The sequence below is a fragment of the Girardinichthys multiradiatus genome, chromosome 5 (assembly GCF_021462225.1).
Source record: "Girardinichthys multiradiatus isolate DD_20200921_A chromosome 5, DD_fGirMul_XY1, whole genome shotgun sequence".
NCBI classification, from domain to species: domain Eukaryota; kingdom Metazoa; phylum Chordata; class Actinopteri; order Cyprinodontiformes; family Goodeidae; genus Girardinichthys; species Girardinichthys multiradiatus.
This window is the reverse complement of record NC_061798.1, coordinates 46384994-46445941: the sequence shown is the minus strand read 5'-3', so window position 1 is coordinate 46445941 and position 60948 is coordinate 46384994. Positions and strand designations below refer to the sequence as shown.

At 40.1% G+C, this 60948-nt stretch overlaps 1 protein-coding gene across 1 annotated transcript; it reads left to right on the top strand.

Annotated features, from left to right (window-relative positions):
• The first annotated feature begins 23560 nt into the window (after window positions 1-23560).
• Window positions 23561-32791, top strand: LOC124868020 (nephronectin). The gene is made up of 3 exons (XM_047364783.1): window positions 23561-23692; window positions 27592-27723; window positions 32460-32791. The coding sequence occupies exons 2-3, from the start codon at window positions 27618-27620 to the stop codon at window positions 32669-32671; spliced, it is 318 nt and encodes a 105-aa protein (XP_047220739.1). The 5' UTR covers window positions 23561-23692; window positions 27592-27617; the 3' UTR covers window positions 32672-32791.
• Window positions 32792-60948: the final 28157 nt, after the last annotated feature.

Here is a 60948-nt window from a genome sequence, read left to right as displayed (position 1 = left end):
CGGCAGCTTTCACCTTATTTTTGGCGATGTTGCTGTTGGGTTCATTCTGGGTGCAGCTTCTGGTAAAGTAGCAGAAGTTCCAGTAAAGCATTCAGTGTTGAGCATTAAGAAGTTCAGAGGTCACTTTTTGCAGAACTTTGAACTAAACAAAACTATTTATTACATGATGAAATTGAACTGATTGCAGCTTACCCTGATGTCATTTGACATTTCTGGGGAAAACTTTAGATATTTCATGCTGAAATTATTTATAACAAAAACATTTTTCTTCAAGGCGACGACTGAATGGCTGCTCTGTTGCAGATAGACATCACTCACACCAAAATAGATTTTATGACTTTAGAATTACTAAAACGGTGCTGCCCCTTCTTTCCAAGACAACTTCAACTTTCAGCATGTGGCAGCAATTTGGTATTACTGTGCGTTTTTGACTGTGCATTAACAGTTTAAAAGGCAAAACAAAAATTTCCGTCTGTGCTGACAGGAGAAGGTTGAAAGGAGCAAACATGGTCTAATTGAACCGCTTTTCAGTCAGAATTTCTCTGCTTTGGTTTTGTGATGACAAAAGGAATAAAATAAGTGAAGGAGAGCAGCTGTTTTGGAAATTTGGTCATTATAAAATACTGGTTCTGTGGGGAAAGATAAAAGCAGAAACTAACATAGTTAGGTTGCAAATTCTAGGCGATGACATAGTCAATGTGCCTACTTTATACATTTTTTTTTACTTTATTACATACAAAATATAAAACATGAATGAATAGGATGAAGATGTGAACTAACTTCAGAGTGTTCAGCTGGTGAACTATGAACATGAATCAGTTCATTTTAATGTGTCTAAGCTGAATTTAGAACTAGCTCTTCTTCTACTGAAACATTGAAAATCATTTTGTTTTCATAGTTTATCAAATGCTTATTCATCTGTAATGAGCTGTATTTTTCAAGTAACTGGTTTGTATTTTAGTGCATTTTTTGTGTGTTTGATTAGAAGCATATTTGTCCCTTTGAAGCTCCAGTACTTGTTGCAACCATACACCTATGACTTGGTGTAGCTCAACTTGTGGTTTCTACAAGTGCTGAGCATGCACCTGAAGTGAAATGGGGTTTCTTTCTGAAATCAGGGGTTCGGTTTCTGTTAGATGGAATCAAGACAGATGCCACTGAAAGATTTAAAAAGATAGCAATCCCCAACAACCCTGTGTGTTTGTTCCTTTTATTTTGTCAACAAAAGGCCAATGGAGGAAAATCCTTAGCCAGCGTTGGGGTTGGGCAACAACCGACTAGTTGGGTACGTCTGCTGCTGAAATGGATTAGCAGCCCCACGGGGAATAGATCAGGTATGGTTTCAGGTTTTAAAAATAACGAGTAGCCTAAACTAATTATGTCCTTTTATCAATAGAAAGGAACTGGTTAGATCCTGCTGTGTCAGGTGTTTTTGAGTTTCTTGTTTCTTTATTTCCCTGTCATATTCTCTTAGTGTTGTCATTTTAGTTCATCTGACTGTTTACTTTTTGCTTATTTCTTAGTTCATTCTTGTGCTTTGTTATATTTAGATTTTTTTGTTTGATTTTCTCCCTGTGTCCCTCTCTACTCAGTACTCTTCTCTCCCTTCATTGGTCTCAGCTGTTTCTCACCTCCACCTGATTGTCCTCACCTGCTGGCCCCGCCTTTCTCTTCTCTCTTTCCCTGTATATAAGCTGTTTGGTTTTAATGGTTCTTTGCTGGTTTCTTCTGTTGCCTAACTATGTTCCAGTTTCCCTGCCTCACAGTCTATGTCTTTGCCCTGCTCCTTGTTGCTCGTCATGTTAAGTGTAAGTTACTTTGTTTTCCATTATTAAACCTCCATATTCATTATGTAGCTTCCAAGCTCTTGCCTGTGTTCAACAAACATGACACTGATGTTCTCATCGGTTGGTGACATCCCAGGGTTTTCATCCCTGACGGCATTCTCAGACTATGACAGAAAAAGACAACAGATAACTAACTTCAGATCACAAGGGTCATAACAACAGGTGAGCGGGATGACCTCGGCCGTGGTTAGGAAATCTGGCTCTCTTAAACAAGTCCTGCATGTGGTAGGTTATAGTAAAAGGAAGCTTACTGCATTACACTTCAGAAACGTTGCCAAGACCCTGCAAGAACCACTTATATTCTGATCCACAGCTCATCATCCTAAGGGAAGAGATGCTTTCTGAAAAGTTTCAGCTTTGCTCAAAATAAGCAAAAATCTTGAGTCATGTCTCATCTCTTTGTATTTGGATCCAAGCTGCCAAACCTTCTTGCTCTTTGGATTTTCTGAAGGTCTTCGGAAGTATTTATCTGGACTTTAGTTAGTTTCTACAGTGGCTCTCAAAGTGCACATACCTCTGTTGAAATACTAGGTTTTTGTGATGTAAGAAGATGAGACCATGATAAATAATTTCAAAACCTTTTTGACACATAATGGTACATTTATCCCGGTGCATTTCAACTGAAAAACTAACAAATTTGCTACTAAAAAAGCTACAATAACTTTCAGTGCAGCAAACTCACTCCAGAAGTTCAGTGAGGATCTCTGAATGATCCAATGTTGTCCCAAATGACTGATGATGATAAATAGAATCCACCTGTGTGTAATCAAGTCTCCGTATAAATGCACCTGCTCTGTGATAGTCTCAGGGTTCTGTTCAAAGCGCAGAGAGCATCATGAAGACCAAGGAACACACCAGGCAGGTCCGAGATACTGTTGTGGAGAAGTTTAAAGCCCGATTTGGATACAAAAAGATTTCCCAAGCTTTAAACATCCCAAGGAGCACTGTGCAAGCAATCATATTGAAATGGAAGGAGTATCAGACCACTGCAAATCTACCAAGACCCGGCCGTCCCTCTAAACTTTCATCTCGAACAAGGAGAAGACTGATCAGAGATGCAGCCAAGAGGCCCATGATCACTCTGGATGAACTGCAGAGATCTACAGCTGAGGTAGGAGAGTCTGTCCATAGGACAACAATCAGTCGTACACTGCACAAATCTGGCCTTTATGGAAGAGTGGCAAGAAGAAAGCCATTTCTCAAAGATATCCATAAAAGGTCTCATTTAAAGTTTGCCAAAAGCCACCTGGGAGACGCACCAAACATGTGGAAGAAGGTGCTCTGGTCAGATGAAACCAAAATCCAACTGTTTGGCCACAATGCAAAACGATATGTTTGGCGTAAAAGTAACACAGTTTATCACCCTGAACACACCATCCCCACTGTTAAACATGGTGGTGGCAGCATCATGGTTTGGGCCTGCTTTTCGTCAGCAGGGACAGGGAAGATGGTCAAAATTGATGGGAAGATGGATGGGGCCAAATACAGGACCATTCTGGAAGAAAACCTGTTGGAGTCTGCAAGAGACCTGAGACTGGGACGGAGATTTATCTTCCAACAAGACAATGATCCAACACATTAAGCCAAATCTACAATGGAATGGTTCACAAATAAACGTATCCAGGTGTTGGAATGGCCTAGTCAAAGTCCAGACCTGAATCCAATCAAGAATCTGTGGAAAGAGCTGAAGACTGCTGTTCACGAACGCTCTCCATCCAACCTCACTGAGCTCGAGCTGTTTTGCAAGGAAGAATGGGCAAGAATTTCAGTCTCTCGATGTGCAAAACTGATAGAGACAAACCCCAAGAGACTTGCAGCTGTAATTGCAGCAAAGGGTGGCGCTAGAAAGTATTAACGCAAGGGGGCCGAATAGTATTGCACGCTCCACTTTTCAGTTTTTTATTTGTTAAAAATGTTTGACACATCCAATAAATTTCATTCCACTTCACAATTGTTCTGTTGTTGACTCATTGTGTTGTTGATTCTTCACAAAATATTTGAATTTTATATCTTTATGTTTGAAGCCTGAAATGTGGCAAGAGGTTGAAAAGTTCAAGGGGGCCGAATACTTTTGCAAGGCACTGTACTTTGTTAAACCCCATTTTGATCCAATTTTTACATTCAGTCTTGTCTGATAGGAGTCTGTCAGCATCCCACATTGTGGCATGGTGAGGTGTATCCACTCTACCTTGGAAAAGTTCTCCAAGTCATCAGATTATGAGGACGTCTTCTGTCCACAGCACTCTTCAGATCATTACACCGATTTAGTTTCAGACTCTGGCAAGGCCAGACTTAACTTCTTTAATAAGTACGTACAGCTGGACTCTCAGTTATGCTGAAAAATCAAATCCCTCTTCATCTTCAGCTTTCAAGCTGACATCTGAGGATTGTTGTTCAAAACTGACTGATATTTGGGACTGCCACTACTGCCGCTACTTAAAATTTCATCCATCTTGCCAAAAATATTAGTTCCATGAGAAGAAAACTAATCCAAACTAACCCAAGTACCCAAGATGCTGCCACCACCATGCTTTACTGTGGTTATGGGTAGGACTGAGCAAATGTCGGAAAAATCCCCCTTTGACAGCTGAACTTTGTTTTAGGTTCATTTGGATCGAAACCATCTGTGCTCTATACTTCAACATAGGTATGAACTCTGAAATCTGAATGTTGAAATTGAATCAAAAGGCGCTTCAGCAATGTACTGGGTTAAATGTGTATATATTTATGCAGTTAGCTTTTTAAGTTTTTATTTATTTTTTTCTCAAACAAATTTGTCCGTTATTTACTTGAATGGTACAAGATGTCACATCATATCCAGAAATAGTATTGAAATTATCCATAAAGGTCCAATGCGGTTGATTCAGGGTCACTGCGCTCATTTTAAATGGTGTGTCTTATCGGTTTCACAGGAATTTTTGTTTGTTAAGCCAATGAACTCTGATCTATGAATCATCGAGGCATTAAACGTTTCTAAACTCAAGGGATGAACCAGGGTTGCGTCGACACAACGTAGTAGAGACCCATCATTAAAACAGTTATTTTAGGTACTTTGTCACCAACAACCTGTTACAACAACAAAAGATAGGTTTGATGTACAGAAAATATTATTTTAGCAACAAAGGATTCCCAAACCCGGCATACAGTAGATGATCAACTGAAGTGTGATGCATCTCTCAGGATATTCCTAGATATTTTTCATGTTTCCCAAGTCCTGACATTCAGATGCTGTTGACTGTTTTTGTCATAACACTTCTTTCTTCCACCACAAGTTCAATTCCTTTTTCTTTAAAAAACACTTTGCATAATATGCTGACCCAAACCAGAACGAAGAAGGGACTAGATGAATGAGAAATCTGCCTAAAGACCTTCACAAGATCTGGTTAGGGTTGAGAGAAAGGTTGGTTCATTTAAAGGAAAGTATAAAGAAATTTTGGGTTGTTTTGCAGAGCAAATGTATCTTTTTCACAGTTTCTAGCCAAATTCTAACCAGATTTTACATACAGTCTGCACATTTTCTGGATATCATTCACACACACACCACATCAGGGGTGTCCAAGTCCAGTCTTCAAGATCTACGGTCCTGCAACCTTTAGATGCATCCCGTCTCCACCACACCTGGATCAAATGAATGGCTCATTACAAGGCCTCTTCAGAGCTGAATGTCTGATGATTCAGCCATTTTATTTAGGTGTGTTGGAGTCCATCTAAACGTTCTCAAGGACTGGACTTGGAACAAGCCTGCTCTACATGATTCCAAAGATCTGTAAAAACCTGCGTTTAATATCTATACAAGCCAATCAGACAGATGGTATCCTGTTCTTTAGAAGATGTTTTTTCTGCAGATAAACTGAGCAAAGAATTCCTCTAAATCTAATCTCCTGAAAATCAACAATTTCTTTAAAGTTCCAACAAAGTTCAATGACTATCTAAAAATGCATAGTAACGAACAAATGAAGAACTTTGCAAATGAAACTTGCTTAGTAGAATTAAAAGGCTCAAAAACAGTATTGTTCAGACCAGTGTATCCATATAAAGCCAATTTCAGCTTTAAAACATAGTCTGCAAGATTAAATAAACAAATCAACTGGCCGCTCTTTAAGAAATAGAACATTTTATGTTATCATTGGTGAATTATTGTATTGAAAAAGAAATATGGTCCATTCTTTTTCAGAAAGCACTGGCAGTTCATCCTCAGAGCTACAAAAACATAGATGGCATATACATTTCCTTGGCAAGTCTAGTGTCTTTTGCATGGCTAAGAGTCTCTCTGGTGGTGCTGCCTCAACCTTGCTTAATCTTTAATCCTCGTTTTGGTACAGACGGCCTGTGGTGCTGCTGTGCTGTATGCATCCTAATCTTTCCACAGCTCTGTGTCTAATGGCTGCACCGCCTCTCTGCACTCCGTGTGCCTCCACCTCAGCTGCAGCCAAACAGGCATAACATAGACACAAACTGGAAAGAGAGGAAGGAGTAACAAGATTTCTTTGAAAAATATACATTTTAGACTTTTCAGTTCACATTGGGGCGAAATACATTTCTAAATGATAAATTAGAAAAGATTGTTTCTTTTCCAGCAACAGGAAAAAGCAATTTGATTAATTTGCAGTCATGACTTTTTATTTACACTGTTAGGGTTAAACTCTTGCTTAAACTATGAAGATTTAGTCTTGGAATAACGTTTCGGCAGTAATGAAAGTGATGCATTTTGCAAACTTTGTAGCTTCAGTTTTGGTAATGACAGACAAAATAGTTTTCTCATCTCTCTGTAGTGAAACTTATTGATTCTTCCCTTCACATAATAGAGATCCTTTTGAGAGCTTTTGAGATATTATGGGAATGACTAATGTTTGGTTGTTTAGCTAAACATTAAAATAATTTAACATTGCTCCAAAGAAAGGTCATCAAAGTCACCTCACATACAGGAAACGACTTCTAAGACTACTGTTACTAGAGGAACAGTTCTCTAGATCAAGAACTTTAAGGTGAGAAGTTCAGGTGCAGTAAAGATGGATGCAAGGTGTCTGAAAGTATCCTGTACTCCTCATTACTGCACTGTAGAACTTACTTGCCACCAGTGCAGAGCTTGCTCAGTGCAGGAGACAGGTGGATATAAATGGATCTACACTTTCAGCAATGGAAATAATTTTGGTTACTGGCCTTGTGACACGATGGTCAGTAAAATAGTCCCTTCTGTCTAAGAAAAAACATCAGGGAGAACCTGATATTGAGAAGACTGGTGGAAAGCTAGTATCTCCCCTTAAATCTTCTCCTGATTATTTAATATATCTGAAGAATATTTTAAGCCCTCAAAACTTAACAGAGATAAAGCAGGCTTAAAGCTGCAGCTCCTGCTGGTTGCAGGAAGTTTAACTCATATAATTAGTTACTACGTACTAGTTCTAGGTGTGAATGTGAGCAGCATTTGGTTGGTTGTCAGACATGAAAAAACTGTCCATAAGAAATATGCAAAAAACATTGGTTCAAAAAGGACACTTGGAATGAAGCTTTATCTTGATTTGATCCTGTGTTTTATTTTAGGGGTCAGAGCTTTTTGTGATGTTCTGAGTAATCTTGATTGCGTTTATGTTGTAAAATGGTCTTGTACTTCCTGTCAAGTCACCAGACACCTGAGTTTTTACTCTTCAGTCCAACACCTGCCTCTCATTCTCCGATTACCCCACCTATGTCCTCCAAGTGATCTCCTTCCTCAGTCTAGGTTTATCCGTTTATTAGAAGTGGTTAGGTTTTGCTTGTTAATCCAAATGTTTGAGTCTGGGTTTGGAAAGCCTCAAGATTGTTCTTCCAGATAAATACCTTTTTACTTCATGAAGAGTGCTGTTGAACATTTATTTATGTGATCTAAGCCTGGTCAACATGCAATTCAATATTCCCAAAGATGCAAGAGGCCACATTTCTCTCCTTGAACCTTCCACATTGTCCTCCTGTCAAAGCCATCCCAGTTGTCCTCATCACGTCCTCACAGGTGTCCTGCTTGCTGACCTTATCTCCGACCTTTAGCCTTTAAACTCTCCCACCTGGGTGACACCTTTGCCGACCCCCTCTGAACTCTGACCCCCCGAACCGTGGATCATCCTGGGGGTCACCTGTTAAAAGCATTTCTGTAGCAGCGAGGTGGTGTTGAAAGTCCCCGGCTCATAAATCAGAGTAGGACTCTGTGTGCAATGATGCACCCGTACTTTGACATGCAGCATGATTTTTGCTCAGGTCTTGCTTTGCTGGATTTTTTTCCAAAAGGCTTAACCATCAAAGAAGCTTGATTTACTACTGACTGTTAAAGCAATGCTGTTTGTTATAGTTGGTTAAGAAAACATGAAATCCATAAATTTTTCTAACGTCTTCTTTAATTTTCACACAAAACAGGTGTTATTTACACATATTTTATAAATACACACATATCACATCTTCTACATGTTTTCTACATGTTAATCACTGGTGCCACAGCTATCTGCAGCCTCTTTCACTTCCCATGTAATAAATCTACCTGATTAATAAATCTACAAAATGTTTTCTGTATATTTTACCTCATAGTTTAATCAGGGTTGTGAGAAGCTTGTCGTAGGAAACCCAAAATGTTTGACCCAAGTTAGACAGTTAAAAATACAAATTTACTTTTTATGGAAATGTATGTAAACTTCTGACTTTGTGGAAAGTTTGAAACATTTCCCTCTTATTATTCTGCCATTTCGCAAATTGATATAAATTTGATAGTAACTGACCTAAAACAGGAAAGATCAGATTTAATGTCTGAGTTGGTATAATGAACATCTGATCTGAGCTGTATGGCCAGTTTTGAACAGATCTGTTCTGAAAGGTGAAAGGAGTTTAATCCAGAAGCTGGTATTTCTTAGTCAAAATGATGTCATTGCTGAAAAACAGATATGATTTATCTTTGTTTCGAGCGTGTTTAGTTTACTTAAAATTTTATGCATAAATAGATCAAAAATACATCCATGTCCTGTTTTGTTCCCACGTGTCACTACTACGTATTAACAAAAACCATGAAGTACTGCATGTACGCTCTGTGTGAATGACCACCAACAAAGTTCCAGGAATCATATTTTTAACATAACTGGATTCACTTGGCTTCTTCATTTATGATGGATATGTTGCATTTTTTGAGCAATTTGAGGTGGGGAGCAAGCCTTAAACGATATCTGATCTCGTTGTGGGGCATCTCTTTTCAGCTCGAGGAATCAAAGACCACCGGAGTGTTACACCTCTAATGTGGTCAGAAGAGGAGGAGGAGGGAGGAGGGGGAGGATCTGTAATTTTGGCCCCAAAACATCTCGATTCTCTCCCACCCGGTCCACACTGGCAGATGGAGGAGAGCACGGCTCGACTCTGATCGACTCCTGCACTTGCCACACACTGAGCGAACACCAGTAACGTTTGTCATTCTGTTTTACTGTTGACGGCCACTTTCTTTTCCTTTTGCCCCCACCCCTCCTTCCTCCTCTCCTCTTTGCCAGGCAGGAGTAGCTTTAATTGTATTTTGTATGACACGCCGAAGCTTGACACTAATTCAATACAGACTGTGGACAGCTATTTTGTGGTTTCCTTCCACCTCACTCACTGATGTGTGGTGCTGACACATTTGACACAAACCATCCAAGGTGAAGGGCTGGGTGAGGCCTGCTGTGTGTTCAGAGAGACCCAGAGTAGAAATGAACCAGGACCAAACACACCAATTTACAATTTACCTTCAAAAGCACCTTCTAGGATGACTTCTTTTTCCTCAAACTTGTAGTTTTCATGAATCTTATAAAATTTTTAATGGATCTGGAAGAAACCACTAAATGTGTCATCAGTTGTTTTTGGGGTCAGAAAAAAAGCATGTTTTTTCTAAACTGACTAAGCTAGCATAAAGATGTCTGATACTTGGGATAAATAAGTATCAGACATTTTGTATCATGATTATTTATTCATTTATTTTTTATTGTAACATTATTTTAAAATTTGATGAAAATCAAAAAAAAAAAAAAAGGGACAGACAAAATCTAAGAATGCATCAACAACACATCCAGTAAGTCACAGAAGAACTCACAGCAGCCCACATTTAAAGCTCTGCAGGCCCCACTTGCCTTAGCCCAGGTCATTCTCATAATCCAACAATAAGAATGAGAGTGGGCAAAAATGTCATCCATTAAAGAGTTTGAAGGTAAAATATCTTCATTATACCCAAGACATTTAGAAAAATCTTGGAGTTCAGTGGACTAACAGTACCAAAATAAACATTTTTGGAAGGCGTGTGTCACATTATAGCACAGCATTTCAGAATAACATTATACAGTCAAACATGGTGGTGGCCGTGTGATGGTCTGGGGTTACTTTGCTCCTTCAAGACCTGGATGTCCTGCTGTAATTGGAGCAACCATAAATTCTGCTCTCAGGCAGAAAGGAGAATGTCTGATCAGCGGTTTGTGACGGTATGCTCAAATTAACTCGGACTATGCAGCCGGATATTGACCCAAAACTCACCAACAAGTCCACCTCTGATTGGTTAACAAAAACATGTTTAGCAGTGGCTCAAGTTAGAATTTTAGATGATGGGGCATGACCTCAAACAGGCCGTTCAATGTTCAAAAACACTTATATGTCGCTGTATTAAAACAATTCTGAGAAAAAGAGTGGGCCAAAATTCCTCAACCATGGCGCGAAAAGCTCATGCAAGTTATCGCTTAGAAATGCTTGATGCCAGTTATTGCCACCAAAGGTGGCACAACCAGTTTATACGTTTAGGCGCCACTTGATTTTAAATATTAGAGTGTGACAAAAAAGCAAAATCAGAAGAAATCAGTACGGGACAAAATACTGTATGGAGAAGCCAAAGCTAGACTGAATTGTTTCACACTGGTTAAAGATTCTTTAAAACTTCCTTTTGGCCTTATGGACAGTTGCCCAGGGTGGCATTAGAAAGTCTGGCACATGAGCGCCAGAATATAAACCCCCCTGGGGTGTGTTATCTCCCCACTCCTGTTCCATTATACCTCCACTAACCATTTTACCAAGGTAACTTTGACAACTGTCGCTGTTTCATTGTAAACAGCTTTTTCATCTCATTTTCCAGAACAAATTAATATTTATTCCTTATTCTTTTTTAATAGTAGTTAATATTTTATGTTATTATGGTTGAACGCTGTATGTTATTTTAGAGAAATTATTTTCTATGTGGAAAATTGGTCATCTTCATGTTATAAATCATTACATTTGTGAAAACACAATTTAAGTTTTGGGAAATCTTGGGGAACTGCAAGCAGTGATTATGGTAAAAAATTTGAATGCAAAGCCTCCAGGAGGCAGAGTAATGTCTGATGTTTTAGATACATGACCATGTGTTCACGTCACTCTGTGTGTGTCTGCTCAGTGAGTGGACCACCGGGCATCAAGACGCGGACTCCGCCTTTTGAGCTTAATACAACTGATTACGCTCTGATCAGTCCTGGTAATAGTTAAAGCTTCAAAGACACCATGTCTGAGGCTGCCAGCAGTTATTTCCGACCATAAGATCTCAATTTGAGCCTTCAGAAAACACACTAAGCTCCAAGATTAGAAGGTTTTCTCCTTCTAGCACTCCGAGCAAAGAAACACTTGATAACTGATCAGAAATCATTGCCTGTTTAGTTGGTAGGTCACAGCACAAGAAAACTTTAAATCAGAAGGAATTTGTGATTGTATTTAGGATTAAAACAAATCCATAGCTTTTGGCAGCATATTTATGGGAAATTGAAAATTGTAGATCCAAGTGCAATTTCAGCTCTAGAGGCTGAAATTGCTATGAAGCAAAGAAAAAACTATGAAGCTAAAACCATAGAACAGGACAGAAATAGATTTCAAACCACTTTTGGAACAGAAAACTGATGGAAACACAAGAATGAGGCTCTGGCAGCTGAAAACCTAGAAGCATATGTACACTGAGGGAGTCAATATTGATATAGAACAGATTTTAAAATTAGGAAACAATGACTCTGTGTGCATGAAAAGCAGCATGCCTCACTGAGACAAAACAGAGGAAATAAGGAAACAAAGTGACATAAATTACACCAAACACAAATTATAATGCCTTTAACAAAACCCTAACATACCCATAAAAATGCAAAGTAATGAAAGACACAAGAAGACCAGCACAAATCAAAACCACCACAAAACCTTAGACCATTACAGAGTGAAGATGAAGGCCTAATTTAACAAAGCTCATCCAAAACCAAGCCAAGCAAAAGCTGCAGGCCACAGCTTCATGTAGATCCACAGTTAATCATGATAAAGATTGAGGAAGGAATTCATGAAGCAGTGCAATCTCCTCCATATTTTGCTAATGTCTGGTCCTGTTATTTGCTTTATTTTTGCACCAGATTTGTGACACAGATTACATTAAATACTGTACATGCAGACGCAAAAATCAAATAGAGCAGATGGGAGCCATTTGCACCTTTTCTGGAGTCAGGTCAGTGTCCTGCCTTTCAGCCGCAAACACAACAGATGCAATGAAGAGATAAAAGTGACTGAGAAAAAGGTTTTACTGTTGAGGGTTTTTTTAGCACAACTTCAGGTTCGGGCTTCCTCATAACAACAAATCAAGTGATTCAGATTGTAAAAGACGGTGGAATGATGAAACCTTTTTACTGATTCAGAGAAAAAAATGCATCAGGTTATAAGATTTTTACATATAGTCACACAAATATACCACCAAATGTATCTGTTCTGTTTATGAATAGGTGCATGTGATGCATCTGCTCCACAAGCATAGGGTTTTATGGTATCTTCAAAAAAGTGACACAACTCAGTCAATTAACTTGGTTAGAAAACTAAAGTCTGCCTTCTGTGATATCTCTTACCCATTTGGATGTAAAGCCAGCGGTGAAGCAGGTTGGGGTTTTTTTTTTTCTCTTTTTCTTCTCCTGTGTCCAAATTAACAGTAGCTTTCAGGAGACGATATTTTTACCATGCAGTCTGCTTAAACAGCTCTAAACTTTGAGAATGTCAAGCTATTTCCTCTGGCTTGTAAGTTACATAAATATAAAGGGATAAGGGACTGCGTTATCTTACATTCTGTATAATACCTAATTTAAATATGGCCAAAATTACATCAGAACAAAGAGACTCGGTAAAACTCTTTTACATACATGTGATTATTGTGAGTTTTGTCACTGAAAAGGTGAGCTGAAAATGCGTGTGAACGCATGGGAACCTACAAACCTGACTCAGTTTCATCAGTTGTGTCAGGAGGAGTGGGCCAAAATCCCAGCAAACTGTTGCGAGAAGCATGTAGAAGATTAACCTAAGCCATAAAGTTTAAAAGGCAAATACTAAGGAGATGTTTGCAAACCTATTAATCTAAACAAAAGTAAAAAATTGTTTTCTAGTATTTAGCAAATACAACTAATTTCAGCTACGGTTTCTACTATCAGCTGGTTTTAACTGTGTTCTTTCATTTCATCCATTTATTGATTTATATAGCATTTTAAAACAACCAGCTAAGGTGACCAAAGCACCTAACAGTAAGATTACAAAAACACAGTGAGAATTAAAACAAAGAAAACATAAAAACATACAATCAGATAACAGGAAAATAACCTAAGTAAATAACCAAAGCTTTAATTAATATGTTTTGTCATACAGAAAAGAATCCTTAGAGGAAACTATCATTTTGCATAGTGCAGGCCTAAAATAAAGCAATTACTGTTGGGTTTTGAGTTTTTATGATGTTAATTTCACAAACAAAGCCTCATTTACACACTTGGTTTTCTTTTGTTTCAGCTTTATTGTTATTGTTTATTGACTGAATCTTTCGGTAAAATACTAGTCCAGAGAAATGTTCAAATTAACAAGTCTATAAGAGTCTTTTTGTGGTCAGTCTGACACTTCTCTACTTATCTCCTTTCACACAGGTAAGGTATCTAACAGTTACTGCTAGCAGCCTTCAATTAGACCAAAGGAACCTCCTCCACTCCACAGCCGAACTCTGACTCAGTCTTTTGGAGACACAAAACACACTTCTCATCAGATAGAGACAAGATCATGGCAGATAGAGGAATCTAATATGTGTGTCAATTGGTTTTATGGTTGTGAAAAATGATTAACACAAGAAAAAGTCTACTTGCTCTGTGTGTTGCCTTTAAAAACAACCTGAAATTAATTGTGATGGAATAAAATATTTATATATGCTGTAACTGTATACAGCTGCTTGACATGACTTCTAATGTGTCAGTGCAGTGCATCTTGATGCAATATTAACATAACTGGCATCTTTCAAAGGGGTTGCAAACCCATCTTTACACACATTTGTGAATAGAACATGATGCTAACAATCAGACAGAGTGGTGGTGGTATGATGGTTTGGGACTTGCCATAGTTTTAAGTTCCATGAATTATGCTCTCTACCAGAAAATCCTGAAGAACCATGACCGGCCATCAGTTTGTGACCCTTAAGGGTTAGTTTAGATTTTTTGAAGCGAGGATCTGTGAAGTTAATTATCGGTATTAGTTCCCTTACGTTTAGTAGATAGATTTTGTATCACAGTGAGCTTGTTAGAAATTAAATGAATCATGGTGAATGGTTGATAACCAGTCAGATGTACACTACCTGGTTTAGCTGATTTTAGTTGTTTAAATCAACTCAAAATTTAAATGTTAATATTATGTTAGAGGATGTGTACAATTTCTAATTTCACAAAAGACCATTGCTACATTTGCTGCTGTTTTGGGTTTATGTTATGGGATTCTTCTTAAATAAAATTGATTCTATTAAAAATAAAATCTTTGACATACTCCCGAAGATGATCACATCATCCTCAGCAAGTGAGACAACATTGGAAGTAACTGCAGAACCTGATCTGTATTTGGACGGTTTTGATCCTGTGAAGCTTCCTGAGTTTTCAGAAATATTAGCTTCATCTAAACCTTCAACTTGTATGTTAGACCCAATCCCAACCAAATTATTTAAGGAAGTGTTCCCTCTGATTACCAGCCTCATTTTAGATATGATTAATCTATCCTTAGTAAATGGATATGTACCACAGGCTTTTATGTTAGCTGTAATTAAACCTTTACTTAAGAAACCTTCGCTTGATCGAGATGACTTGAAAAATTACAGACCTATATTCAATCTTCCATTCTTATCTAAACTTCTTGAGAAAATTGTTGCTAATCAAATGTGTGAACATTTACACAGCAATGACCTGTTTGAAGAGTTTCAGTCAGGTTTCAGAGCTCATCATAGCACTGAAACAGCTCTGCTGAAAGTCACTAATTAAATTCTTATGGCTTCAGATAATGGACTTGTGTCTGTTCTGGTTCTGTTAGATCTAAGTGCTGCATTTGATACAGTCGACCATAATATTCTCTTAGAAAGGCTGGAATACACTGTAGGGATCAGGGGGACAGCGCTAGGCTGGTTTAAATCTTATCTGTCTGACAGATTATAGTTTGTTCATGTAAATGCTAAATCATCTTTAAACAAAAGGGTTAATTGTGGAGTACCACAGGGTTCAGTACTTGGGCCAATTCTCTTTACTATATATATGCTTCCAAATAGGTCAAATTCTTAGGCAGCATAGGATACATTTTCCTTGTTACGCTGATGATTCTCAGCTTTACTTATCCATAAATCCTGATGAGCCCAACCAGTTAGATAGACTACAAGCATATCTTGAAGATATAAAAACTTGGATGACTTTAAATTTTCTGCTTCTAAATTCAGACAAGACAGAAGTTGTCGTTTTTGGACCGGAGTCTTTAAAAAAGAAACTGCTTAGTCAATCACTTAACCTGGATGGCATTAAATTGACCTCTGATAATAAAGTAAAAAACCTTGGTGTTATTTTTGACCAGGAGATGTCATTTAAATCCCATATTAAACAGGTTTCTAGGATTTCCTTCTTTCATCTCCGGAACATTGCAAAAATTAGAAATATCCTATCCAGGAGTGACGCTGAAAAACTAGTCCATGCATTTGTTACTTCAAGGCTGGATTATTGTAATTCTTTACTATCAGGATGTCCACAAAATGCAGTTAAAAGCCTTCAGCTGATTCAAAATGCTGCAGCAAGAGTTCTGATGAAAATTAAAAAGAGAGATCATATTTCTCCTATTTTAGCTTCCCTTCATTGGCTCCCTGTTAAATCCAGAATAGAATTTAAAATTATCCTCCTCACATATAAAGCCCTTAATGATCTAGCTCCATCATACATCAGAGATCTGATTGGTCCATATGTTCCTAACAGAGCACTTCGTTCTCAGACTGCAGGTTTACTGGTGGTTCCTAGAGTCTCTAGAAGTAGAAAGGGAGGCAGATCCTTTAGTTATCAGGCTCCTCTCCTGTGGAACCAGCTCCCAGTGTTAGTCCATGAGGCAGACACCCTGTCTACTTTTAAGGCTAGGCTTAAAACTTTCCTTTTTGATAAAGCTTTTAGTTAGATTGGCTTAGTTTATCAGGGAGGGAGCCTTCCTCCCTCCCTGTTGGTTGGAGTAAGGGGGAGTCAGGTTTAGCCTAAACCGCCTCAGTTATGGTTGAGGTGCAAACACACCCTCCATTTCTGCTACCTGTATGACCCCTTCTCTTTTCCAATGGTTATAATCAGTCTGACAGAGAGAGGTATCCCAATCCTTGTGGTTTTTAGTATAACAATGAACATCAGTGGGACCCTTTGTGGGGTGCCTTGAGACGACATTGTTGTAAATAAGCGCCATTTAACTAAATAATCTGAACTGAAACTACAGGTCCTTCTCAAAATATTAGCATATTGTGATAAAGTTCATTATTTTCCATAATGTCATGATGAAAATTTAACGTTCATATATTTTAGATTCATTGCACACTAACTGAAATATTTCAGGTCTTTTATTGTCTTAATACGGATAATTTTGGCATACAGCTCATGAAAACCCAAAATTCCTATCTCACATAATTAGCATATTTCATCCGACCAATAAAAGAAAAGTGTTTTTAATACAAAAAACGTCAACCTTCAAATAATCATGTACAGTTATGCACTCAATACTTGGTCGGGAATCCTTTTGCAGAAATGACTGCTTCAATGCGGCGTGGCATGGAGGCCATCAGCCTGTGGCACTGCTGAGGTCTTATGGAGGCCCAGGATGCTTCGATAGCGGCCTTTAGCTCATCCAGAGTGTTGGGTCTTGAGTCTCTCAACGTTCTCTTCACAATATCCCACAGATTCTCTATGGGGTTCAGGTCAGGAGAGTTGGCAGGCCAATTGAGCACAGTGATACCATGGTCAGTAAACCATTTACCAGTGGTTTTGGCACTGTGAGCAGGTGCCAGGTCGTGCTGAAAAATGAAATCTTCATCTCCATAAAGCTTTTCAGCAGATGGAAGCATGAAGTGCTCCAAAATCTCCTGATAGCTAGCTGCATTGACCCTGCCCTTGATAAAACACAGTGGACCAACACCAGCAGCTGACATGGCACCCCAGACCATCACTGACTGTGGGTACTTGACACTGGACTTCAGGCATTTTGGCAATTCCTTCTCCCCAGTCTTCCTCCAGACTCTGGCACCTTGATTTCTGAATGACATGCAGAATTTGCTTTCATCCGAAAAAAGTACTTTGGACCACTGAGCAACAGTCCAGTGCTGCTTCTCTGTAGCCCAGGTCAGGCGTTTCTGCCGCTGTTTCTGGTTCAAAAGTGGCTTGACCTGGGGAATGTGGCACCTGTAGCCCATTTCCTGCACACGCCAGTGCACGGTGGCTCTGGATGTTTCTACTCCAGACTCAGTCCACTGCTTCCGCAGGTCCCCCAAGGTCTGGAATCGGCCCTTCTCCACAATCTTCCTCAGGGTCCGGTCACCTCTTCTCGTTGTGCAGCGTTTTCTGCCACACTTTTTCCTTCCCACAGACTTCCCACTGAGGTGCCTTGATACAGCACTCTGGGAACAGCCTATTCGTTCAGAAATGTCTTTCTGTGTCTTACCCTCTTGCTTGAGGGTGTCAATAGTGGCTTTCTGGACAGCAGTCAGGTCGGCAGTCTTACCCATGATTGATTGGGGTTTTGAGTGATGAACCAGGCTGGGAGTTTTAAAGGCCTCAGGAATCTTTTGCAGGTGTTTAGAGTTAACTCGTTGATTCAGATGATTAGGTTCATAGCTCGTTTAGAGACCCTTTTAATGATATGCTAATTTTGTGAGATAGGAATTTTGGGTTTTCATGAGCTGTATGCCAAAATCATCCGTATTAAGACAATAAAAGACCTGAAATATTTCAGTTAGTGTGCAATGAATCTAAAATATATGAATGTTAAATTTTCATCATGACATTATGGAAAATAATGAACTTCATCACAATATGCTAATATTTTGAGAAGGACCTGTATCTGTGTAGTTATGCTGCTATAGGCTTAGGCTGTTGGAGGACATAAAGACCACTTTCACCCTCTTCGCTACATTCTCACACTACTCTCCAATTTTGCATTATCTGCTGTTATTTCAGCTTTTAACTTTATGTTCTCTGTCTTTTCTCTTCCTAGAAGCTACACCTGGCCTGACTCTGTGTCTACCAGTGACACCTTTCTGGAGAGGCACATCGTCCGAGCTTCTGCTGGCAACAACTTAATGCTCACCCTCTACCGATGATCCACATGGCCCTGTCTTTTAGTGTTTAACCCTGTCTCTCTCCTAGACATGGCGATTGACTGAGCTTTTACTGTGACAAACTCTATGTGCTCTCTTTCAGACTCTAACCTTGAAAACTGGCTCAGAGTTAATCTGTTCTTTCTTTCTAGGCGAAACGACTAAAGGAGCTACATCCATTAACATTTACTTCTCCTTCCCATAGGAAGGACTCCTGGATCAGTGCTTCTTTGTTTACTTTGTGTCTCTGCTCTGTTCTTTTTCTCAAAACCCCAGTCGGCCAATCGTGGCAGATGGCCGCTCACACTGAGCCTGGTTCTGCTGGAGGTTTCTTCCTGTTAAAAGGGAGTTTTTCCTCTCCACTGTCGCTACATGCATGCTCAGTATGAGGGATTGCTGCAAAGTCAACGCCAGTGACTTTCCACTGTCTCTACATGCTCATCCGGGAGGAGTGAATGCTGCAAGTCACTGACTGGATGCAATCTGCTGGGTTTCCTTAGACAGAAAAATGTTTTATCCAATTTGAATAAATAACTAACTCTGACTGCACTGTTCAATGATTAGGATTAATTGGAATGTATGTACCTGACTGTTGTGAAGTGCCTTGAGACAACATGTGTTGTGAATTGGCGCTATATAAATAAAACTGAATTGAATTGAATTTTGTAGAGCTGATAAATGTCTGCGTTTCTTTGTGAAATTGTTTGTTGAGCCTGCTGGATGTATCAATCTCCCATGTCTGTTCTAGCTCTGTGAAGAATGGAGTAAACCTTCAGATGGCAGCTGGGCAGAAGCATGGTATTCCTTAGCATATGTCTGATTAGCTTGTTAGCCCACCACCATCTTTGGGGATGTACTTAATTTTCCCACAAACTCACAATGGTATGACATCTTTCTACTAGATGCAAGGAAACTCTTACCGATAAAAATTTCACATAACTTTGTTTAAAAAAAATCAAAACTAAGCCTTTAAGATAGAGAGCTCTTGGGAGCGGGACAAGCACACTAGGTAGGGTCCACCTCTGAGTGGCTGGAAAAAAAAAAAATAAATAAATAAAGGTTTAAACAGGCCATTTAGGCAAGGACACCATCCATTTTAGGTGAAATTAAACAATTTTACAAAGAAGTGAGGGCCAAAGTCCTTCCACAGTATGCATGGTGGCACTTCCTAAGTTACATTTGCTTTGAAAAATATTCAAATTAAATGCAATTAACTGCAAAGTTAATTTAATGTAATGGAAATCATCTTAATCACAAAATCCTCACTTGCACTATGTTTTAGCCCTGGTATAAAATTATTTGTTTGGATCATTTTAAACGATCCTATGGTTGCCTTTGTGCAAAATCTTTTTAAGCACAGGACAACTAATATCGGTCATTCTGAATGATTTAGAGGAGCAGAACAGCTGCTTTAAACAGGGGTGGTGCTTGAAATCCTTCTTTTTGGTCAACTGGTTACTTCAAAGTAAACATCTGCTGTGCTTTGCATCTGAAGGGCTTCACAGGCAAAGATATTGCTGCTGGTAAGATTGAACCCAAATCAACAATTTTTCGAATCATCAAGAACATCTAGAAAAGGGGTTGAATTTGCTGTGATGAAAGATATTCATGAAAGTCCAGTGAATCCCAGGATCTTCTCCAAAAAGAGTATTCAACTAAATCCTTCTGGTTGCCACCAGTGCAGAGCCTACTCAGGTATGACAGTAGGCAGGTGTGACTCAGTGGGAAGATGAGATGTTGTCTTGTTATCAGAAGGTCCTAAGTTCTGTTCCCCGACTTCCCTCATTACATGTTGATGTGCCTTTGGGCAAAGCATTTAATCCTAAATTGCCAACATATCAGTGTATGATGAGCATTGTGACCTGGGATGCTGCGTGAATTTACTAGTAGTGTCAAGCTGTTTTGAGTGGTTGGTATGACTAGGTGATATAAATTCAGTCCATTGACTTTTACCATTTAGGTGTCAATGTTTCTGAACACACAGTGAGATGAAGACTTTTGAAAGGTCTTGTATTGAATAGCAGCAAAGAAGCCACTTCTGTCAATAAAAAAACATAAAAAACAAACTGACATGCAGCATTTAATCCAAATTAGGCCCTTTAGAGTTTTGGAGAGTTCTGAATAAAGAACATTCTGGAGAAGAAAAGGTTGTCACTACCCCAACTAATGTCACCTACTGACAATAAAACATCCAAAGACAATGTGTATGTGAGATTGCCTCTCATCCTCGTGAGCAGATTGGTGAAGAACAATCTTTTTAAATCTTCTGAACTTCAGTACACCAGAGAAAAATCCTACAATATAGAAATATATTTAAAGCAAAACCTCTGTACAGACTGCGCACCTTCAGGGTCTGCAGGATGGTCAGATTTCCATTTCTTGTAGATGGCTTTTGCCTTTTTGTTTCTGGCACTTATAAGTTGAGCCAGCTAAAAGCAGAAAGCAGACTCAAGGTCATTGACAGTGGAATACTTTTATCTGTATTTATCAAGCAAAATATACAGAAAAAAGCAGCAAGTTTTCATTAGTGTGTTCTGACATTAAGCACTGAAATCTTCATGAAGTTTAATGATCAGACATCTTTTGTCACAACCACAGGCCATTGGAGGATTCTCTGAAAGACCTCTGGGGTCAAACTGCTTCCTGTTCTTTTGGCTGGAGGAATGCTAACAGCATTTGTCAGCGCAAGTGTTTCTGCAAAAACAGTGACAACCTAACCAGAGTGAAAAATTCTCTCATGTGATTCTTTGGATGCTTTGACTTGTCTTTTACAAAGCAGGTTAGAACTGAAAGACGATCAACATCACAACATTAGAGCCGACTGTGGCTCAGTAGGAAGAGTAGTTGTCTTGCAATCAGAAGGTTGTGGATTTGATTCCAGCTTCCTCCTGCCATATGTTGATGTGCCCCTGGGCAAGGCACTTAACCTCAAGTTGCCTACCCATCTGTTTATCGGTGTATGAATGTGTGAGCATTAGTGAGTGCGATTGGGTGAATGTGGTTCTAGTGTAAAGCGCTTTGAGCGGTCTGTATGACTGGAAAAGCGCTATATAAGTTCAGTCCATTTACCATTTAACCGGGATTTGCACTAACTTCTGAGACTGCCTCCTAATGGCCACAACTGACTGTGGCTCGACAATCCAATTAAACCCTTGAATGTATGCTTTATTTAGGAAGACTTCACACTCAGTGGCTGTTCTTTGATGAATGAAATCCTGGGGGTGACATCAGGGCCACTGCTTCCCACTGACTTGACAAACAGAAAATGTTTGGATCCACCAGGATCTTCCCTAGGTCTGAGTAACAAGAAAAGAGGGGCTTTAGTCAAACAGGTGGCCAAGAATTCAAACTACAGCATTCTCTTGCTAATGGAGAACATCCTGAAGATCAGCCATTTCTATTGTACGTAAGACAATCATGCCTTTATGGTAGCATGGCCAGACTGATATGGCAGCCTGCTTAAAGTTTACAAAAAGGCATCTGAGAGGTTTTCAGACCAGGAAAAACAAAGCTCTCTGGTCTGATGGAACCAAAACACAGCTTGGTCTAAGGTCCTAAAACTATCCCTACTGTGAAGCATGGTGGTGGTAGTATCATACAGTGGGGAGCCAAATATAGGCAGCCAAACTATGGAGCCCATTTATCTTCTAACATGACAATAACCAAAATCAAATCGACAAGAAAACAAAGAAAAGGCTGCAGGAGGAGACTGTGAATGCCCTTGAATGACCCATCCGAAGCCTGGTATTCTCTGGAAAGACCAAAAAATGTCTGGCTATCCAGCCTTACTGAGCTCAAGAGGAAACAATGGTAGAAAATGCACAAAAGCAGTTTGGCAAGCTTTTAATAGCAGGCTCAATCAGCTTCAACAAAAATAAGTGTGATTCTATTTTTATTTTGTTTGTTTTTATTTCTAGTAATTGTTCAATAATTTCAAACGTTTTTCAAATTTTGTTTACTGAAATTTGATGGAGACAAATGAATGAATCCATTTTGGAATAAGGCTATGAATCCTTGACAGATGCACAGTAATGCCATGTTTTGCACAATAATGTTTTTTTACCACATCTCCCTGCCAGAGCAAATATTGCATATATCTTTGAGATGTCATCCTCTCTTATTGTGTATCGGGATATTCTTGGTATAAGTAATGGATCTATATGTAAACAAATTACTCTGATGACCTTGCCTGAGCTGATGTGATCATACTTTCTAATACTGCCACCTCAGCACCAGTTTTTCACTCCTTTGGCTTTGGAAACAGAAGCAACTGGCACTAAACCAATCACTGGCACCAGTTTAGCAATGGGCCACTGGAACCAGCTTGGCAGAAAAGGCCTATATAGTATTTGGAAAACTTCCTTGTAGACATCCAATATGCAGATCTATAGGTCATTTAGCAACATAATGTCCCTTTGAATCTGCCACCTATTACAATCACACTATCATGATGCATAGCTTTTCTTTTAACAGTATAAAAAATAACTGCTGTCATCATGTCAGGGGTTAACGCTGTGCCGGTTTTGCTCCAAAGCAGTGTGCAGGAAGCCCTGCGTAAATGGAAAATGTGTGGGACCAGACAAGTGTTCGTGCTCCGCAGGATATAAAGGACCACACTGTGATGAAGGTGGAATGTAATTTCTAAAACCGCTGCCAGGCTTATGTTTTCAATCTTTTAACCATTACCTGTGTCCTTCTGGATCATTGAGCGCAAGGATTTCTATCTACTGCGTTAATGATGTTTCATATTAACTCCAGATGTGAATGAGTGCGGTTGTGTGAAGAGACCCTGTTCCCAGCGCTGCATGAACACGCCTGGCAGCTACCGTTGTTACTGTGAGCCGGAATACACCCTGAGTGGAGATGGATACACCTGCACCAGTGAGTCAATTCCTCTTTTAACCAAATATTACATCTCCAAAATCTACTATCAACAAATGAAAATGAGTATATCTCGCAGTCACTTTGAAGATAAATTCAGAAAATGAATCAGTTTATATAACTGACTGTGATGCATAGCAACTAGAAAAGTAGGTTTTAAATATTGTTTGGCTTCAGTTTTTCTCTGAATGTTGCAGATTCTGCTTCATGGTTGCACAAGCTCTCTCTCTTTTAGGAGATACCTCATGTTTCACCCTGCGCTGCCAGTTTGGTTGCCAGTTGGAAAGATGGGGAACAGTTCGGTGCCTGTGTCCACCTGGCCTCCACCTGGCACCTGACAATAGGACCTGTAAAGGTAGGGCCCCTTTAAAGAGACCCGTATCTCTGAGTAAGAGTGTTATTAGACTGAACATCGGATGGTTATAGTTAAGTAGTACACAAAAACTCTGAGTTTGTTCTTCATCCTCACCATGTTGCTGAGTTACTGAGATATTTTCTCTAGTTAACCTTTAACACTGTTCACACTTTAGTTATTAAATACAAAAGCATGACAGAAACAACATGTTATGGCTGACCATGTCCATCTTATAGTTGCTTTTCCTCAGTGATAGTCCCAAAAATGGAAAGCATATAATGCAAAGCATAATTTTTAATTCACTTTACAGTAAACATTTTGTAATGTTGTAACCTCACATTTCTGTGTATTTTATATTTTAAAATATACAAAATGCACATTTCTGTTCAGCCCCCCTTTACTGAATACACCATAACCTCCAGAGGGGTTTTGTGAAGTTTGAGTTCAAAATAACGTGCAAATCTAACTGAATTTTTCTTAGAATTGACATACTCTATCTAAACAATCATTATGTTAATAAATATGTTTTTCAAATTGGAGGGATAATTCTGGCCTTCCTTTGCTGCTCGTTGAGTCAAACCTGGGTGGATTGCGACAAAATGTATTTTTTGAAATCTGTGAGCTCTCTGTTTACAGCAGACATGCTGGTTGTGTGTGTTGAAGCCATGTGGTGAACTGCTGAGACCGAGTTTTGCGGTTACGTCATTTTCTGATTCATCTGCCATTAGTTTTAACTGTTTTTGGTGTTTGTAGAAATTGTTTAAATCAGCTTTTAGCCAAGATTCTACTATTTCTGTGAATACCATGTATGTTTATGTCTAACTATTGGATCTTGCAGTAAAGAAATTAGAAGAAAACGAGTTAAATTCTGACCCCAGTACTGGGGGTTGGGCTTAAAAGGTTTAATAAAATCCAGTTCAACCAGTTACCTTTCTAATAAGTAGACAGTCCACCTGTGTATTTAATCTCAGTCTCCATCTCGGTCTCCATCCAGCTGTTCTGTGGTTCTCAGAGGTTTGTTGGAGAACAGTAGAGAACAAACAGCATCATGAAGACCAATAAACATCTCTGACTGGTCAGGGAGAACATTGTGGAGTTGGTTAAAGCAGGGTTAGGTTCTAAAACAACATGCCAAGTTTTTTGTACATGTCCCAGAGCTTTGTTCATCCATCATCTGAACATGGAAAAAGGATTGCAGAACCACAAACCTACTAAGACGTGGCCATCCACATAAACATACAGACTGAGCAAAGAGGACATTAACATACAGATGCAGCCAAGAGCTACATGGTAAGTCTGGAGGAGTAGCAGAGAGAATATGCTGACAGGACAACTATCAGTTGCCACAAATCTGACCTTTATAGAAGAGAGGCAAGAAGAACGTCATTGTTGGTTTGCAGTTTGTCACAAACCATGAAGGATACACAGCAAACATATGGAAGAAGGTGCTCTGGTCAGATGAGCCCACTGTGTGGAGAAAAGCTACCACTGCAAATTACCTCGAACACATCCTGTGGTGAGTCATGGTGCTAGCAGTATAATGCTTTGGGGACAATTTCAGAGTTGATGGAACGATGAATAGAGCGAAATACAGGGCAGTCCTGACGGAAAACCTGTTAGAGGCTGCAAAAGACCAAAAACCCTGACACTGGGACAGAGGTTCACCTTCAGGCTGGACAACATCAAACATACAGCCAGAGCTACAATAGAATGGTTTGGATCAGAGCCTGTTCATGTATTAAAATGTCAAAGTTCAAAGTTCAGACCTTAATCCGATAAAAAAAAAAAATCTGTGACAAGACTTGGAGCTATTTTGCAGTCGCTAGATGTGCAAAGCAGGTAGACTCAGAGCATAAGACGTGAAGCTCTAACTGCAACAAATAGGCGGCTGAATGCAAATGCACCATATGCTATCAGATGGTCAATTGTACAAGTTTGAAAAACATGTATCATTTTCCTTCCTATATGCTTAGTTTGTTGGTCTATCAAACAAAATCCCAATATAATACACTGAAGTTTGTGGTTATGCTATGACAAAATGTAAAAAACTTGAAGTGCTATGAATTCTTACCCTAATCCTGTAAGCTTTAGCACAAACTGTTTTAACAAATATAATCCAACTCTTCCTACTCCAGGATGTTTAATGCACTTTTTCCAGTGATCCCTGTCATCACTGAAAGAAAACTTACACAGAGAAACCTTTGCATGAAACTTCTCTGTCATGTTTGTTTTTAGGGAAACAAAAGAACAGTTTACCAGAGATGTTAACTCAGCTCTCTGCAGCAGTGTTAGTAGTGGCAGTCTGCCAAACCAATTATCAAAAGCCTCTAATTACCTACAGTAAAGAAAACAGACTGTGGACTCTCGTCAGTGTCCGCTTGTGACCTCCGATAACTCAGCGGCCGACAGCTCCTGTCTTGTAATGATGCTAGCCTCTCCCACGGCTGTTAGGGAAACATTCTCACACTGTAACTCTGAGTAAAATCTGAGTCAGAATGAAGTCACAGCTTTTTCCTCACTGCTGTGAAACTGTTTCTGAATTATTACCGGATAATACCGTGCTCTGTTTACCTCGTAACTTAGAGCTCAGATCTGTAAAAGATGTCATGTAGAGTTTAAAGCTGTTTCGAGCTGCAAGTCTGAAAACCATTGCTGTTGTTTTTAGGAGTCCAACTTAGTACTGTTAACAATCAAGGCTAATAACAATGTATTGCAATGCAGTTTGTACATTTAAACACCCGGAGAAACACATTTAATAAAAAGCTTTACAGTAAAATGTGTGACCGATTTAGTGAAAACTATCAAAAGAGCAAATAAACAGTTCATTAGCTTGACTGTCGCTACACAGCACAGAATGAAGAGTTGATATTACAATCAATGTGTTTTACATGCCTTTAGTCATCCTCAGGAAGCCTCTGGTATTTTTCAGCTTGGATATTTGCTCCCTCTTTTTTGAAGATGTTGTTTAGTTTCCTGGCACAGCCTTGGCTTTTGAACAAAATCCACAAATCTTCAATTTAGTTGAGTTCTGGCCTAATTCAGAAGCCTGATTTATTCCAAAATCAGTTCTGATGTGGGTTAGGGATCGTTGTCTTGTGGAAACACCCAGTTCTGACACAATTTAAGGGTACGTTGAACAATCTGAATGTAGTCCTTCATAATTTTACCATCCACCTTCTACAATGCACAAGTAGCTCTGGCAACGAAGCAGCCCCTCACCACCAAGCTTGACAGTTGGTACCATTTTCTTGTGTTGTAGTGCCTCATCTTGACTAATCTAAACATTCTTCTTGACGTAGCGAAATAACTCCAATTTTGACTCGTCTGATCATTTATCTCCAGATGACATTTGACGTTTTGAAGTAGGCGTGCTTGAAAGGGTCCATTTTGGAGCTCCGTCTTCTTTCTTTCTCGGCACATAAAACTGGCTTCACCGTGGAAAGTGACACCAGTGTTCCAGCAATTTCCAGTCTTTCCTAAACCTTCTGGGCTTTGGGACCCAGAAGCTATTTAAAATTGGTGGAATTGGTGCCGCATCAGTGTCAAGAAAACAGTCCATGTGAATTGTGCTGAGTAATCAAATGAGCAAATTAAGTTTTCAAAATAACGAAATCAAAAGACTTCATTCCACATGCCTGAGATGAACCATGTTGATGATTGTGTCCATTCTTGTCTTGTAACAGCAGCAGTTTTCAAAGCTTCAAACAACAAGCTGCAAGTTCAGGCCAGTCATTTGTGTCTTAGAAGTAAATTGCTGTTTTGAGCAAAGACAGAGAGACCTTTTGGCATCCTGTCCTGAGTTGTTTTCTAAGAACAGAAAGGAGTGTGATGAGTTTAGGCCATAAAAGAAGCAGACATTTCACCCTTTGCTTGGTTAATAGGTTTTCATTTCATTGCAGATGTAGACGAGTGTCAGAAGGCTGATATGTGTCCACCACGGCAGACCTGCAAGAATACTTTCGGCAGCTTCGTTTGTGTGTGCAGAGATGGCTTTGTGATGGGAAGCCTGTGGGAATCTGTAGAGTGCCGAGGTAAAACGTCATAAACACCCACATGTCACAGTGAAACACATTTCAGAAAATCATTTATTGTATTGTTATTGTATAATTCTTGAAGCATTGTTTCTATACGCCTCAAACGCGACCCAAACTGGAATAACATTCGATTATCTTCATCTGGAATGTTCCAGATATCTGATTTTCCTGTTTCTGCCCATTTTCTTTTTTTTTTTAACCAACCAAACAAAATGTGTGTGTGTATATATACATATATTAATCTTATATTGCAGTTGGATACTCTTTCTCGGAAACCAAACCTTTAATTGGAGGACATTTATTTAGTGTAGGAAAAACAATCGCACATTAAGTCCATTTGTTGTTACTGGTGGCACACATTTGGGCTACACTGTTTACACCCCTCTTGCCAAAAGGACATAATTTAGTCTTTAGAATTGTATAAGATTGTAACATACGTCAGAGGAATCTTGGACTTTTAGTGCAATGTTTGTAGGTCGTTCAGAGTCCTGGTTCCTTTGTTATGTCCTCCTCAGCTAACTTCAGAGTTTTTTTTACAAGTTTTATGTCTGTCAATTGAAATAGGATAGAAGCAGGTTGATTTTGTGTCTGGTTGTAACATTGTTTTGCTGATTTTTCCATATGTTTTGGATCTCTTTCCTGCTCTAAGTTTTCTAGCCTATACCACCAGTTTTTTTTTGTTTTTTTTTAAATGTCCTTGTATTTCAAAGAGTTGCTGTTGTTGTGACTATAAATCTGAAAATATTATTTAATATTAATAATTTAATATTTTATCAAATAATAATATTTCAGTCTGTTAAGGGTTGTCCTGTGAATACCAGCCTAGTAAGGTGGTGGTATTAGGACAAAATTAAAAGGGTGAGCCAAGCTCTGACATTATTGAACAGCAAAAACTCACATGGAATGAATTCACACAATTTCTTAAAATACAAGAATTAATTAACAAAAATAAGTCAACTCAACGTCAAACATATTTCAATCAGCAAACTCTTTACTATGCTAAAACAATACAATGTTTATGTTTGAGAACCAAGGATTATCTTGAAGAATCTGGAAGTGAAGTTAGTCTTGGAACCAACTTAGGAAATAATCAGCAAACCTTTAGACAACCATTCACAATGCAAGATCAGATCAAATATTATTTTAATAAAATAATGTTTTAAAGAATGATCTGCTGAATAAAACCAACCTTCTGGATGACTAATTCTCAACGGTGTCTCATTAGCTGCCTTTATTCATTAAAATAATATTTAAATAAATATTATTAAAGGAAATGGTAAAATATTTCAGGAAGTATTTTGAAGAAGAGCCAAATCTTTCTAGAGAAATGGGGCTTATTGGTGTTTACTTAGTTATCAGATTTAGTAAAATGATGTTTAGGGACTCATTATTTACTGGATTGAAAACTAACAACCTTTCTGTTAAATATTCCCTAGCAGGCAAGCACGTGTCCTAAGCCGTTAGCAGTTAAAGCTAACAAAGAAGCTGATAGCTTAGCACCAGAATCAAACGCACACCTTTAAAAATACCATCAATAAAAGGGTGAAAATGCATAAGCGCAGACGGTGCGTTAGGATGAATCTTCTATGTTAAAATCACCCCTTTAAATAAAGTTTGTCTTAACTTTAAAAACACACAAACACAGAACACAAAACTGAGCACGTGTGCTGCAGACAGTCAGCTAGCACTAAGATAGCTGAGTTCAACACAAACAAAACCAAACTTCATAAAATGAAAAACGTTTAGATCATTTCATTCTAAATCTTTCTCTGCCCAAACCCCAAACCTCTGAACCATGCTGAGGAAAAGCTGTCCAGGGCGGGGAAGTTTGAAGAAACGTCCACAGTCAACAAACGGTTAGCTACAGCTAAACTCCTTAGCTGTGGGGAGTGGCTCGTTCTGTCAGGCCACCAAACTGCACTTTACCATAACCAAGGTGATGCGGCTCCTGTTGTCCTCCTTTCAGACTGGGAAACTGCTCTACTCAGCTTCGTAGAGACAGCGTCTCTGCAGGGAATTCTCTGGAACACAGTTTGCTTCTGCAGGCCTCAGAAAGAAAGTAAATCAATGCTTATACCTTAATTTCTCTTTTTTATGAATGAATACCGGGTACGGAAAAGGGCATGAGGCACTTTACCTGATTTTTTTTCACACTAGAGCACCTGGAGTGTTTTTTGTTTAAAACATAGATCTCATCTTTTCAAAGCATGTGGTTCCAAAGTCACAGAATAGTTTATTAAACTCCACGCATTTACTTGTGTGACTGAAGGATAGAAAAGATCTTTTTTGCTGGCTTGCAGCCGGTTTCTGACCCTTACATCCTGCTTTTTGACGCTGCTCTCCAACAGTGAGTTGTGGAAATTGTTTTCAACCTCCCTCACCATCATCCATGGTGGTGAGATAAGCTTGGGTCCACATCCCGTCTTGTTTCTCATAGTTCAGGGTGTTTTACATTCCCGACTGTAGGCATGACTTAAGATCAACCTTGCCTAAAAGAGGCCCCTGTCACACAGCAAGTGTTTGAATAATGGTTTTGTTAAAAACATAAATTTTTAATATGGGATTTTCCTCAATTAAATAAATATACTTCAATTGAAATCTGGATTTTTTTTAATATTTAAGTGTGAGATGACATAGCTGCAATGAAGATTAATTTATTTTAATGCTTTTTACACTTATTTAGCTGGGATGCAAATGAAAGTGGACAGCTCTGGATGCCCCCCATTACACAGCAGTAAACATTTTCTTTGTTTTAACAAGTGGCATTAGACAATTTCTTACAATTTGTCTCCACAGCTTGTTTTTAGCTAATTATATATTGGCATTAAGCTGGATGATTACAGCAGACAAAGCAAATCTCACACCATACATGTGAAGTTGATGATCAAGAATAGTTCCCCTCATCAGAATCAAACCAGAAATGTCAAATTGATCTCCAGTTCTGCAGATTTTGCACAGAACATTCAGATGTGTTTGACATCAGGGCTGTAAATGACTGAAATGATCAGAGCACATCCCTGCATGTTCTCCTCATCTGTGTTAACTGGCAGGGAGAGTAATCTTGAGAAGATGCGCTTGGTAGCAGAGAATCCAGAGAGACCGTGTTTATTTGATGGCTCACCCACTCAGCTCTGGGATCAACCATGACCTGTTTCTGTTTTCATCTTTAAGGAGAGCTCTGCTAAATTATCTCTTAAACAGTGATGGGACTTATGGCTCTTTGAAGGGAACCGAATCTTCAGGATCCGTTTACTTCAAAGATCTGTTCAAAAGAGTTGAAATGCACCGTTTTTGAAAATATACATATTTCAAATAGTGTTAAATATATACATTTTTGGAAACCTGGTATGTGTGGGTGAAATTTACAACAAAAGTTAAATTAGATTAATATTTTTATTTAAAAAGTGCAAAATAGAACCACAGTATGTGGATGCAAAAAAATTCTTTCTTTATATATATATATTTTCCATAAATTTAAGTTTAAAATATCAAAACATAAATATCAGAAACCCATGTAGTTCTCAACAACAGGTTTTGTGTTCAATAATAGCATTTTAATGCTATATTTAATATAGAAACTAAATAAAGAAAGCAAATTGTAACAAAATAGAAGACAAAAAAATGCCTTTGAGTTGCTTTACCAGAAATAAAAATCACCAACTGCACCATTAAATATAATAATTAAGGTAACACACTAATGGTAAACAACACTTAACTGTAAACATCCAAATAAAGTGTCCAAAGCTTATGTTGTGCCGCTTATTGTTTCATACTCAAGCAAGGAGCACACTGTGATTGTCCTCCTGCTCTCTCCCTCTGCATGCAGCCTGGGTCAGCGTCACACACAGGGCCACACATACATCTGCCGCCATGACACGTGGGGAAAAGAAACAGTGATCAATGAGCATGAGCTAGGCATGCTCATACCCACCCCCTTTCTGTTTCCGTATTTAGTCGCCTTGGAAATATAACATAATTTAAAGTTACATTAAATTGAAAAAGTAACGTGAGACGACGTGTTGTGAATTGGCGCTATTTAAATACACTGAACTGAATTGCACTACAGGCAAGCAAATTAGTAAAAACCAAAGACAGGCTCTCACTAACTAAGACTTGAGTCCTACCGTTCAATGTAAAGAGCAGTTCAAAAGAATCGATTTGTTCTTGAAAGTCAGATCACTTCTTTCAAACGGATTTTAAAGCAGTAGTATTTAAACACAAAGGAGGGTTTCTGTAAAAAGGATGGATGTATACAGTAATTTGCCAAGTCTTGAGTCTACCATAATTGCTTTATATTTTACTCGTAAGCAGCCATGTTAATCTTTAATAGCAGTTTTTCAGATAATCTGAATAATCTGTTTCAATGCTTTTTTTGGGATTTTGGTAGCTTTTTAACCCACTTGCAGCACACTGACCATTTTGCATATTAAGTAACTGAACTTTTAACTCTAACTCTGAATAATTCAGGGAAAAAAGTGGAGGCAAAATACCAGGAAAAATGAACATATTTCAGCAAAGTTGCTGTGTTTAATCTTTTTGAGCTTTGTCAAAGACCTTCAGTAAGCTACAACTGTAAATCAGTACCTCTGTTTAAACATTCCAGGGAAATCTAGCTACTTGTAAGCATAGTATAAGAAATTCTGGGTTGTAAAAACAGTTTAGGAGGGCACTGGATCCACCAACCCTTCGTCTTTTAAGTGCATTACTAATCTCCTGCTCTTCTTCTCCTAAAGACAAGGATGAATGTCTAATTGGAAATCACGTGTGCAGTCGGCACGCTCGGTGCATCAACACGGAGGGCTCGTACACGTGTCAGTGTTTAGAGGACAACTTTGGCAACGGACGCTCCTGTGGGCCCAGGAGAGCTCCAGAGTCTAAGGCTGCAATGTACTTCAGCTACAAACGCTTCAAAAGGACCAGACCTGTACGCACTTTGTTGTTTTAGAGCTGCATTTTAGAACCATGATGATCCAATAAAAAGGAAATAAATCCAGTGGAAGCCAAGACATATAGTGCAGGTCTAAAGTTTACATTTACTCATCATCACCATAAAATTAATTATAGGCCATGATGAGGCTTTGACCAAAATTAAATGCACTACTTTGAAATTAGTAGGCGTTTGCTTGAATCCAACTGCCTCCAACATCAACAATACATACATTTCCATTAATGTATAGAAACAAGTTTCAGTTTTTATCTTCGTAGCCATCAACACGCCTCTAGTATCTTTCAGGCAGGATATTTGACCACTCCTCTTATCAGAAGTGTCAGAGGTCATTTAAATCAGTTGGTTTGCAGGCACAGACCTAGCATTTAAGTATAGTCACTGATTTTCAATAGAGGTTTGGGCAGTTCCATAGACCTAATGTTAGCTTGTTTTGTCTATTCCAAAACAAGTTTGGATCAGACTCAAACTGTTCCCCTCAGTAAAAGAAATTGGTTAGGATTTTCAGGAACAATCCAAGAACCAGCAAGCCACATAACCATCATCAACTGGAAGATGTTGGAACACAAGAGTCTCGCTTCCCAGTGAAGCCAGTTTAGGATGGACTGGGAGCATGTTGTTCTCCAAACAACACAATGTCAGATATAATTTTACAGAGGGCCATGAAAACAAGCCAAAGGTCTTCTGGAGAAAGGTTGAGGTATTTGGTTAGAATGACACTGCACCAGCTTCAAGCATGGTGTTAGCAACATCATGCTGTGGGACTCTATTGCTGCCAGCGATACTGCCGGATTGCACAAACTGGGTGGAATAACTTGATGTCTGTGTACATTTGAGTTTGTCAGTATAATTTTGACTAAGTGTGAAAGAAACACCTTTACAAAAAAATAACGCATTTCCTCATTCTCATTCCTCATTTTAAAAATCATCCAAATTGTATGCTGTACAATGAACCCACTCCCCCAAAAAAACGTTCAATTAAATAATAATAAGCCCAAAATTAATCCAACATTCATGTTGATGGTGGGGGAAAGCAAACCTCAAACTTAGTTTAACTGTTATCTGATAGTGTTTTGTCATTTTCCAGGGTTGGGGTTATTGGTTTTCCTTCCTTAACCCCATTCACTTGCTGTCAGCTTGAGATATGAGCACACCTGGGACTCCTCTGAGGTGTCTGACCCAAAACAAACTCCTGGAGGTTTTCCCAACTGTGCAGTCACAAAGATGACATACATGAAATATTTTGCCCTACAAAATATAGAAAGGCTACACTTGAATCATTGATAATTTGTGTCATTTTATCTTTATTATTGGTTTTGCATGACTTTAAACCTCATAATTTGATAACAAAAGGCTGACCTCTGCTGGATAGATAAAGGAAGATACTGTTTCCTATAATCATTTTCATTTCTAATAAAAAGAAATAAATCTTGATAAACAGCTGGAACAGATGTGATGCACTTGTTGCTTAAAACGATGCTGGAGAACAGACTGTTGTTTTCATATCTTAGTGTTTATCCATCACCCTTGCTTTATTTTATGCCTAAAGGGAATGTTTTCAGACCCACTGAGTCACATGCGGGGCAGACTACCACACAGCAAGAGAACACAGACAGGTCAGACCAACTAAATACCAGGAATCCTGTCTGTCAGCAGCTGTCTGCAAACCTCTTCCTGCATTGGGAGAGTGCAGGAGGGGAAATTGAATTTTGTTTTTGATGTTTCCCCTTGGTCAATTTCAAGTTTCCTTCCCGACGATTATGTCCATGACCCTGGGGGAGAGGGGAGGGGGGTTGGTTGCAATACTTGAAGATAATAACTGTAATGATAGGAGATGATGGTAGAGGGCACTATGTGTTGTGTCAGGGCCTCAGTTGTAGTCCTTTGATACGCTGAGGGAGTCGGGTTCGTAGTGAGAACAAGCAGCTGCTGCCTGCTGAAGGGCCCTGCCACTGACCCCATTCATCCCAGCAGCAGGTGTCACACCAAGTCCCCGCCTCGGCTGCACGCACACACATTCAGAGACTTCCACGCGCACACACGTACATTCGCGTGAAAAAGCACCAAACCCCGTGCACATAAATGAGTGTGTGTGCGTGTATGTGTGAGTGATGGGGGGGGGCCTGGAACTACTTACCGAGAACAAAGAGCGAAATCAGAAAAATGCAGCCTCTTAGAATAAATCTCACCACAATGCCGAGAAAAATCCCCAACCTCACCCCCAGAAACATTAGAAAAACCTGGTTTCTCTCTTTTCAAAGCAGTCAAAAGTGTCTTACAAAAGCAGAAATAGAAAACATTTTGGATAAAAGGATCCAGGCCCCCTTTCTGAAACGGACCTCACACCAAGTTGTGTGTAATTCCAACCAGAAACTGGTTTATTTAGCGAAAAAATAATAAGATTTAATGCCAAAGCACTTAGGCTGCACATAAAGGACAACAAGGGGTGTGTGCACTGAATCGGGCAAGGGTGTAAAAAAGGGGAAATTTTTCTTTCTCTATTGCTTGTTATTTTCTGCTTCTCTGTTTATGCAACACATGAGATGTCATACGAGCACGGTGGTGGTGCCGGGCTGAGTGACCTCTGCAAAAACTTAAAAAAACAATAAACATGTTGGAGGAATTTTGGACATTCACAACGACACAAGCTCCCACACCAAGGCTGCTGTAATATGACGAATCAAAGCTCCGCTTCTGCCCCGGCTTAAGCTTAGATAAAACCAAATCAACATTTCTCCCAAGAGAGAGCAGAGGGAGATGCTGACAAGTGCACAGAGCCAATGACAATACATTGGAGGAGATGCTAGGAACAACCATGCCACCCACGTTGCTAGAAAGGCAGTGCTTTCAAACACCACCACCGAGCTGTACAACAACTAAAACCCTTGTCTCCCCCATACTGTCCTTTTCACTTGAGCTTGAAGCTTTTCCGAAACCTAATTCTTGCATTATGCTCCCATTTGGATCCATCCACTCTGAGACACAAACCCAGAAAGAGGTGAAACACCCAGGAATGTTTCCATGAATGAATTAAAAGAGCCAAAACTTGAACCTCTGGTGTAAAATTATAAATCATGTGAGCAGGGCTGCCTGTTCAAAATCTGCAGAAGGGAGTCGACAAACTCTCTGCCTGCAACCGTTTTTATTTGTGTAGCTAAGCAAAGCTAAGCGCATCTGTTCTAGTGTTATATCATCCCTTTGCATTCACAAATCTGTGTTTAAAATGACAACATGAAAAGGAAAATGAGCCAGGGCTCATTTGTTTCGCTGCAGAAATGAAAGTAGAATCACATCACAGCAGCGTGAGTAACTCATTATACCCAATTACGCCATGGGGATTGTTGAAGGCTGCCAATATCTTAAAAGCAGCAATGTCCTCTCTGTCACTTTTAAATCACATTATGTGCGAGAAACACGTGTGAATCCCTGTTTTCAGTGTGATCCCGAGATGAAAAGAGCTCATGGGCGCCCACACATTCAATGAATTTTAGTTTAAGTTCAACCTCTGGCAAAACAATTAAATCACTACTCAGTTGTCATCAGTTGTCATAGCAACAGAAAATCAAACATATGATTCAAAACTTTTATTTAAGATCAAATTAAAGAAAATGTATATCTTAAGAACTTTACTTTGCAAAAGTAGCATTGCCTTTTAAACATTTTCACATTTTATGATTCTGAAACCACAATCTTTAATGTATTTTAATGAGATCTTCTTAGCGGGCATCTGTGAGCAACAACTTTAAAGTCCAGCCACAGATTCCGTATTGTGTCTGGACTTTGACAGGGCCACTCCAACACATGAATATTCCTTGATTCTGTCGTTGGTCTGGCTGCATGTTTCTGTTTATTTTTTGCTTGAAGTGAGCATCTGCTCCAGTTTCAGTTGTTTCCAGCCTCTAACAAGTTTTCTTTGTTGAGTTCCCAGTTTTTTGTTCCATTCATCCTCACATTAACTCTGTTCTGTTTCCCTGTCCCCATTGAGGAAGATTTTCTTAGCATGCGGCAGCATCATCAGGGATGGTGTTTCAGGTGATGTGGAGGGCTTGTTTTCCTCCATGCATGGCATTTTGCATGTTGGCCAAAAACATCTGTTTTGCTATCATTTGACCTTGGTCTCATCAAGCTGATGACACCTTCTTCAAAAAGGTTTAGCGTAACTCTGCTTTGCTTGTGGCAAGCTACAGATGGGACTGATATGTCTTTCTTCTTGCTACCCTACAGGGCCAGATTTGTGGAGTGCACAACTAATAGTCTTCATGTCGACAGATTCTCCCATCTAACCTGTGGATCTCTGCAGGTCCACCAGAGTTAAAGTTGGCATTTTGGTTGTTTCTCTTATGCTCTCCATGCCTGGTCTGTCAGTTTAGGCGGAAGGTTATTTCTTGGTAGGTTTGCGTTTGTGCTGAACTCCTTCCATGTTCAGATGATGGGCTGAACAGAGCTCTGGGACAAGCTTGGGATATTTTTTTAGAACCTAACTCTGCTTTAAACTTCACAATGTTCTCCCTGACCTGTCTGCTGTGTTTCGTGGCCTTCATGATGCTGTTTGTTCTATTATGTTCTCCAACAAACCTCCAAGGCCTTCAAAGAGCAGCTGGATATGAACTGAGACAAAATTACACACAGCAATTGAAAGCAGTTGTTTTTAACAGATTTTATGTAGAGTAAAGGGGGCTGTAAATGATGGCGTTCTACACTTGTTATAATTTATGTTCAAAAATAAATTAAAAGCATGTTTATGAACATTTTCCTTCTTAGAATAATTTTGTGTTGGTCCTTCACACAAAATCATTACAAAGTACAAAATATGGAAAGGTTCAGGGGCTCATTATGCTTTGTTAGGCCCTGCAATACTTTAGTGCACCTCCTCTGGCCTTTATAGCAGTTTGAATGTTTTAGAAATGTCCCCAATGAAAAACAATATCCTTCATCAATAAGGTTCCAACAGTCTCATAAAGCTGCTGACAGATCAGCTTTGCAGGATAGAGATTCTTGTCAGCTTTGGCCCATGCCTAAATGAGGCTAGAAGCTAAATTGATTTTGAAAGACCCAGCTAAGCTTTCCACAGTTCGTATAGACTTGGGAGAGTCAAGGTGAAGTTTAACATTTTAATCTAAAGCTACCAGAAAATATGATGAGCATTCAAATTTTCCTGATCATATCTACAAATTGTGCGTTTGTAAAGTTGTCCTGAGTAAATTTGAGTTCTCTTATGTTCAAGATGCAAAGTTTGCCCATACCTCAGGCTGGTTCTCCTTGTCATGCACCTCTTTTTTTCAGTTTCTCTTCACAAATGTTGAGATGGATTGTGATCTGGACTGTTTGCAGGTTATGCTACTGAGTCAATTAGTTTTTCCAGCAGAAGGTTTAAATGTTCTTTGCTCAGCAGTAAGATGCATTACTGAATGATAAAAAATTACTTGTTTGTCAGAAAATCCATTTTAAATTGATGCAATGAGAAAATGTTCATCTATGCATGTTTCTTTAGAGGTAATAGTCGCCTTCTCACATTTGATCCCCATAACAAATAAAATCTTCATTTGTAAGCTGATTTTTGTATTTACTCAGGTGATATTTGTTTGACATTATGATTTATTTGTTGATTTTATATCATTTGAGTGAAAAACTGCAACTAAGAAAAAGAAATCTATGATGGGGCAAATATTTTTTTACAGCACTGTTTATTATGGTGTTCGCAAAGGAAGTGTACCAAGAAAAATCCCTCATGAAAACCACAGAACAGCAATCTTTTCTTAATGATAAGATACAAGGAGTTTCTTAAACCTTGAGCTGAAATATCCCTCTCCTTATTTGTTTGCTTTTTTACTGAAAGCCATCCAGCTAATTCTGCTGCTTACATGGCAGCAACATCAAGTCAGCAGGCTATCCTTCAGTGCTTTTTCCAGAACAAATTGGATTCAGAGTGCTAAACTAATGCAAATGCAAGTTTCTGATGCAAATCGTCTTTGATGCACCTTTAGTTACCTCACACCCATAATGTGGTGCTGTCCAGACATGACTGGATCCTATGAATTAGATCAATTGCTCCTCTTTCTGCCTACTTGTCGTTTATTAGTTTTTATGCAATTTTATTTTCATTTTCAATGCATATTGCTTTGAGACTTTTGTCAATTTAATCTCATTCTGTTATTTAGGTAAATGAAGTGGCAATTCACAACAAAAGTCATCCCCGGACATTCTATGGGACAAACGGGTACAATTCATGTCAATTTGCATAGAATCCAACTTGGTCCAAATTCAGTTTTAAATCAAGCCAGTTCATTTTAGGACAATGCTATCACATAATCACATTTAGATCAAATTACATACAGTCTAGGTCAATCCTAGTTATAATACAAAACAGTCAGATTCAGCCAATCATGCTCATAAAAAGGCATCTATCTTCAGATTCCACCCACATTGCATCAAGCCACAGATTTGTAGCAAGGATGTGGGGACAGTGGAGAACAACTACTCTTTTTCAACAGTAAAATCAGGCTCGGAGTAGCTGGCCATCTGCTGCAATGAGTTGGTGGTTGCAAAACAGGAAGAATTCACAGAAAAATCCAGAGGCAGAAGTACTTTCTGTGAGAAATCATAGCGTTACCTTTAGTATAGCTGCTACGAATGGCTTCGTCCAGGACAGAAACATAGCGAAACATAGATGCATAAAACCAGAAGTAAATAAAAACAAACAAACAAACACAGAGAGCACAAAAATGACAGCAACAGCTCCATTCACCTATCCAGGAAAGAGACCCAGATACACACAGCATCACTGGATCAAGTGCATTTTCTCTTGAAAGAACACCCCTAAAGTGTCCTTCCTTGGTCTGCCTGGATGTTTGCTTCTTACAGCCTTAACATTTGGTTTAGATTAAATGTTAGACCCAGATGACTGGGAACAACCAGCATATTTTGTCAAACTTCTTGGTCATTTATCTTCTTGAACTCCTTTCCAGTGTTTCAAGTGACAGCGCTCTTGTGGGGTCCATGCTACTTGTCAGTCAGCCAGCTGCCACGTCTCATTAAGGTTCGCAGGTTTTCTCTTTAAATTGGAGACTCACTGGCACAATTAGACTTTTGCAGGTATTTGTTATGAAAATGCAAATTAGAGGTTAATCCAGTCACGTTCTTATTAGATTCCATGTTTTATTCTTCTGCTTGTGCTGAAAAAAAGATATCCCATTGATTTCATCAGTGCCATTTTGCGTATGTTTCCAATCAATTCAATTCAATAAAAATACTTTATTCATCCCAAAGGGAAATAAAATGTTGTTGTAGCTAATATTATTCAAGTTTCATCAAAGAGGCATTGTAGATGCTGTAGCTGTGGGCAGGAAGATCTCCTGTAACGGTCTATCTTACAACAGATCTAAAGAAGCTCCTAACTGAAGACGCTGTTCTTGTACAACAGTCTCATGAAGAGGAGGGTTCTCCATAATGTTCTTGATTTTATGAAGAATCCTTCTTTGCACAATGACACAATGATCTCCAGAAGTTCCAGAGGAGTCCCGAGAACAGAACCAGTCATCTTTCTTAGCTTGTTGATGCAGCTTCCCCAGCAGATGATGGTAGAAGAGATCACACTTTCCACAACAGACTTATAGAAGATATGCAGCATCTTGCTGCAAACCCCAAAGGACCTAAGCTTCCTCAAGAAGTACAGTCTGCTCTGTCCCTTCTTGTAGATGGCTTCACAGTTGCATCACCACTCCAGTCTGTTGTCCAGGTGAACACCGAGGTATTTATACTCCTCCACCACCTCCACCTCTTCTCCCATGATGGAAATAGTGCCAACAGGTCTATAGTCATTGAGGACTGATGGGTGAGTTTTCTTTGGTACCGGAATAAGATAGATGGTCTTCCACAACACTGGAACCTTCTTCTGGGCCAGGCTAAGGTTGAGGTGCTCCAGAATCCCACAGAGATGCTCTGCACAGGCCACCAGGACTCCAGGGCTCACATAATCTGGACCTGCAGCCTTATTCGGATTCAGTCTCTCCAGTTGCATCTTCACCTGACTTCTTGAGAAACACAGGTGAAAGGTGAAATCAGCATCTTCTGATTTGGTTGAAGGCAAACATGTAGAAGCAGAAGGGTCTATGGCTGAGTTGGAAGATAAAACATTTCAGGTGTGACAGGAAAGCTGTGGGTCAAAGGAGGATGGGATGTCTGTTTGGCTGTGAGCAGGAGAGGAGGATGCTGAGCTTGTTTCTCAACTGAACCTATTGAAGAATAGGTTCAGTTCATTGGCTCTGTCCAGACCTCCATCACTCTGATCATCCTTCTGGTTGAAGCCTGTGATCTTCTTCATCCCTGTCCACACATCTCTGACATTGTTTTGCTGGAGCTTGCTCTCCAGCTTCTTCTTGTACACCTCCTTGCTGTCTCTTATCTTGACTTTAAGTTTCTTCTGTATACGCCTCAATAATTCTCTGTCTCCCTCTCTGAAGATTCGTTTTTCTTGTTAAGCAGATCCTTCAGGCCACTGGTGATCCAGGGTTTGTTACCGAGGAAGCATCTCACCGTTCTGGTGGGGATGGTGGTGTCCACACAGACGTTTATATAGTCAGTCACACACTCAGTCATGGCATTGATGTCCTTCCCTGTGGCTGGCAGTCTGTAGCCTCAAAGCAACCTCGCAGGGCTTCTTCAGCTTCCTGTGAACATCTTCTCACAGTTTTCTTTATTAGAGGTTGCCTCTGAACAAGGGGCTTGAATTTTGAGCAGAGAAAAACAAGATTGTGATCTGATTTGCCAAGAGGATGCCTTACTTTAGAGATGTATGAGTCCTTGGCATTTCCATAAAACAAATCCAACGTTTTGTTTTCTCTGGTAGAGCAGCTGACAAACTGCTTACACATGTCATTTAATTAAATTAAATTCAGTTCATTTATATAGCACCAATTCACAATAATTGTTGTCTCAAGGTGCTTTCAGAACAAAACAATCCAATTTATATTCAGAAATATGTTAAATTCAATTCCATGTAATGAAACCAGATGATTGGATCAAGTAACTTACTTCACAGCAATCTCTCCTCCTACAGTGCACAGTTGATTGAAATGAGTTGCTAACTTTGCGATAATTCCTCACAGTAAGTATGCATGTGGTGACAGTGGAAAAGAAGACTCCTTTTTCCAGGAAAAAACCTCAATTTTTCCAGGAAAAAACCTCCATCAGAAAGATAAAACCAAACAGCTAATGGTAGGAGTAGCTTTTTTAGTGGCTTCATCTAGGAGAGAAACACAGGTAAACAGATAAGCTCTGAGCCTGTAGTAAAATCTATGGGATTAAAGGTGGAATATGTATAGTAAACACTGAACACAGTGTATCATCTACAGTGAAAGAGCATCAAGTCATTGGCAAATCCATGTTTTTGCTAAGACTGGGCATCCTTCAAGAGTGATTTCATATCTTCTGATGGGGATTGTAGAGAGGTAGTCATCTTCTGAAATGGCTCACATTCAAGTCAAAACTCCCTGTACTCTTCACACACTCACACTTCCTTGTTTATTCTATATAAATAAGCTTCAATCAATCCATCAAATTTCATTTTTTTAAAACTCTTTCAATTTCCTTGTCTCTGTCTTCTTCTTTTTGGTTCAAGAGGTTTGTACAAGAGCACATTATGAGATAAAAGCAAGGACCCGACCTGTATCTAATTCATTCTCTAGTATCAGAGAAGTGCGGCCTTGTTTGAGGGATTATCCATAGTAGAACAGGAAAGATTTGCAGCTAATCTTTACTGGAATGCCCACTCAAGAGAAGGTGAGGGGAAGTGGTTAGGACCAAAGGTTCCTCTTGGAAGCTGGTACACTAAAAGCAATCAGGGCTAAACAGTGACCAAGTTGGTTTACAGCTTGCACCCTCTAACAGCATCAAGGAAGAGATGTTTGTGCTGGAAATAAAAAAAAATTATAGTGTTACAATTAAGGTGGTGTAAATCATTCCTTTAAAATCTTTAAAAGTTTTCTACATTTTTTTATTATACATTGTACTGAATTAACTGAAAAATTATTTATATTCAATATTTAACTTTAACCCTGTCTCCCCAGGATGGAAAAATAAATACAGCCACAGAACAGTTTAACAGTTTTACAGTTTTTATATTATAATGAGATCTATTAGGTATTAAATGAAAGATTAAATGTGGATTCCTGTCATGATTTGGGGTTGTTTGGTTTTTGGTTTCGGGTTTTTCCTTATGTTTTTCACTGTTCAAGTTTGGAATCATGTTTCTGTTTATTTTCCTGGTCATGCTTTTGTTTTGTCGTCTTGTTCATGTTTTGTAAAGTTTGGTTTTCGGATCTGGTTGTGCTTTTGCTTCATGTTTTTCTAGTTTGTGTTCAAGAGTCTCTGTTTTGCTCCAGTCACGTTTTGTTCTGTTAATTACGTTTATTCAGTTCACCTGCTTCAAGTTAATCTGTCTCCTTGCTCCGCCTGGTTTTTGTGCCATATATTCACACCTGTTCTGTTAATCGTCGCGGAAACATTTCTCATGCTCATGTCTTGTTCTCAAACAAAGTCTTGTTTTTTTGATCATGCCATGCCTGTCATGCCAGCCCGTTTGTTTTGTTCCTGCCTCCTGCTGAGTGTGAGTTTTCGTAATTAAACCTTTTTTTTCACTTACCATCACGCTGCCTGCTCGTCTGCATTCTGGGGTCCAATATCAAGTAAACCGTGACAGATTCCATGCAGCTTGCTGTCCTTCCTTATATAGACAACTTTGTTCTATTTGTTATAATTTACTCATGGCCAGACATGGCAATTCAACATCAGGTCATTGCTGGACTTTTTTCTCATTTCTTAAACACATGACTGTGTTTAAGACCCATATTGTTCATGGATTTTAGGCCCGACACTTCTTTTTATCAACAACTTTTCCATTGTCCTTATTTTTAGAATGGAGTTAAGGTCAAGAACAAGAACTGGACAGAAATGAGAGAAATAGTGGCCAGAGTACAAAGGAAAATGTGATCAACTATTAATCATTTTAAAAGAATACAACAAAGTTTGCCTCACAGATTGCAAAGTTTGCAGGAATTAAGGGGTGTTTAAAACTTATGCACGGCACCATATGAGTGAAAGCAGCATTCTATGAGGAAATACACACATGTTTAATAAGAATTATGCTGGATGACTGCAAACAGCTGTCACTCTGGGGATGCATTCTTCCAGATGTCTGTTTTTCTTCCCAGTCTTTCTCCGCTGCTCATCAGATGTCTGGGACGGTTAAATAAGAACAAGTTGGCAGCCAAACAGACATCTGAGAGGGTTCGGCCTTTTTCCCCGTCAGCGATCAGTGATCTCACAGAAACACCAGACACAAGCTGTGCGATACCTCCCCGTTAACGGCTCTGCCCGCTGGACACAAATTTCCAGCACAGAACTGAGAAATGAAAAGTCTGTGTTCTGTCTAAAGGATATTGTTTGAGTACTGCAGCGTTTAAATTACAGCTTTGGAAATCCACTTTTACATCCAGCTGGAGATGTAAAACAAAAGCAATATTCAGTATCTTTTTTATACAGTATTTAAACTTTTCACTTATTCCAATTTCCACCCTTTAGGTCCAACATGCTGCTGAGGAAGTGTATCAGTTCCTCGTTATATTCCCAAACTCACACAAACGAGGTCAAACCTGACCTCAATGTCCACTTAAGCTAAACTCGAGGAGGAACCAACAAACCACAAAACCTCGCCTCAACCTGACCAGCCCACAGCCCCTGCTGGCACCCTCTCCCAATCACTCAGATCTTATAAACTATTGGTTGAAATATTGTTTAACTTTAGGCTTTTCTTTGTCCATTTTGGCAGCACACATATCAACACTGGCTTCAGCACTAGCTCCATGAATTACTGGCCTAACATTTCAGTTTGAAAACAAGTCTCAAACAGAAAAACGTAGTCTGTTTTGATTAAACCTTCAAATAATTTGACATGGAATGTTTCTGAATTACGGTCTGAATTTTCCATCCAAATGCACCAAATGTTTATCTGTAAGTCAGGTGCTGCCAAAAGACTCCCAAAAGCCCATTTGAATCAGCTTCATGAGGTACTGTGACATTTGCTTGTGCAACACTGACATCTCATGGATTAGGAGAAACTCTGCACTCACACAAGTAAAACAATCTCAAAATTAATATTGCCTTTGAAAGCTCCACAAATCCCCACAGACTAATATTATTGGGATGCATAACTCTGTGTGTTTCTGGTGGACATTCAGACTAAATTTATGTGTATTTGTGTCTTGCAGTATTCATACCCCTTGAACTGCTCTGCATTTTGTCACATAACAGCCACAAACCTGAATATGTTTTAGAGATTGCAAGGAGCCAAGTAACACAAAGTAGCACATAACTGTGAAGTGGTGGTTTGTTAGAGATCATTAATGAACAAACAGCACCATGGAGACCAAGGAACACAGCAAAAAGGTCAGGGAGAAAGTTGTGGAGAAGTTTAAAGCAGAGTTAGATTTTAAAAATAAACCCTAAGCTTTGAACATCTCATGGAGCTCTAATAAATCCATCTGAAAATGTAGAGTTTGGCACAACTGAAAACCTACCAAGACATGGTTGCCCACCTAAACTGAGAGGCTGGGCTAGGAGAGCATTAATTAGAGAAGCAGCCGAGAGACCCATGGAAACTCTGGAGGATCCAGAGATCCACAGCTCAGGTCAGAGAGTCTGTTGACTGGATAAATAATAGTTGTACACTCCACAAACCTGGCCTTCATGGATGAGTTGCAGGTCGAAATTTATTGTGGAAAGAAAGTTACAAGAAGTCCAATTTGCAAGCCATGCAGGGGACACATGTGGTAGAAGGTAATCTGGTTAAATAAGATGAAAATAGAACTTTCTGACCCTTATGCCCCCCCCCCGCCATGAAATGAAAAAATGAAACATGGCAGTGGCAGCATCATACTGTTGGGATGCATTTTTTGGCAGGAGAATTCAAGAGCAGAACTGTATTTAGACTTTAGACTGGGGCAGGGGATTACCTTCCTGCAGGACAACAATCCCAACCACACAACCAGAGCTACAATGGAATCAAATACAATCAAAGCATATTTATGTGTTAGAATGGTCCAATCAAATTCCAGACCTAAATGCAATTAAAAATCTGTAGCAGTACTCTAATCTGATTGAGTTTGGACTATTTTGCCTAAAATGCTGGGCAAACATTTCAGCCTTAAGATATGCAAAGGTGCTAGAGGCAAACCTAAAAAAACCTGCAGCTGCAACTGCAGCAAAAGGTGGTTCTGCAAAGTATTGACTGAAATACATGCCATACTTTGTTGAATTTGTTTTTGTAAAAATTATTTTTTAAGCAAAATCTCCTTTTCCTAACATTTCACCTTTCTGCTAGACTTTTTTGCCATCTTTGTTGCTTTTATGCCTTTCAGTGTCAATTGACCTTAAGTGTTTTAAAGCAATCTTCAAATAAAATGTATTTTTAAGACAACTTAAAGGTTCTGACACCTCAGTGAATACAAGGAAGTGATTTGACAAACACGTACGTTTCTTCAGTAAGGAATAATGTTTCACAATGCTCAAATGCTAGAGCACATCTATTTAACAACAGGGGAAGACTAGATATTGACAGGAAATCCTCATGTAAGTGTCTGGGTCTGCAGGTTGGCAACACTCTGGTGATGATTTTGTTTAAAAAAATTGTGCTTAATGTGATCAAATTTTTAGAGAAGATGATTTTAAGGCTCAGTACACATCTTCACCACTGGCCATCTTTTTTTTAAAGTTTTTTCATTTGAGTTTGTCTCATAGTCAACCAGTAGGGGGTGCTGGAGATTTATAAGTCTTCCCGCAAGACTTATGCAAGAAAGCAGTTTTATGTAAATACCGTATATATTCATGTTCAATACATTTAAATTATAGCTTTTTTAATAAGTTCACTATATATAGATTAATTACACACAGACTGCCGTTTTCAAGCCTTTATTTCTTTTAGTCACTAATTTCATATAAATACAGTACAGACCAAAGGTTTGGACACACCTTCTCATTCAAAGAGTTGTCTTTATTTTCATGACTATGAATATTGTTGCTTCACACTGAAGGCATCAAAACTATGAATTAACACATGTGGAATTATATACTGAACAAAAAAGTGTGAAACAACTGAAAATATGTCTTATATTCTATGTTCTTCAATGTAGCCACCTTTTACTTTGATTACTGCTCCGAAAACTCTTGGCATTCTGTTGATGAGCTTCAAGAAGTAGTCACCTGAAATGGTTTTCACTTCACAGGTGTGCCCTGTCAGGTTTAATAAGTGGGATTTCAAGCCTTATAAATGGAGTTGGGACCATCAGTTGTGTTGTGCAGGAGGTGGATACAGTACACAGCTGATAGTCCTACTGAATAGACTGTTAGAATTTGTATTATGGCAAGATAAAAGCAGCTAAGTAAAGAAAAACGAGTGGCCATCATTACTTTAAGAAATGAAGGTCAGTCAGTCCGAACAATTGGGAAAACTTTGAAAGTGTCCCCAAGTGCCGTCGCAAAAACCATCAAGCGCTACAAAGAAACTGGCTCACATGAGAACCGCCCCAGGAAAGGAAGACCAAGAGTCACCTCTGCTGCGGACGATAAGTTCATCCGAGTCACCAGCCTCATAAATCGCAGGTTAACAGCAGCTCAGATTAGAGAACAGGTCAATGCCACACAGAGTTCTAGCAGCAGACAAATCTCTAGAACAACTGTTAAGAGGAGACTGTGTGAATCAGGCCTTCATGGTAAAATAGCTGCTAGGAAACCACTGCTGAGGACAGGCAACAAGCAGAAGAGACTTGTTTGGGCTAAAGAACACAAGGAATGGACATTAGACCAGTGGAAATCTGTGCTTTGGTCTGATGAGTCCAAGTTTGAGATCTTTGGTTCCAACCACCGTGTCTTTGTGCGGTGCAGAAGAGGTGAACGGATGGACTCTACATGCCTGGTTCCCACCATGAAGCATGGAGGAGGAGGTGTGATGGTGTGGGGTGCTTTGCTGGTGACACTGTTGGGGATTTATTCAAAATTGAAGCCATACTGAACCAGCATGGCTACCACAGCATCTTGCAGCAGCATGCTATTCCATCCGGTTTGCGTTTAGTTGGACCATCATTTATTTTTCAACAGGACAATGACCCCAAACACACCTCCAGGCTGTGCAAGGGCTATTTGACCAAGAAGGAGAGTGATGGGGTGCTGTGGCAGATGACCTGGCCTCCACAGTCACCGGACCTGAACCCAATCGAGATGGTTTGGGGAGAGCTGGACCGCAGAGTGAAGGCAAAAGGGCCAACAAGTGTTAAGCATCTCTGGGAACTCCTTCAAGACTGTTGGAAAACCATTTCAGGTGACGACCTCTTGAAGCTCATCAACAGAATGCCAAGAGTGTGAAGAGCAGTAATCAAAGCAAAAGGTGGCTACTTTGAAGAACCTAGAATATAAGACATATTTTCAGTTGTTTCACACTTTTTTGCTCAGTATATAATTCCACATGTGTTAATTCATAGTTTTGATGCTTTCTGTGTGAAGCTACAATATTCATTCAGTTCTTGCCATATTCAATGTTCATTAATGTTACAGAGGTGTTGCCTTTATTTCTTTGTGCTTAGTTTTTCAGTTTATTATTGAGTTCATTTAGAATTTTTCCTGCTTGATCTCTGTTAGATTATCTCTGTTCAACTCCTTTCTTGTTAATTAGCCTCCCTTCCTCAGTTTTCTGCTTTCACTCTGCCTCAGCTTCCCTCATTATATAAGCTTTCTTATTCTCATTGTTCTCCGCTGCATCCTCTGTTATTCTTTCCCCTTCCTGCCTTGTATTCCAGTCATCTGTTGCTCTCTCTCTGTGTTCCATATTCTGATCTTCTGATGCCACACCACCTGTAAGTTTTGTCTTTTGTTAATTAAATCCTTCACTCATTACGCCATTTTTCAAACTCTTGTTTGTACTTTGGTCCTGCAATCAACCAACCAAACTTGATGATAATGATGTTAATTTTTAGTAGCATAAATATACGTTCCTATGGGAAGGATGGGTGTAATGCCACCTAACCCTTCATGCGTGAGCTAGGCTTTTAATTATCATAGCTTGTTGGAGTTGGGGAAAGGAGATGGGTGGTTCACTCAGCAGAACACAGATCCAGCTCTCGATCTTCAGACGTGTTCAAATGACATATTGATAATGTTCAGAAGGTTAAGTGGTTTTGTTCCATAAAGTTCCAATTATGTTCTATTCCCAGTAAAACCTATAACAACAAGTCCTGTCCCCATTATACACAGACACACACATATATGCTGGTTACATGACACCCATAACCTCAGGGATCAGTTCAAATCTGGTGACATCACCTCACTCAGTGGATTTCTCTCCCAGAGAGCCAAGGCATAAATCAGAATCAGAATCAGAATCAAAAAAGCTTTATTGCCAAGTACGTTTTTGGACATACAAGGAATTTGTTTTGGCGTAGTCGGTGCAATACAATACAAATTAAACAGTATAAACATATCTACAATATAATATAAATATATGTGCACAGTTTTAAGTGAGTGAGAGTAAATATAGAGCAGTATAAGATGCAAGAGCAATACAACAGTGCAGGTGATCATTGTGCAAGTATGGCAGTGCAAGTAAAGCAGGAGTCCAAGCTGAACGTTAATGTAACGCATAGAGTTACAGGTTACAGGTGTCCTGTCAGTAAAAAAAGGGAGGGTGTGGGGGAAAGGGAGAATGTCAAGGTGGTTTCCGGGCTTTGTTAACCAGGCTGGTGGCAGATGAGAAAAAACTGTTCTTGTGGCGTGAGGTTTTGGTCCGGATGGACCGCAGCCTCCTGCCAGAGGGGAGAGTCTCAAAGAGTCTGTGACCGGGGTGGGAGGGATCAGCCAGAATCTTCCCGGCCCGCTTCAGGGTCCTGGAGGTGTACAGTTCCTGGAGCGACAGTAGACTGCAGCCAATCACCTTCTCAGCAGACCGAATGACACGCTGCAGCCTGCCCTTATCCTTGGCTGTAGCAGCGGCGTACCAGATGGTGATGGAGGAGGTGAGGATGGACTCAATGATGGCTGTGTAGAAGTGCACCATCATAGTCTTTGGCAGGTTGAATTTCTTCAGCTGCCGCAGGAAGAACATCCTCTGCTGGGCTTTCTTGATGAGGGAGCTGATGTTTGGCTCCCACTTGCGATCCTGGGAGATGATGGTTCCCAGGAAGCGGAAAGATTCCACAGTGTCAATTGTGGAGTCACAGAGGGTGATGGGGGCAGGTGGGGCTGGGTTCTGCCTGAAGTCCACAACCACCTCTGCTGTCTTTAGAGCGTTGAGCTCAAGGTTGTTCTGGCTGCACCAGTCCAACAGATGGTCCACCTCCCATCTGTACGCAGACTCATCAGCATCAGAGATGAGTCCGATCAGGGTGGTGTCGTCCGCAAACTTCAGAAGCTTGACAGACTGGTGACTGGAGGTGCAGCTATTGGTGTACAGGGAGAAGAGCAGAGGAGAGAGAACACAGCCTTGGGGGGAACCGGTGCTGATGGTCAGGGAGTCAGAGACGTGCTTCCCCAGCCTCACACGCTGCTTCCTGTCAGACAGGGTGTCAGTGATCCACCTACAGGTGGAGTCGGGCACACTCAGCTGGGAGAGCTTCTCCTGTAGCAGAACTGGGACGATGGTGTTGAAGGCAGAGCTGAAATCCACAAACAGGATCCTGGCGTAGGTTCCTGTGGAGTCCAGGTGCCGGAGGATGAAGTGAAGGGCTAGGTTGACTGCATCATCTACAGACCTGTTGGCTCTGTAGGCAAACTGCAGGGGGTCCAGGAGGGGGTCGGTGATGTCTTTTAGGTGTGAGAGCACAAGGCGCTCAAAGGACTTCATCACCACAGAGGTCAGGGCGACGGGTCTGAAGTCATTAAGCCCTGTGGTCCTTGGCTTCTTGGGAACAGGGACGATGGTGGAGGACTTGAAGCAGGCAGGCACATGACATGTCTCCAGTGAGGTGTTAAAAATGTCTGTGAAGACTGGAGACAGCTGATCAGCGCAGTGCTTCAGGCTGGCTGGTGAGACAGAATCCGGACCAGCAGCTTTCCGGGGGTTCTGTCTCCTGAAGAGTTTGTTGACGTCCCTCTCCTGGATGGAAAGAGCCGTCCTCGGCGTGGGTAGGGGGCTGGTGGGGGGGAACTTCAGGGTGGGGGTTGGAGGTGCCAAGGCCCCTCTTGAGGTCGGGGAGGTGGGGGTGGTGGATTGTGGCTGCAGCTGTTGGGGGGCGTCGTGGGAGATGGTTGCAGGACTGTCCCTTTGTCTTTCAAAGCGGCAGTAGAACTCGTTCAGGTCGTTGGCGAGGCGTCGGTCGTTGATGGAGTGGGGGGCTTTCGGCTTGTAATTGGTGATTTGCTTGAGCCCTTTCCAGACAGACGCAGAGTCGTTGGCTGAGAACTGGTTTTGGAGCTTCTCAGAGTACAGTCGTTTGGCCTCTTTCACTGCCTTGCCAAACTTGTACTTAGCCTCTCTGTATATGTCTTTGTCCCCACTCCTGAAGGCCTCTTCCTTATCCAGTCTTAACCTTCTGAGTTTAGCTGTGAACCAGGGTTTGTCGTTGTTGTAACTCACCCTGGTGCATGATGGTACACAGCTGTCCTCACAGAAGCTGATGTAGGAAGTCACAGCCTCTGTGTACTCGTCCAGACTGTTGGTAGTAGTCCTGAACACATCCCAGTCTGTACAGCCTAAACACGCCTGGAGATTCTCCACAGCCTCACTGCTCCACTTCCTTGTCGTCCTCACAACAGGTTTGCAGAGCTTTAGTTTCTGCCTGTATGCAGGAATCAGGTGGACCATGATGTGGTCGGATTGGCCCAGTGCAGCACGTGGGACGGCGTGATAAGCGTCTCTGATGGTGGTGTAACAGTGATCCAGAATGTTGTCATTTTATAAACTGTCTATATTTGGGGAGTTCGTGGGTGAGATTACCTTTGTTAAAGTCACCAGCGACGATAACTAAGGAGTCCGGGTTGGTCCGCTCCACACTCAGTATCTGGTCGGCGAGCATGCGCTGTGCGACCTGCACGTTAGCTTGCGGCGGGATGTAAACACCGACCAGGATGAACGAAGCGAACTCACGGGGGGAATAGAAAGGCTTACAGTTTATGATGAAGGATTCCAGGTCTGGAGAACAGTGCTGCTGAATCACTGTCACGTCGTTGCACCAACCACTGTTGAGGTAAAAACAGATTCCTCCACCTTTTGCTTTGCCGGAGAGTTCCGTGTCTCTGTCCGCTCTGTAGAGCTGGAATCCTGCCAGCTGTAGTGCAGAGTCCGGTATTAATCCACACAGCCACGTCTCCGTGAAGCACAAAACTGCCGATGAATAAAAGTCCCTGTTTTTCCCCAACAGCAGTTGTAGTTCCTCCATTTTGTTGGGAAGTGAGCGCACGTTAGAGAGAAATATTCCAGGTAACGGTGTTCGTAGTCCACGCTGGCGAAGTCGTACCAGCACCCCAGCCCGTTTCCCTCTCTTCCGGCGTTTCACCGCGTGAACAAAGGTGAGCGCACCTTTGACCAGAATGTCCAAAAATTCCAGAGCAGTAGGCAGAAAAGTTGGAAATAACTCCTCTGGTGTAGTAGCCCTGATGTTCATGAGTTCTTCTCTGGTGAGAGAGCTCCGGGTACCATCACAGAAGACCGTGTGTGTATTTCAGATCAGTTCTTCTGGAACAATTTGACCATCCAGTAAGAATCGGTGATCTCAACAGTTTCAGCACATCATTTACAGATGATGTTGCAATACGGGCGTAATGTTTATTGTATAAGCTGCTAAAGATGTCTTTTTTGAAATAAACCTTACAACTAAAACATTGAAAACCACTGTCCCTCATTCTATTAAATCTTGCTTCCAGAATCATCCATACATTGTCTATACCCACGAGTTCACGGGGAGGCTGGTGCCCATCTCCAGCAGTTATTGGGTGAGAGGCGGGGTACACTCTGAACAGGCTGTCAGTCCATCACAAGAAAACACAGAGACGCACATGACAAATAACCATGCACACATACACACATTCACACCTAAGGGCAATTTAAAAGAGACTAATTAACCCAACAGTCATGTTTTTGAACTGTTGGAGGAAGCCAGAGCACCCAGAGAGAACCTATCCATGAACAGGGAGAACAGGCAAACTCCTTTCAGAAAGACCCCAGGCCAGGATTTTAACCCAGGAAATCCAGGCATAAAAGTAAAGGAATGAAAACTTGGTACACAGCAGATGATCATTCAAAGGATGGTGCATTTCTCAGATCTAGGGTCAGTACTGAAACATAAATAAATAACTGATTGCTACGTTTCAAAGACTGCCGCTCATCCTTTTAAGTAGATAGATAAATAATATCAGGGTGATGGTAAGAAGGCCTTCCAACCTCAATGACTTAGATAAATCATTCAATTACCAGAGGAAACGTGCAAGATCATGCAATATCAGCAACTATAAGAATGGCTTGTTTGCTTTTATGACAATAAAGATTAGATTAATCACACACAGGCTGATCTTCTTAAGCCTTCATTTCTGTTAATTATGGTGATTTTTCGCTTACAACTAATGACAACATTACATTTAAAATTAGAACATTACATCAGATCAATAAAAAACATTTAATACAGAAATAAAGCTTAATGAAAAGTATGTTTAATACCTGCTTAGAGAATATTTTCAGAAGGCTTTTCTAGCATTTAATGAAAAGCATAATTTGGATTGGATATTCTCTTGGTTTACTTGTTTTTTACATTGGTGAGTTTTCTGCTGCAAAACCATCTTTTAAACACCTTTTCTTTCAACATGGTGATATTGGGGCTTTAGGATCATAGTCCTGTTGGAACACCCGTTTGTGTTAAGTTTCTAGCTGCATAGATTTATGATGGTAACCTTTTACCATCATCTATGTGGGGAATTTTCACCACTGATATGCACCATTACTCATCTCACATTTAACTTTCTTTGTTAAATAAACTAACAGAGCAAGCTAAGCTTTGTCTGTGCAGTCTCTTGTCTTTGTTGCCAGTTTTGAGCCAAGTTGGTAACAGGGACAACAACCAACTCTTTTTTGCTTGTGACAATCAAAATTAAAATATAACTGGATTGGTGTTGATTCCATCTGTACATTAAGGCAAACTGCCCCATCTATAGATCATCTAAACTTACTGCTGCTTTTAATCCATTTGGTGTTGGATTAATTTTTAAAAAGTAAATTCCCACTTCCTTCAAACCGTGATCTTTGACTCCATGTGTCCTTGTAGTTTGATCCACTGGAGTAACCATTTTTCCCGTCGTGCACAATCACTCATCAGCATTGTTTGAGAAGCAGTTTATTTTTGTCTCTCACTGCTCTGCCTTCGGAGGCCAAACCAGGAAGCGGTGATGTCATGATGGCTATCACTTACAATGCTCCAGCCTGCTCCAGATGTACAGACCTCCACCTCTCCTGAGACATGACATCAGACTGTGTAAGCGGGGAACATCTGCTTGATGACCTCGCTGATATGATGCAGGATGTTAAAAGTGAAAGAGGTTTTTTTCAAATTTGGCAATTTCTAGCGCCGCTCAAGGTGGCAGCAGGTTAAAGTAGCTCTGTTCATTTTTATCCTGATTAATTATTTTAAAGAATTCAAATTCCTCTTATGGTGGATAAAATAGATTTTTTTGGACAATTATCCTCTTGGGAATCGGATGCTGTGCAGCTGGAAGGATTTTTCCTGATATTCTGACTTTTGGACAATTGTTATGATGCGTCACCATGGCAACGGGGTTGTTTCTTACAACCAGGAGCAGCTGATTGATATCTCAAAAGCTCAATTAATACTTCATCTACAACCCCCCTAAATCCCTGATGAGTTGAAAAGGAGACACTGTGGATGTAGAGCAGGAGCAAAGAGAAGAGAGAGAAGGAGGAAGTTCAAACCATCTTATCCATCAATTCTGATGGGCAATGTGAGATCGTTGGGAAACAAGTTGGAAGAACCCCAAGTCCTACAAAGGGCCCAGCCAGAGTATCGGGAATGTGGTATTATGTGTTTCACTGAGACATGGCTCCAGGATCATATGTGAGACTCCAGCGTCTCTGTGCCAGGGTTTCTGACCATACGAGAAGACAGAGATTTAAAGAGGAGCGGCAAACCTAAAGGAGATGGACTGGCAGTACTTGTGAACAACAGATGGTGTCATCCAGGACATGTTACTGTGAAGTGTTGTCTCTGCAGTCCAGATATTGAACTGTTGGCAGTAAGTTTTCGTCCATATTATTTACCCAGAGAGTTCACCAGTGTTACCCAATGAGATGCTTCCCCAATAACAAACCCTGGATCACCAGTGACCTGAAGGACCTGCTTAACAAGAAAAAAACAGCCTTCAGAAAGGGAGACAGAGAATTATAGAAGAATATACAGAAGCCACTTAAAGTCAAGATAAGAGACAGCAAGGAGGTGTACAAGAGAATGCTGTTGAAAAACCAGCAGATAGCCAAGGCCCCTTAGCCAGTGCGGAGCCACTGAGGGTAGCTCCCCGTAGTAGTCCTTCAGCAGAGCCCGCGCAGCCGGGCCCTCAGGCCGGCTGGGTGACGGTATGTAGAAAACATAGTCCTAGATCCCAGCCCACAGGTCACCACTAACTTGTCTGTGTTTCTAACAGTTTTTCCCCGCTCAGTGAAAACACCCGCTGAGAAGCCAACTCTGGTAATTGACAGCTCCACAGTCAGAAACGTGACACTAGAGACACCAGCGACCATAGTCTGCCAGGGGCCAGAACGGGCAACATCAAATCCTACCTGAAACTGCTGGCTAAGGATAAGCGTAAATACAATAAGATTGTTATCCACGCTGGCGGTAATGACACCCGGTTACGTCAATCGGAGGTCACCAAAGTTAGTGTTGCTTCGGTGTGTAAGTCTGCCAAAACAAAGTCGGACTCCGTAATTTTCTCTGGTGCCCTCCCTGATCTGACCAGTGACGACATGTTTAGCCGTATTCTGTCATTCAACCGCTGGCTGTCTAGGTGGTGTTCAGAAAACGATGTGAGTTAATTGGCAAACATTTTGGGGAAAACCTGGTCTGATCCAGACAGACGGCATCCATCCCATTTGGATGGAGCAGCTCTTCTTTCTAGGAATCTGGCCGAATTTAGTAGTTCTCCAAAACTCTGACAACCCAGGGTTCAGACCAGGAAGCAGGGTCGTAGTTTAACACTCCTCTCTGGAGCTTCTGTACTGCTACCCACCCATTACCCTATTAAGACAGTGTCTCGTCCACAGCCAAAATTTAATAGATTCAAAAATAATCTAACAGGAGGAAATCAGGTAAATCTCATAAAAATAAACACAACTCAGACTAAAAATAAAAATAAAACAATTAAATGTGGTTGACTGAACATAAGATCTCTCTCTTCAAAGACTTTGCTAGTTAGTGACCTGATTTATGACAATCAGATTGATTTATTTTGCCTCACAGAAACCTGGCTGCAGCAAGAGGATTGTTACTATAAATGAGTCAACTCCCACTAATTATTTAAATTTTCACATTTCTCGAAATACTGGGCAAGGAGGAGGAGTAGCAACCATCTTTCAGTGCGATTTTTTGATTAGTTCCAGACCAATCTATAGCTACAACTCTTTTGAATATTTAATCCTTAGTTTTCCTCATCCAAATTGCAAAGCACTAAAACCTCTTCTGTTTGTTGTTTTGTACCGTCCACCAGGTCCTTACTCTCAATTTTTAGATCAGTTTTCAGACCTTTTATCTGATTTAGTGTTAAATACAGATAAGGTTATTATAGTGGGGGATTTTAACATTCATGTTGACACTGAAAGTGATAGCCTAAATATAGCGTTTAATGCTATCTTAGACTCAATTGGCTTTGCACAAAACATTGACAAACATACCCACCTTTGTCTTCATTCTCTGGACCTTGTGCTGACATATGGCATTGAGTGTAAAGACATAACAATATTTTCTCATAACCCTGTCCTGTCTGACCATTTCTTAATAACCTTTGAGTTTAATTTAAGCAGTAGTCCACACCTGAAAGAAAATTTCATTATAATAGATCATTATCAGGTGATGCCGTAACAACCTTTAAAGAATCTGTTCCACTTTTATTTTCCTCATTATCACAGAAAAGCACAGTGGAGGGCAATAATTTTGTTTCTGCCCCTTCACAAATTGATTCTCTTGTTCATAGTGTTACTTCATCATTGCATGGTGCAATGCAGCCCCCTTGAAAAAGAAGGTAATTATTCACAGGAGGCAGGCTCCTTGGTTTAACTTAGATCTGCGTACTTTAAAGCACAATGTTAGAAAATTGGAGAGAAAATGGCACTCTACGCACCTAGAGGATTCCTACTTAATCTGGAAAAATAGCCTACTGTTGTATGAAAAGACACTTTGCCAAGCCAGAACAGCTTATTTCTCATCATTAATAGAAGAGAACAAGAATAATCCTAGGTTTCTCTTTAATACAGTTGCTAAACTTACACAGTCATAGCTATGTTGAGCCATCCATTCCCTTAGCTCTCAGCAGTCATGACTTTATGGGATTCTTCTTAAATAAAATTGATTCTATTAAAAATAAAATCTTTGACATACTCCCGAAGATGATTACTTCATCCTCAGTAAGTGAGACAACATTGGAAATAACTGCAGAACCTGATTTGTGTTTGAACTGTTTTGATCCTGTGGAGCTTCCTGAGTTATCAGAAATATTAGCTTCATCTAAACCTTCAACTTGTATGTTAGACCCAATCCCAACCAAATTATTTAAGGAAGTGTTCCCTCTGATTACCAGCCCCATTTTAGATATGATTAATCTATCCTTAATAAATGGATATGTACCACAAGCTTTTAATGTGGCTGTAATTAAACCTTTACTTAAGAAACCTTTGTTTGATTGAGATGACTTGAAAAATTACAGACCTATATCCAATCTTCCATTCTTATCTAAAAGTCTTGAGAAAATAGTTGCTAATCAAATGTGTGAACATTTACGCAGCAATGACCTGTTTGAAGAGTTTCAGTCAGGCTTCAGAGCTCATCATAGCACTGAAACAGCTCTGCTGAAAGTCACTAATGATATTCTTATGGCCTCAGATAATGGACTTGTGTCTGTACTTGTCCTCTTAGAGCTCAGTGCTGCATTTGATACAGTCGATGATAATATTCTCTTAGAAAGGCTGGAATATGCTGTAGGGATCAGGGGAACAGAGCTAGGCTGGTTTAAATCTTATTTGTCTGACAGATTCCAGTTTGTTCATGTAAATGATAAATCATCTTTAAACTCCAGGGTTAATTGTGGAGTACCACAGGGTTCAGTACTTGGGCCAATTCTCTTTACTATATATATGCTTCCAATAGGTCAAATTATCAGGCAGCATGGGATAAATTTTCACTGTTACGCTGATGATTCTCAGCTTTACTTATCCATAAATCCTGATGAGCCCAACCAGTTAGATAGACTACAAGCATGTCTTGAAGACATAAAAACTTGGATGACTTTAAATTTTCTGCTTTGAAATTCAGACAAGACAGAAGTTGTCGTCTTTGGACCAGAGTCTTTAAAAAAGAAACTGCTTAGTAAATCGCTTAACCTGGATGTCATTAAATTGATCTCTGTTAATAAAGTAAAAACCCTTGGTGTTATTTTTGACCAGGAGATGTCATTTAAATCCCATATTAAACAGGTTTCTAGGATTTCCTTCTTTCATCTCCAGAACATTGCCAAAATTAGAAATATCCTATCCAGGATTGACGCTGAAAGACTAGTCCATGCATTTGTTACTTCAAGCCTGGACTATTGTAATTCTTTACTATCAGGATGTCCACAAAATGCAGTTAAAAGCCTTCAGCTGATTCAAAATGCTGCAGCAAGAGTTCTGATGAAAATTAAAAAGAGAGATCATATGTCTCGTACTTTAGTTTCCCTTCATTGGCTCCCTGTTAAATCCAGAATAGAATTTAAAATTCTCCTCCTCACATATAAAGCCCTTAATGATCTAGCTCCATCATACATCAGAGATCTGATTGTTCCATATGTTCCTAACAGAACACTTCGTTCAATGACTGCAGGTTTACTGGTGGTTCCTAGAGTCTCTAGAAGTAGAATGGGAGGCAAATCCTTTAGTTATCGAGCTCCTCTCCTGTGGAATCAGCTCCCGGTTTTGGTCCGTGAGGCAGACACCCTGTCTACTTTTGAGGCTTGGCTTAAAACTTTCCTTTTTGATAAAGCTTATAGTCAGAGTGGCTTAGGTGATCCTGAGCTATCTTCCTTATTTTTTACCTCCGACTTCCTCCCTCCCTGTTGGACGGAGTAAGTGGGAGTCAGGTTTAGCCTAAACCGGCTCAGTTATGGTTGAGGTGCAAACACACCCTCCATTTCTGCTACCTGTATGACCCCTTCTCTTTTCCAATGGTTATAGTCAGTCTGACAGAGAGAGGTATGCCGATCCTTGTGGTTTTTAGTATAACAATCGCCATCAGTGGGCTCTAGATGGACAAACTTTATCAGTTTATTATTTTACTTAGTGCCCCTATACGTGGCCCGTTCTGGGTGGCCGGGCTCTGGCACTCGGTGGTTTGGTCTGGCCCCCCCGGCGGCCCCGTGCCGTTCCTGACCCTCTGTGGGGTGCCTTGAGATGACATTGTTGTAAATAAGCACTATATAAATAAATAAACTGAAACTGAAACTATCTCTGTAGCTATGCTGCTATAGGCTTAGGCTGCTGGAGGACATAAGGACCACTTTCACCCTCTTCGCTACATTCTCACACTACTCTCCAATTTTGCATTATTTGCTGTTAATACAGCTTTTAACTTTGTTCTCTTTTCTCTTCCTAGAAGCTACACCTGTCCTGACTCTGTGTCTACCTGTGACACCTTTCTGGAGAGGGGCATTGTCCAAGCTTCTGCTGGCAACAACTTAATGCTCACCTTCTACAAATGATCCACTTGTCACTGTCTTTCAGTGTTTAACCCTTTCTCCCTCCTAGATATAGCAATTGACTGAGCTTTTACTGTAACTGATTATATGTGCTCTCTTTCAGACTTGAAAACTGGCTCAAAGTTTATCTGTTCTTTCTTTCTAGATGAAACGACTAAATGAACTACATCCATTAACATTTACTTTTCCTTCCCATAGAAAGGACTCCTGGATCAGTGCTTCTTTGTTCTCTTTGTGTCTCTGCTCTGTTGTCTCAAACCCCCAGTCGGTCGTGGCAGATGGCCGCTCACACTGAGCCTGGTTCTGCTGGAGGTTTCTTCCTGTTAAAAGGGAGTTTTTCCTCTCCACTGTCGCTACGTGCATGCTCAGTATGAGGGATTGCTGCAAAGTCAACGCCAGTGACTGTCCACTGTCTCTACATGCTCATCCAGGAGGAGGGAATGCTACAAGTCACTGACTGGATGTAATCTGCTGGGTTTCCTTAGACAGAAAAACTTTTTATCCAATTTGAACAAATAAGTGAATCTGACTGCACTGTTCAATGGTTAGGATTAATTGGAATGTATGTACCTGACTTTTGTGAAGTGCCTTGAGACGACATGTGTTGTGAATAAGTGCTATATAAATAAACTGAATTGAATTGAATAGGTTCAATTCAGAAACAAGCTCAGCATCCTCCTCTCCTGCTCACAGCCAAACAGACATCCGATCCCCCTTTGACCCACAGCTTTCCTGTCACAACTGAAATGTTTTATCTTCCAACTCAGCCATGGACCCTTCTGCTTCTACATGTTTGCCTTCAACCAAATCAGAAGATGCTGATTTCACCTTTCACCTGTGTTTCTCAAGAAGTCAGGTGAAGACAACTGGAGAGACTGAACCAGAATAAGGCTGCAGGTCCAGATCATGTGAGCCCTGGAGTCCTGGAGGCCTGTACAGAGCACCTCTGTGGGATTCTGCAGCACCTCTTCAACCTTAGCCTGGCCCAGAAGAAGGTTCCAGTGTTGTGGAAGACTTCCTATCTTGTTCTGGTACCAAAGAAAACTCACTCATCAGTCCTCAATGACTATAGACCTGTTGCCCTGACATCCCACATCATGAAGGTCCTAGAGAGACTCCTGTTGGCCCACCTGAGTAAGCAAACAATGAACTATCAGTATCATATGTTATTTGATTTCTTCAGAGCATTTAACAAAATCCAACCTGATTTACTTTGTCAAAAACCCCAGAAGACTCAGGTGGAGGCCTCAACAATCTCCTGGATCAAAGACTACCTGACAAACGGACCGCATTTTGTGAGACTG

Bases quoted from the DNA above. Each gene is read 5' to 3' on its own strand.
- LOC124868020 (XM_047364783.1), top strand. From the start codon at position 27,618: ATGTGTCCACCACGGCAGACCTGCAAGAATACTTTCGGCAGCTTCGTT. The intron at 27,724-32,459 runs GTAAAACGTCAT...CTTCTCCTAAAG, and splicing joins GGAATCTGTAGAGTGCCGAG to ACAAGGATGAATGTCTAATT.